The sequence below is a fragment of the Oncorhynchus nerka genome, linkage group LG12, assembly GCF_034236695.1.
Source record: "Oncorhynchus nerka isolate Pitt River linkage group LG12, Oner_Uvic_2.0, whole genome shotgun sequence".
Lineage (NCBI taxonomy): Eukaryota > Metazoa > Chordata > Actinopteri > Salmoniformes > Salmonidae > Oncorhynchus > Oncorhynchus nerka.
The window spans coordinates 18960812-19032900 of record NC_088407.1 but is presented as its reverse complement, the minus strand read 5'-3'; the positions used below and the strand labels follow the sequence as shown (position 1 = coordinate 19032900).

At 43.1% G+C, this 72089-nt stretch overlaps 2 protein-coding genes across 2 annotated transcripts; both read left to right on the top strand.

Moving 5' to 3' along the window:
• Positions 1-20400: 20400 nt before the first annotated feature.
• LOC115115241 (astrocytic phosphoprotein PEA-15-like) lies at positions 20401-66003 on the top strand. Its single transcript, XM_029643736.2, has 4 exons — positions 20401-20818; positions 64446-64620; positions 64936-65091; positions 65859-66003. Exons 2-4 carry the CDS (start codon positions 64449-64451, stop codon positions 65921-65923), a joined length of 393 nt encoding a protein of 130 aa, XP_029499596.1. The 5' UTR covers positions 20401-20818; positions 64446-64448; the 3' UTR covers positions 65924-66003.
• On the top strand, positions 33841-38307 carry LOC115115238 (uncharacterized). The gene is made up of 4 exons (XM_065024982.1): positions 33841-34224; positions 36114-36848; positions 36880-37407; positions 37516-38307. The coding sequence occupies exons 1-4, from the start codon at positions 33841-33843 to the stop codon at positions 38305-38307; spliced, it is 2439 nt and encodes an 812-aa protein (XP_064881054.1).
• Positions 66004-72089: the final 6086 nt, after the last annotated feature.

The window sequence follows — 72089 nt, the reverse complement described above, 5'->3', positions numbered from 1 at the left end:
ATGTGAATTTTTCTTTTTTTTTCTTTTACATGTGACATTCTTCACATTTACTCTCTAAAACCAAGTGTATTGCTTTTCTCTTATTTTCATTTTTCTTTCTTTCTCTACTCTCTCTCTCTCTCGCTCTCTCTCTCAGTTCCCACCATGCATCTGGTCTGAGGGAGGTGACATTATGTACAGTACATATCATACTGTGCATTTCACAAGGCTTGATTTAGAATAACCGATTACATGCAATCACTTATTGAAGGGATACATGAGATGATGAAAACCTCCTCTTAGTAGACCTGGTGTACTTGCAAGATTAGTGATATGACACTAACACATATGTGTAAACTAACACCTTCTTTGTTTAAGGAAGTGAGATCCTCCAATCATGGTGGAAACAGCACACACACAATTTACAATGACTGCAGTAGCCAACCATATACAGTCTGTCTCTTTGGTAGGAGGAAGGGAGTATATTCAATGGTTGTTGGTTAATCTTCAGTAATCACATACGTACAGTGGTGATTTTAACATGTAAATCTTGATGGGGCAAACTGACCAATTTTTTTTTACAATGATTACATTTCTCTAAAACAGGCTAAAGGCTACATGTGCACCACCAAATCAGAACAGTAGAATAAATTATGAGGGGAAAGGGACCAGATATTAGGGTGAGGCACATGGGCTTCTAACATCTTACTACACAACATACACTTAGTATTACTTTCTTAGCTACAATATACACTCCTCCCTGGCATATTACATCATTTATGCAGCAGCATACAATACATGGACTCACCTTGTGCTGTGTTCACATGAACAGGAAGTTGGCATGGTGGTCCTTCTGGTGGGCAAATTTAGTCATCAAACTTTCTCATCAAAGTCTGGCATTCTCTTGATTTATGGGGCTTTCAAGACAACTGGGAACTCTGGAAAAAAAAACAGTTTTAATCATGACGTCAGTGATCTTCAGGTCGGAGCTCTACAAAGAGCCCCAAGTTTCCGACTTGGAATTCCGAGTTGGATGACCGTTCAAAATGTTGTTTTTTTCCCAAGTAAGTAATCGTTTTTTTCAGAGTTCCCAGTTGTCTTGAACTCACTGAAGTCTGAGATTTCCCCGTTCCAATTTTACAGTTTCCCAGTTCCAATTTTCCTGCCCTGAATGTCGGGTCGCCACTGCATACATACATACATACATACATACGTACATACATACATACATACATACATACATATCTATGAGAAAATTAAAATCATTATGAGGCAAATGTAAATTGTCTCTCTGACTTGTATTGCCCATTCACCCTCTAAATGGCATCTAAATTATCTCAAGCCTTGAAAATCATTCTTTAACCTGTCTCCTACCCTTCATTTATACTGATTGAAGTGGATTTAGGAAGTGACATCAATAAGGGATCATAGCTTTCACCTGGATTCACCTGGTCAGTCTGTGTCATGGAACGAGCAGGTGTTCTTATAATGTTATGTGCACTCAGTCTATATTCACACACATGCTCAAACACACAAACATTTGCATAGACGCAAGCTCAAAAATGCTTCTGTTTGCTCACACATAGAACGAGACAAACACACACACACCTTTCCAAACAGTCCCTTCCATATTGATGTTGGCTTGAACCTGAGCTCCATCAGATCATTAAACACTCATACACTCTCTCCTTTTCCTACCATTAGATCTCCATAACCTGCTCTAAAATCTAACAGGAACACAGTGTATAACATACCAAACACACACACACACAAACATACCCTGCTGGGACTGTAATGGCCCTAGTACCTGCTCCCCCTCTGCAGCTCGCCCACAGTCCGTATGTTAGTCTAAACGTTGCTAAGCTGTGTGTGTGTGTGTGTGTGTGTGTGTGTGTGTGTGTGTGTGTGTGTGTGTGTGTGTGTGTGTGTGTGTGTGTGTTCTTTCCCCTCTGCTGTGAGCTCACCAAATGGTTTTGGGAAACCTGTGCCAGCCTTTTACACTGGTGTCCAGGCAACCAGGATTGGCTGAGAAGTGTGTGGGTAAGACACACAAACACGCACGTCAGTCTGAGGAGTATTACTTTGACATTTTAGAGAGATTTTGAAAAGGGAATTGCGTGTGAAGGAACACAAATGATTTTGTATGCTTTGTATTGTTATCAAAATCACTATTATTCAATACGCCTTCTATTGGCTTTACTCATATCAGACCCTGGATCCAAATACTATTTAGGACATTTCAAATACTTTTTTGTGCTTGATTGAGCTTGCCTGGTTTAATTGACCAATACAATAGTCCCCAAACTGCTAATCCTGTTCACCTGGCACTCCAGACATGCTAGACTAAACACTGAAAGTATTTAAAATATTTCAAATCGTATTTGAACCCATGTCTGACACATATTGTCATTTCAGGATGACAAGAAGATGACAATGTGTAGTCACTGTTTGCATCCCAAAAGGCACCCTAGAGTACCCTTGCCCATAGGGAATAGGGTGCCATTTGGGACAAAGTAAGTGTAAAAATGGAAGGATTCTTTGACAGTTTGTTAATGACTCAGGGACATGCTGCTTGGTAACTGTAGAACCTTACAGAATGTCAAAATCTAAACTCAAAGTGTGTGTGTGTGTGTTTTACACACTCTCTCTGTCTCTTTCTCTCTATCCACACACACACACACACACACACACTAAAGAGCTGTATCTGAGGCAGATGGTGCTTTAACCAAAGAGCAATACAGAGGCCCTTTCTTTTTGTTTATCCTAATTCTCTGTTTATCATGTTCTGTGGAAAACTTCTTTGTCCAATTAGTCACTTCAGTTCCTGAAATTGTAATTGCTTTCCTTTAGTCTACATGACCTTGAATCATCTTGATGCAGCCATTTTATAGTCAAAAAACATACCGTAGGCCTACTGTAACAACCACTTAATTGTTTTTGTAAATTGTTACAAAGTCAATCAAACGGATCACAAAGAAACAGAACATGAATTTAACCCGCTCTAGTTTTGCAACCCGTCATTACTGTTCTTCTCCCTGACCCACACAGAAACTGCAACCATTTTGGATATTTTCCCTCCAGCTGTGCCACACTGAAAATGCAGCCATTTTGGATCTTCTCCCTCCACCTGCACCACACTGAAAATGCAGCCATTTTGGATATTTTTCCTCCTCCTGCACCACACTGAAACTGCAGCCATTTGGGAACTTCTCCCTCCACCTGCACCACACTGAAACTGCAGCCATTTGGGAACTTCTCCCTCCTCCTGCACCACACTGAAACTGCAGCCATTTGGGAACTTCTCCCTCCTCCTGCACCACACTGAAACTGCAGCCATTTGGGAACTTCTCCCTCCACCTGCACCACACTGAAACTGCAGCCATTTGGGAACTTCTCCCTCCTCCTGCACCACACTGAAACTGCAGCCATTTGGGAACTTCTCCCTCCACCTGCACCACACTGAAACTGCAGCCATTTGGGAACTTCTCCCTCCTCCTGCACCACACTGAAACTGCAGCCATTTGGGAACTTCTCCCTCCACCTGCACCACACTGAAACTGCAGCCATTTGGGAACTTCTCCCTCCACCTGCACCACACTGAAACTGCAACCATTTGGGAACTTCTCCCTCCACCTGCACCACACTGAAACTGCAACCATTTTGGATACAGATTAATGAGGTAAAAGCTGTAGCTCAGCAGGGGTTCTGTGCTGCAGTTGCCAGGGCCTAGTAGCTGCTTAATCGGGTCTGTAATTACAGCGTGGCTTCCAGTCACAGCCCCCGGGGGAGGGGCCTAATTAACAAGCTTCTGGTAATATATACTAATTAGTGTTGCCGTTAGTGTCCCACTCGGGTCTTAGGCCGGTCTTGTGTGGCACCCTATTCTCTATATAGTGCACTACTTTTGACCAGAGCCCTGAGAGCCCCAGGTCAGAAGTAGTGCACTATAAAGGGAATAGGGTGCCCTGTGACCTGGCCTCGTTGACTCTCACGCAGCACTGGGGAGAACACAAATTGGTGTTGCTGCATGGCTGTGAGACACTCAGGGTCCCATCCAGTTAGTTAAAAGGTTTTGCTACGTTTTCTAGCTGTGCATTCTGAATAACACATTCTCTCTGAATAAGGCTGGATAAATTCCGCCTACCGAACATGGTCTCCCAGGGTTTTAAGCAGAAAAGGTCAACTCAAAAAGCTGAAGTACCTCAGAAGGCAGGGAGCAGGGTTGCCATTCCAGCCACTGCACTGGAACACACATCTCTGAACGAACTTTATTTGACTCTTTGCAAACTGGAATCCATTTATCCGGAGGCTGCATTCATTGTAGCTGAGGATTTTAACAAGGCTAATCTGAAAACAAGACATTTGATCAGCATATCGATTGCGCAACCAGGGCTGGAAAAACCTTGGATCACTGCTATTCTAACTTCCGCGACGCATATAAGGCCCTGCCCCGCCCTCCTTTCAGAAAAGCTGACCACGACTCCATTTTGTTGATCCCTGCCTACAGACAGAAACTAAAACCAGAAGCTCCCGCGCTGAGGTCTGTTCAACACTGGTCCGACCAATCTGATTCCACACTCCAAGACTGCTTCCATCACGTGGACTGGGATATGTTTCGTATTGCGTCAGACAACAACATTGACGAATACGCTGATTCAGTGAGCGAGTTCATTAGAACGTGCGTTGAAGATGTCGTTCCCATAGCAACGATTAAAACATTCCCAAACCAGAAACCGTGGATTGATGGCAGCATTCGAGTGAAACTGAAAGCCCGAACCACTGCTTTTAATCAGGGCAAGGTGACCGGAAAACAGTGTAACTATTCCCTCCGCAAGGCAATCAAACAAGCTAAGCGTCAGTATAGAGACAAAGTAGAATCTCAATTCAACGGCTCAGACACAAGAGGTATGTGGCAGGGTCTACAGTCAATCACGGATTACAAAAAGAAAACCAGCCCAGTCACGGACCAGGATGTCTTGCTCCCAGGCAGACTAAATAACTTTTTTGCCCGCTTTGAGGACAATACAGTGCCACTGACACGGCCCGCAACTAAAACATGCAGACTCTCCTTCACTGCAGCCGACGTGAGGAAAACATTTAAACGTGTCAACCCTCGCAAGGCTGCAGACCCAGACGGCATCCCCAGCCGCGCCCTCAGAGCATGCGCAGACCAGCTGGCTGGTGTGTTTACGGACATATTCAATCAATCCCTATGTCTGTTGTTCCCACATGCTTCAAGAGGGCCACCATTGTTCCTGTTCCCAAGAAAGCTAAGGTAACTGAGCTAAACGACTACTGCCCCGTAGCACTCACTTCCGTCATCATGAAGTGCTTTGAGAGACTAGTCAAGGACCATATAACCTCCACCCTATCTGACACCCTAGACCCACTCCAATTTGCTTACTGCCCAAATAGGTCCACAGACGATGCAATCTCAACCACACTGCACACTGCCCTAACCCATCTGGACAAGAGGAATACCTATGTGAGAATGCTGTTCATCGACTACAGCTCGGCATTTAACACCATAGTGCCCTCCAAGCTCGTCATCAAGCTCGAGACCCTGGGTCTCGACCCCGCCCTGTGCAACTGGGTACTGGACTTCCTGACGGGCCGCCCCCAGGTGGTGAGGGTAGGCAACAACATTTCCACCCCGCTGATTCTCAACACTGGGGCCCCACAAGGGTGCGTTCTGAGCCCTCTCCTGTACTCCCTGTTCACCCACGACTGCGTGGCCACGCACGCCTCCAACTCAATCATCAAGTTTGCGGACGACACAACAGTGGTAGGCTTGATTACCAACAACGACGAGACGGCCTACAGGGAGGAGGTGAGGGCCCTTGGAGTGTGGTGTCAGGAAAATAACCTCACACTCAACGTCAACAAATCTAAGGAGATGATTGTGGACTTCAGGAAACAGCAGAGGGAACACCCCCCTATCCACATTGATGGGACAGTAGTGGAGAGGGTAGTAAGTTTTAAGTTCCTCGGCGTACACATCACAGACAAACTGAATTGGTCCACCCACACAGACAGCATCGTGAAGAAGGCGCAGCAGAGCCTCTTCAACCTCAGGAGGCTGAAGAAATTCGGCTTGTCACCAAAAGCACTCACAAACTTCTACAGATGCACAATCGAGAGCATCCTGTCGGGCTGTATCACCGCCTGGTACGGCAACTGCTCCACCCACAACCGTAAGGCTCTCCAGAGGGTAGTGAGGTCTGCACAACGCATCACCGGTGGCAAACTACCTGCCCTCCAGGACACCTACACCACCCGATGTCACAGGAAGGCCATAAAGATCATCAAGGACAACAACCACCCGAGCCACTGCCTGTTCACCCCGCTATCATCCAGAAGGCGAGGTCAGTACAGGTGCATCAAAGCTGGGACCGAGAGACTGAAAAACAGCTTCTATCTCAAGGCCATCAGACTGTTAAACAGCCACCACTAACATTGAGTGGCTGCTGCCAACACACTGACTCAACTCCAGCCACTTTAATAATGGGAATTGATGGGAAATTATGTAAAATATATCACTAGCCACTTTAAACAATGCTACCTAATATAATGTTTACATACCCTACATTATTCATCTCATATGTATATGTATATACTGTACTCTATATCATCTACTGCATCTTTATGTAATACATGTATCACTAGCCACTTTAACTATGCCACTTTGTTTACATACTCATCTCATATGTATATACTGCACTCAATACCATCTACTGTATCTTGCCTATGCCGCTCTGTACCATCACTCACTCATATATCTTTATGTACATATTCTTATCCCCTTACACTTGTGTCTATAAGGTAGTAGTTTTGGAATTGTTAGCTAGATTACTTGTTGGTTATTACTGCATTGTCGGAACTAGAAGCACAAGCATTTCGCTACACTCGCATTAACATCTGCTAACCATGTGTATGTGACAAATAAAATTGGATTTGATTTGATTTGATTTCTAAGTACTAACTAGATGTCAATATTAAGCGCTCTTTACTTCCTTGCGCTTGTTATTGACGTCCAATTAGTACTTAGCGACGTGTGTTGGCCAGCCTGTACTTAGACACGTGCACACGTGCACACGTACGCACACACACACACACACACACACACACACACACACACACACACACACAGGACTGTCCAGTCTCTAATCAGGGCTGTCAGATCAGTGTCAGACAGGAAAAGAGAGAGTGGTTTAAAACGAGAGAAAGAGCAAGAGTTAAAAGGAGAGAGGGGCAGAATGACTCCGCATTTTCACTTTTTGTCTTTTCTGTCGACTCCACCCCCACAACAAGCGTTCCTTTCAGCGACATCACAGCCAGTGGTCAGGGAGAGGACACACACACAGACGCTCTCTCTCTGTCCTTCTCCTTCTCCCTGTCTCTCTCTGTCCTTCTCCTTCTCCCTGTCTCTCTCTCTCTCTCCTTCTCCATCTCCCTGTCTCTCTCTTGCTGTCTTTCTCCTTCTCAGTCTCTCTCTCTCTCTGTCCTTCTCCTTCTCCATGTCTCTCTCTATCTCTCCTTCTCCGTCTCTCTCTGTCCTTCTCCTTCTCCCTGTCTCTCTCTGTCCTTCTCCTTCTCCCTGTCTCTCTCTCAGTCCTTCTCCTTCTCCTTCTCCCTGTCTCTCTCTCTCCTTCTCCCTGTCTCTCTCTCTGTCCTTCTCCATCTCCCTGTCTCTCTCTGTCCTTCTCCTTCTCCCTGTCTCTCTCTGTCCTTCTCCTTCTCCCTGTCTCTCTCTCCTTCTCCCTGTCTCTCTCTCTGTCCTTCTCCTTCTCCCTGTCTCTCTCTGTCCTTCTCCTTCTCCCTGTCTCTCTCTCTGTCCTTCTCCTTGTCTCTCTCTCCTTCTCCCTGTCTCTCTCTCTCCTTCTCGCTCCATCAGATGACTAGCAGAAATGTGTTTAGGCTGTATTGTACAGGCTGCTCTCCGAATCCACAATAACAAAGCTACTTTTGTATCTACAACAGTAAATCTTTGTCTTTATAAATTAAAACAATATATATTTCTCTCCTCTATCTCTCCTGCTAATCATTTAGTTTTATCTTTGTATATAATATTTCTTCCGTACTTTCCCTTCCTTTGTTCTCAAATGGCCTTGATAAGCATGGCTCCTAAGGGAGGGTTGTTTTTGAAGAGTTCCTCTGTGTGTGTGTGTGTGTGTGTGTGTGTGTGCGTGCGTGCGTGCGTGCGTGCGTGCGTGCGTGCGTGCGTGCGTGCGTGTGTGTGTGTGTGTGTGTGTGTGTGTGTGTTCATCTCTGATAGTCACTTCTTCTTCTCCTTAAATGAGTTGATCTTGTGATGGGAAATGAGAACTTCCCTATTAGACTTTCTCCTGGGTGTGAACACACAAATACACACACACACACACACACACACACACACACACAAACACACACACACACACAAACAAACAGACATCCACCGCACTATGCAAAACAAACATGCTCTCTCACACATAATACACACACACACACACACACAAAACAGACACACACACACAGACACACACAAAGACAGAAACAAGCACACACAAAGACAAACAGACACACACACAGACAGGGCCTTGTTTCCTAGTGTGTTCTATGTCTCGACCCAGGAACATGCAGTCCCTGTAAACACAATCCAGACCAGACAGGGAGAGCCAACACAGCACTCCAAATGCACTTCAAAAACACACATTTGCATGCATGCAAACACACTAACAAACACATATGGATTCACACACGAGTATGTACACATATCTGTGCATGTGCATAAACTCACACACACATACGCGTGCACACACATGCACACATACACACACAAGCACACATACACTCCTGAATAGCACACACTGGCACACACACACGCACACATACACACACGCTCACATACACATGAACATGGCAGGACACGTGCTGTGTTTGTCAAACAAACACGATCAAATATTAATATATGTGAAAAACAGTTAAAAACACAATCCAGGATCCAGTCAGAATCTCTTGGGAACATTATGTAAAACCACTGCATGAATATTCCAACACCAAGGAGTCTGCGTTTCTCTATAATACTTCATAGTAATTACTTTTGGGTTACTCTGTAGATCTGCTGTGCTATTCAAATGCTGGGTAACTCTTTATTTAATTAAAGAGTATGGAACAAGATCTGTAAAAAACATACTCATTATCCATTGCAAAGTCACAGAGAAAACGCGGATACTTTCTATATTATATACAGTTGAAGAAAGAAGTTTACATACACCTTAGCCAAATACATTTAAACTCAGTTTTTCACAATTCCTGACATTTAATCCTAGTAAACATTTCCTGTCTTAGGTCAGTTAGGATCACCACTTTATGAATGTGAAATGTCAGAATAATAGTAGACAGAATGATTTATTTCAGCTTTAATTTCTTTCATCACATTCCCAGTGGGTCAGAAGTTTACATACACAAAATTAGTATTTGGTAGCATTGGCTTTAAATTGTTTAACTTGGGTCAAATCTTTAGGGAATCCTTCCACAAGCTTCCCACAATAAGTTGGGTGAAATTCGGCCCATTCCTCATGACAGAGCTGGTGTAACTGAGTCAGGTTTGTAGGCCTCCTTGCTCGCACATGCTTTTTCAGTTCTGCACACACATTTTCTATAGGACTGAGGTCAGAGCTTTGTGATGTCCACTCCAATACCTTGACTGTTGTCCTTGGGCCATTTTGCCATAACTTTGGAAGTAGGCTTAGGGTCATTGTTCATTTGGAAGACCCATTTGCGACCAAGCTTTAACCTCCTGACTGATGTCTTGAGATGTTGCTTCAATATATCCACGTAATTTTCCTACCTCATCTATTTTGTGAAGTGCACCAGTCCCTCCTGCAGCAAAGCACCCCCACAAAATGATGCTGCTACCCCCATGCTTCAAACATAACGATGGTCATTATGGTCAAACAGTTCTATTTTTATTTCATCAGAACAGAGGACATTTCTCCAAATAATACGATCTTTGTACCCATGTGCAGTTGCAAACCGTAGTTTGGCTTTTTTATGGCAGTTTTGGAGCAGTGACTTCTTCCTTGCTGAGCGGCCTTTACGGTTATGTGGATATAGGACCTGTTTTACTGTGGATATAGATACTGCTCCCAAGGCTGAACCAGACTTGTGGAGGTCTACAATTTTTCTTCTGAGATCTTGGCTGATTTCTTTTGATTTTCCCATGATGTCAATCAAAGAGGCACTGAGTTTGAAAGTAGGCCTTGAAAGACATCCACAGGTACACCTCCAATTGACTCAAATGATTTCATTTAGCCTATCAGAAGCTTCTAAAGCCATGACATTCTTTCTGGAATTTTCCAAGCTGTTTAAAGCCACAGTCAACTTACTGTATGTAAACTTCTGACCCACTGGAATTTTGATACAGTGAATTATAAGTGAAATAACCTGTCTGTAAACAATTGTTGGAAAAATGACTTGTGTCATGCACAAAGTAGATGTCCTAACCGACTTGCCAAAGCTATCGTTTGTTAACAAGAAATGTGTGGAATGGTTGACAAACAAGTTTAAATGACTCCAACCTAAGTGTATGTAAACTTCTGACTTCAACTGTATTTCTTTGTTCTGTTTTCCGTTTGGCCATTGTGCTGTATCGGCTTCAGCAACAAGGGACCACCAATCAGCCCTTTTCTGTTAGATGTATGCAAATATAGAACGGGAAGAGGATTTGCATAAGTCAAAAACAATATGCAAGTGTTATTCTTGAAACCAACTGTCAATATGATGAAGAAAGCCATGGGCCTATAAGGTAGTTGAACAGTGCAGATGCAAAGTTTGGTAACAGAACGACGGCACAAACAGCAGAAACCGTCATTCTCTCACCAAACTTTGCACTTTGGTATAATGATTCCAACTTAAAATAATCAATCTATGCTTTATAGCTACCTATTTGTATTATGTCACATCCGATATTATTGTCATGGAGATATGTAATTATAAAGTCATTGGTCTTGTGGAGTCGAGCTTGTACTTCGTATTATCATTTTGAATAATACAATAAAGATTATACGTGCAATTACTTGTCTAGTGTCATCCATCCTAACACACACAAGTCCTTTCACATAAAACCATGTCAGAGGTGTGTATTCACGTTTCATATTAGGATACCAGATGATATTCAATACCATAATGAGTTTGGATGTAAAGACATGGGGAATAGGGTCAAACGTAGTGCACTACTGTATACAGAGAATAGGGTGCCATTTGGGATGCAGCCTTTGTTCATTTCTCACACTTTCTGGCACAGTTCTTAGAGTACTAATGCTGCTTTTTAACAGGTCAGGGCATATTCAGATATGGCGACATGCCCTCTTCAACACACACACACACACACACACATACACACATACACACACAGAGAGAGACAGAGAGACAGAGAGAGACAGAGAGAGAGAGAGAGAGAGAGAGAGAGAGACAGAGAGAGACAGAGAGAGGCAGAGAGACAGAGAGGGAGAGAGAGAGAGGGAGAGAGAGGCAGAGAGACAGAGAGAGAGAGGCAGAGAGAGGCAGAGAGACAGAGAGAGAGAGAGAGGTATTTACACACTAGAACTGGGATGATAACGCAAAAATGATCGACACTGACCATACCGATCACTTATCCCAGGCATTTGTTGATATTATTCATTATGATAAGTAGTCTATGCTAGAGAAATGTTAAGTTTGAAAGTAAATATATGGGTGATTGTTAGTGGGACATTTTATGGCTACATGTCACGACTTCCGCCAAAGTCGGCTCCTCTCCTCGTTCGGTGGTCGAGGTCACCGGCTTTCTAGCCATCGCCGCTCCACTTTTCATTGATCCATTTTTGTCTTGTTTTGCACACCTGGGTTTCATTTCCCAATCACACTGCATGTATTTATTCCTCTGTTCCCCTCCATGTCTTTGTGTGATATTGTTGTGTGTTACGTGTCATGTTTGACGCGCCAGACTGGTGTTCGTATTTCCCGTGTTTTGTCACGAGGTATGTTTATTTGTTTGAACATAATTATTGTGGCGCGCTTTGCACTTTTGCCTTATTGGCTGGAGGTTTTGACGCAGTGGCGTCCGTCTGTTGGTTTCTTCTGCCTCAATAAAGTGTGCGCCTGTTCACAGCTCTCTGCTCTCCTGCACCTGACTCCGCTACCAGTACACACACACCTGACTCCGCTACCAGTACACACACACCTGACTCCGCTACCAGTACACACACACCTGACTCCGCTACCAGTACACACACACCTGACTCCGCTCCCAGTACACACACACCTGACTCCGCTACCAGTACACACACACCTGACTCCGCTACCAGTACACACACCACTGACACTACAACCATCAAACTAGTAGTAGAAGTTCAAAAGATAATTAAGAAAAACTGTGGTGCACATTGTTATATTGATTAATTTTATTTTTATTAAACCTTTATTTAACTAGGCAAATCAGTTAAGAACACATTCTTATTACAATGACGGCCTACCAAAAGGCAAACGGCCTCCTGTGGGGACTGGGATTAAAAATAAAGGACGAAACAAACATCACAACACTACATAAAGAGAGACCTAAGACAAAAACACAGCATGTTATCGTTCTACATATCGTTTTCACATCTATTCAAGATTTTTGTCCATATCGCCCCGGCTCTAATACACACACACACACACACACACACACACACTCACATCTCTACCTCCATTAAACACCCCTGTGAAAGTGTGGCATGTCTGCGTCTAAAGTTACACTTTTAAATAAAGGAGGACATTCCATTCTCTGTTCTCTCTAGTCAAAAACAGCTGTCCCTTCTCTCTCCATCTCACTCCTCTGCTTCTCCCATAATACTCAACCCACCACATCCCACCCACATAGCCTGGGTCTAGGATAGCTACAAGATGACAGTTTAAAGGTGGATTTAGCTAAAGAGCGTTGCCATGAGAAGCACCACAGATATTGAGATGAGCAAGATGCAAGACTTCGCACAGTATCTGCACTGGTTTTCTTTGTAGCCAGGTGACCAAAACAGTGGAGAAGTTGAACCTGGGCTTCAACCTCTATTAGTTGTTGTGGAAATTGACGCGCTGTGCTGTTTACTTTCTGCATCTATGTCATATTTCAGAGTCTACTTGTAATAAACCCTATAGTAGGCTAACCTCATCCCCAGGATAATCACGTATTAAGCCGGAAGTGGCTGGTGAATAACAGCAGGCCTACAAAGTTGGCTACAACTGCATCAAAGTTGAGAGAAAATTATAATTCTGATGTTTTTTAACTGTGATAAACAAACCTATTCCGCAGTCTAGAGAATTCCATGCCATCTCCCTAGCGCTTTTTCTGGTATCTCGCGCTTCCGATGGCACACTGAGATAGTAGAAAAAGAGTTGGATGGGAATTGTGTAGGGGATGGAGGGAGGGAGGGAAAACGAGGTAGGATTTACGAACCGGATAGCGCGGTGACATCAGCTTGGAAAAATTATCAGACGGTTTCCACTAGTTACCAACCAAATTGGCTGATAATTTAAGGTTAGGGGTTAGGAATAAGGTTAACAGTGTGGTTAAAATTAGGTTTCAGGTTAGGGTTAGGTTTCAAATCTGATTTTAAGAAGATAAATGGTAGAAATGGGCGGGGTTTATGACTGTATTCATGGTAACTAGTTAGGACCCAGACAGCGCGTGTGACCGGGAACGAAAACAGAGAGAGGATAGTGTAATATTTTCTGTTAATTTTTTATTGTTTATTTCACTTTTGTTTATTGTCTACTTCACTTGCTTTGGCAATGTTAACATATGTTTCCCATGCCAATAAAGCCCTTGAATTGAAAGAGAGAGAGAGGGGGGGGGGGGGGGGGGGGATTGCCGTTTTCCTAGCAGCAGGATATTATGATGGCAGCACGAACGCGAAAAATTATCTTTTCAAAATAAGAGTCCCTCTGCAAAGACATGCTAAACTTTGGGAATGTCGAGAGAAAAAAGGTAGTGGAAGTGGAATTAGTGTATCCTCTTATTCTCTTTCATACTGGCTTAAGGAATCCATAATGGTTCCATTTGATGTAATGCTATTACCGCTAGCATATGTTGCATATCTATAGCTGGCTATAACTGTCCAATGTGACTTCAAGATCACAAGCACTAATACATGATCAAAACACCAGCAGTTTTGGGCCGTGCAAGTCACATTTGGCATAACCTTTTCGCTGTCACTAAACAGACTCTGTAATTGTTGACTTGCAAAATACGCAGGTGACACAAATTGTTCCTTCACATGTGACTTCAAAATATAATTGTACCCGTTAATTATTTGGTCGATGAACCATTATTTGGTCGATGAATCGTTTTGGTTGTCTTTGGAATTAGAAGTTTAGACACAGATGAGTCATTCTTTGTGCCTTTGTCAGAGCACAGATACTTCTGTCTTTCTGAAGAAAATGTAGTACTTTTTCACTGTGCTTCTTTTCGTATGATACCAGATAGAACACAGCATGCTTCAGGAACTCGTGGACCTCCTCTAAAGTTAAGCCCACACTTGGTTGGGATACATGAGTGCAGTCAATATAACAGAGCTAATGTGTACGATTTCACAAATGTGTAATTATGGGAAAATGCTATAACACTAGATAATTCAGAGAGGTGTATGCTATATATGCCGGATAGATTCAAGCTCCTGGATAAACAGCTCTCTGCTGGCCTGTCTACCTTCAGAAGCAATGTCTTCAAATCAAAATCAAATCCAATTTTATTTGTCACATACACATGGTTAGCAGATGTTAATGTGAGTGTAGTAAAATGCTTGTGCTTCTGGTTCCGGCAATGCAGTAATATCCAACGAGTAATCTAACCTAACACATTAACCTTTTACTGCAGAGGGCTATAGCAGGGTCACACCGAGTGATTCTTGGTAGTCTTAAACAAATCTACTTTGAAACAAAATAATAGACCTCACACACATGGTTATGACCTTAAATTAAAGAAGAGATCTGTACCATGTCAGATATAGAGTTGAAATATGTGACATTTTGAGTTTGCATCCCAATATTACACTTTATATACAGTCGTGGCCAAAAGTTTTGAGAATGACACAAATATTAATTTCCACAAAGTTTGCTGCTTCAGTGTCTTTAGATATTTTTCTCAGATGTTACTATGGAATACTGAAGTATAATTATAAGCATTTCATAAGTGTCAAAAGCTTTAATTGACAATTACATGAAGTTGATGCAAAGAGTCAATATTTGCAGTGTTGATCCTTCTTTTTCAAGACCTCTGCAATCCACCCTGGCATGATGTCAATTAACTTCTGGGCCACATCCTGACTGATGGCAGCCCATTCTTGCATAATCAATGTTTGGAGTTTGTCAGAATTTGTGTTTTTTGTTTGTCCACCCGCCTCTTGAGGATTGACCACAAGTTCTCAATGGGATTAAGGTCTGGGGAGTTTCCTGGCCATGGACCCAAAATATTTATGTTTTGTTCCCCGAGCCACTCCCCGTTACCCCTTTTGCCTTATGGAAAGGTGCTCCATCATGCTGGAAAGGCATTATTTGTAACCAAACTGTTCCTGGATGGTTGGGAGAAGTTGCTCTCAGGGAATGTGTTGGTACCATTCTTTATTCATGGCTGTGTTCTTAGGCAAAATTGTGAGTGAGCCCACTCCCTTGGCTGAGAAGCAACCCCACACATGAATGGTCTCAGGATGCTTTACTGTTGGTAGGTGATGGTAGCGTTCACCTTGTCTTCTCCAGACAAGCTTTTTTTCCAGATGCCCCAAACAATAGGAAAGTGGATTCATCAGAGAAAATGACTTTACCCCAGTCCTCAGCAGTCCAATCCTTGTACCTTTTGCAGAATATCAGTCTGTTTTTCCTGGAGAGAAGTGGCTTCTTTGCTGCCCTTCTTGACACCAGGCCATCCTCCAAAAGTCTTCACCTCACTGTGCATGGAGATGCACTCACACCTGCCTGCTGCCATTCCTGAGAAAGCTCTGTACGGGTGTTGCCCCGATCCCGCAGCTGAATCAACTTTAGGAGACGGTCTTCTTCACAACAATTGAACCGCTCTCCTTGAAGTTCTTGATGATCTGATAAATGGTTGATTTAGGTGCAAATTTACTGGCAGCAATATCCTTGCCTGTGAAGCCCTTTTTGTGCAAAGCAATGATGATGGCACGTGTTTCCTTGCAGGCAACCATGGTTGACAAAGGAAGAACAATGATTCCAAGCACCACCCTCCTTTTGAAGCTTCCAGTCTGTTATTTGAACTCAATCAGCATGACAGAGTGATCTCCAGACTTGTCCTTGTCAACACTGATATCTGTGTTTAACAAAGAGATTAACTGACATGATGTCAGCTGGTCCTTTTATGGCATGGCTGAAATGCAGTGGAAATGTTTTTGGGGGATTCAGTTCATTTGCATGGATTTTGCAATTAATTGCAATTCATCATAACATTCTGGAGTAAACGCAAATTGACATCATACAAACTGAGGCAGCAGACTTTGTGAAAATTTATATTTGTGTCATTCTCAAAACTTTTGGCCATAACATGTCCACTATCTGTCAAAAGTTTTAGAACACCTACTCATTCAAGGGTTTTTCTTTATTTCTTACTATTTTCTACATTGTAGAATAATAGTGAAGACATCAAAAATATGATATCCGTTTGTGTATTTCCCACCCTGAATCATGGAGGAGGGGGTGTTAGGGGGTGGGGTGCTTTGCTGGTGACACTGTCTGTAATTTATTTAGAATACAAGGCACACTTAACCAGAACAGCTGCCACAAAATTCTACAGCGATACGCCATCCCATCTGGTTTGGGCTTAGTGGGACAATCATTTGTTTTTCAAAAGGACAATGACCCAACACAATTGGAAATTGATGGAGTGCTGCATCAGATGACCTGGCCTCCACAATCCCCCAACTTCAACCAAATTTAGATGGTTTGTGATGAATCGGGCAGCAGAGTGAAGGTAAAGCAGCCGACTAGTGCTCAGCATATGTGGGAACTCCTTCAAGACTGTTGGAAAAGCATTCCAGGTGAAGCTGGTTCAGCGAATGTCAAGAGTGTGCAAAACTGTCATCAAGGAAAGGGGTGGCTATTTGAAGAATCTCAAATATTAAACATATTTTGATTTGTTTAACACTTTTTTGGTTACTACATGATTCCATATGTGTTATTTCATAGTTCTGATGTCTTCAATATTATTCTACCACGTAGAAAATAGTTAAAAAGAATAATAAAAAAGTTTGAATTATTTTTATATACAGTTGAAGTCAGAAGTTTACATCCACCTTAACCAAATACATTTAAACTCAGTTTTTCACAATTCCTGATATTTAATCCTAGTATAAAATCGCTGTTTTAGGTCAGTTATAATCACCATTTTATTGTAAGAATGTGAAATGCCAGAATAATAGTAGAGAGAATGATTTATTTCAGCTTTTATTTCTTTCATCACATTCCCAGTGGGTCAGAAGTTTACATACACTCAATTAGTATTTGGTAGCATTGCCTTTAAATTGTTTAACTTGGATCAAATGTTTAGGGTATCCTTCCACAAGCGTCCCACAATAAGTTGGTGAATTTTGGCCCATTCCTCCTGACAGAGCTGGTAGGCCTCCTTGCTCGCACATGCTTTTTCAGTTCTGCCCACAAATGTTATATAGGATTGAGGTCAGGGCTTTGTGATGGCCACTCCAATACCTTGACTTTGTTGTCCTTAAGCCATTTTTCAACAACTTTGTAAGTATGCTTGGGGTCATTGTCCATTTGGAAGACCGATTTACGACCAAGCTTTAACTTCCTGACTGATGTCTTGCGATGTTGCTTCAATATATCCACATAATTTTCCTACCTCATGATGCAATCTATTTTGTGAAGTTCTCCATTTCCTCCTGGAAAAAGCCTCCCCCGTTTTCCTCCAAACATAACGATGGTCATTATGGCCAAACAGTTATATTTTTGTTTCATCAGACCAGAGAACATTTCTCCAAAAAGTAGGATCTTTGTCCCATGTGCAGTTGCAAACCATAGTCGGGCTTTTTTATGGCAGTTTTGGAGCGATGGCTTCTTCCTTGCTGAGCGGCCTTTCAGGTTATGTCGATTAAGACTTGTTTTACTGTGGATATAGATACTTTTGTACCTGTTTCCTCCAGCATCTTCACAAGGTCCTTTGCTGTTGTTCTGGGAACTATTTGCACATTTTGCACCAAAATACGTTTATCTCTAGAACACAGTCTTCTTCCTGAGGGGTATGATGGCTGCATGGTCCTATGTTGCTTATACTTGTGTACAATTGTTTGTACAGATGAACATGGTACCTTCAGGCATTTGGAAATTTCCCCCAAGGATGAACCAGACTTGTGGAGGTCTACCATTTTTTCTGAGGTTTTGGCGGATTTCTTTTGATTTTCCCATGATGTCAAGCAAAGATGCACTGAATTTGAAGGTAGGCCTTGAAATACATCCACAGGTACACCTCCGATTGACTCAAATGATGTCAATTAGCCTATCAAAAGCTTCTAAAGCCATGACATTATTTTCTTGAATTTTCCAAGCTGTTTAAAGCCACAGTCAACTTAGTGTATGTAAACTTCTGACCCACTGGATTTGTGATACAGTGAACTGTAAGTGAAATAAACTGTCTGTAAACAATTGTTTGACTCCCCGTACTTGCTTCTCATCCCCAGCGTCGGTCCATACGGTAATTTGTTAGATATTACTTGTTAGATTTTATTGCACTGTCAGAGCTAGAAGCACAATCATTTCGCTACACCCACAATAACATCTGCTAATCACGTGTATGTGACCAATAAACTTTGATTTGATTTGATTGAACTGAATGCCTCGATGCCTGTCAGCCTGCTCTATATAGCAAGCCACGTCCGGTGACTCACTGTTCGTAGGAGTGTTCCATTTTCGTGAATGGGGTGCGTTACCTAATAAACTGTCTGGTAAGTGTATAACTGTTGCAGTGGCCTCAATATTTGGGTCTTCTATAGAGAAAGTCTTAATCTTAAATGAGTGAAATATAAACTGGGCCGAATAGTGTCCTTTCTTGACTTTTATCCCTGAATGACAGATTACTGAGCTCAATCTGTAGGTCAACCTCTCATTGAAAACTGCTGGAAGATCAATAAAGCGAAATGAGGATACAGGGTTTTGAATTACAGTGGTGACCTTTGACCTTACACAAGTAACAAAAAGTACAAGAATATCTGTAGTGCCGGTGTAAATTGTTTGTCTACTGAGTACTGCTGCACATTTCCCTGCATGTGTGTGGTGCTTCTCCCTTTGTAATCATTTGCTTGAAAATAACGTTGAATCTTTTGTCTTTGTTCGTGGAATGCTAAACATGGAAGATTTTAATAAGACAAAGGCCAAGTAATAATCACTTGTATTTCTCACAAATTGCAATTTGGAGAGATGATCAATGATCTATGAATCAGTCCAAGAGGCAAACCTTTGATTTGATTGCGACCAAAGTGTGTTTAAGTAAATCATTGGAAGGCTTTGCATAATTGAGGTGATGTAAACCTATAGCAACGTGATTTTCCTCGGATACTACCACAAAAAAAAACATTTTATTTGTCAGGTCAAGCGATTGACTTGATGCATTGGCACATGTCAGGGCTTGCCTGAGGCTGATTTCAATGTGTAATGGTTAGTCTATTACCATCACCATTAGGTTAATCTAGGTCGTTAACAGGTATGCCAGTCCATCATTGTGTACATTGTGTCTTTGTTTACATTTTATTTCACGCTGGGAGAACAAAGTAAGCAACAACATAAAAGTGTTCAGTCTTTACAACTGATATTGAACAGAACAACAGTAGATTCATTTATTGTTTTGGAATTCATATAACATGCATGACTAAATACATACGTGTATAACACAGTCCCCCTCCAAAACCAACCATATTTGGTTAGTAGAGAGTAGAAACCCTACTGAGTATTTTCCATCCCACTTTAGCTGAAACAAGTCAATATGTATTCCATGTAAAGTATATTACATTGTATTGCATTGGAGGCTCTGGGTTGGTGGACAAGGAAGTGCTGCTGGGTATGTATGACACAGCCCCCCTCTAAAACGACACATATTTGGTTAGTTAGACCCCACTGATTATTCTCCACCCACTTTAGCTGATACAGGTAGAACAGTTCTCTCTCTACAGTCCCATTTTCTCAACATACCGGTGTCCAATTTCATTTTTTTCCGTTAATGGCCTTAAAACATGTTTTTAAAACCATATTTTTAAAATTTGTTTTCTCAAATTACTTATTGCGTGGCCATTAATTAACATGCAATATAATTTGAATGAGTTTATCCACATTGCAATGTTTTGAAATGTGGGCTTTTATTTTTGAAGGATTCCTTATTAGCATACAATGTAACATCATCGTTTGTGCTGCTGCCAGAATACCAATAGGAAAAGGCGTTTCCATCCACGATCCGGCAAGACTGTGTAGTTTATCCTACTTACAACCTGACGGACGGATCAAACTTGCCTGGACCAAAAAAACAACGCATTTATCCACACTAGCCAATATAATTTCAACATAAGAATTGCTTTTGTAATCGCTTTTATATATTTAGGCTATACAATCAAATCCATTACAAGACAGCGGTCTACAGCTAACAACATCCTAAACCAACTACATTCTGGATAGAGGAGCTGACTGAGGAAGAGTACTTTGCAGCAAGATTGTACGAGTGTACATCAAATATAAATCACATTTGAATAAAGTTTTGTGATAGAAGTGAACACTTTCCCTTACGCACAGACACAGATCATCTCTCTCGCTTCGCTGACTCATAGCCTACACAGAACCCAGGGTAAGTCACTAAGTCATCTTTTCGTTTCTGTTTTCACTCATTCGTTTTGATGTTCTAATAATGTTGGTGTTATATATTGTATTGTGTGCGAATGTGTTCGGCTGTAGTTTTGCTTGTGGAACTTTGTCATGATCAAATAATCAATAATCCATTTTTGGACTTGCTGTAAACTATAGCCTATCGTCATTTTTGCACCATCGGTGTGCATTCCCACACACAATGGACCATAAAACCATGATACTTTCATAATGGTGTGTTTCAAAACGCTTGACATGGTTCATTTTCATTTAGTTGTCGTTGTTTTTTTTGTCTGGGATGATGACCCATTTCCCAACAAGTTAACAATGTCGGTAATTTTCCTTGGTTTGAATGATGGCTGGTTACTCGGAAGAGAACCCGGCTTGAATGAACCGGTTTACATGGACCTGACGGTTGAACCGTTAAAGGAGACGGCCCTATCCTCCAACTAAGGACCATTTAATTGAGTTGATTTATGGATTAATCGTTGTGATGATATTGTGTAGGCTGTCACTCCTGCTTTCTACACATTGTTGCGTAGACAAGGTTAACCTCTTCAAATAAAATAAAATGTTATTTGTCACATACACATATATAGCAGATGTTATTGCGGGTGTAGAGAAATGCTTGTTTTCATAACTCCAACAGTGCAGTAGTATCAAATCCCATCCTTTAATAAAATGATTTTATTTTAACATCGAATGGCAACCCATACATCTGGAACGTTCTATGATGTTCAATGTCGGACGATAATAATCGATATTAAAATAACAACCTCTGATCTAGTTAGTGTCAGTTGGTGTCCATCGGTGCCTCGTGAGTAGGAATGAATGGGGAAAATGTCGAGCCTACATCATTCTTAATCCCGAGTGTTGCGCGAGTCCAGCATCACCATGCACGAATGTGTGCACGACTCGCGAGTGAGAAATTGGGGGAGTGAATGACTGCTTGCTGAATGACTACTGTTGGGCTATACTGTAATGAATAAGGATGATTATTGAGACAATAGTGTTATTACTAACACTACTGTAATGAAATGATAACAACATTATTAGGTGGTTAATTAGTACTAATGCATTACTAATGTATTATCATCAAGATATCATTTTTGGTCGATTTCATTCTCATTTCTGTCAGTGATTTGGTGCACAGTGTTTATATTTTCCTTGCACTACTAGGCTACAGAGTTGCTGCCATATAGGTAGCATCTCAGAGTAGGACTGCTGATCTGGAATCAGTTTATCATTTTAGCTCATATTGAATACCATTAAATGGAAGGTTAGGGGGGCTGATCCTAGATCTGCAATGCTACTCTGAGACACTTGATGAAACATACGGTTCCTGATCCTCCCTACAGTAAGTATAGTGATCCTCCCTACAGTAAGTATAGTGATCCTCCCTACAGTAAGTATAGTGATCCTCCCTACAGTAAGTATAGTGATCCTCCCTACAGTAAGTATAGTGATCCTCCCTACAGTAAGTATAGTGATCTTCCCTACAGTAAGTATAGTGATCCTCCCTACAGTAAGTATAGTGATCCAGATTTAATCATTCTGTACGAGAATTAGCCAAACATGGTGGAATACGCTGTAAACATGGTGGAATACGCTGGGTGGAATACGCTGTAAACATAGTGGAATACGCTGTAAACATGGTGGAATACGCTGTAACGCTGTAAACATGGTGGAATACGCTGTAAACATGGTGGAATACGCTGTAACGCTGTAAACATGGTGGAATAAGCTGTAAACATGGTGGAATACGCTGTAAACATGGTGGAATACGCTGTAACGCTGTAAACATGGTGGAATACGCTGTAAACATGGTGGAATACGCTGTAACGCTGTAAACATGGTGGAATACGCTGTAACGCTGTAAACATGGTGGAATACGCTGTAATGCTGTAAACATGGTGGAATACGCTGTAAACATGGTGGAATATGCTGTAAACATGGTGGAATACGCTGTAAACATGGTGGAATACGCTGTAACGCTGTAAACATGGTGGAATACGCTGTAACGCTGTAAACATGGTGGAATACGCTGTAACGCTGTAAACATGGTGGAATACGCTGTAACGCTGTAAACATGGTGGAATACGCTGTAAACATGGTGGAATACGCTGTAAACATGGTTAAGCAAAGGATGACAGCTGTCACTGCATTTCCTGTCACTGCATTTCCTGTCACTGCATTTCCTGCCATTGCTTTTCCTCTCAAAAGTGACATTCCAAATATACCAAGTACACTTCCACTAGTTTGACTAATGATATGTATGTGCACAATACTTGTGTACAAAAAAGTGATAAAACTCCTAAAATAATATCTGTTGTAGGCTACCATAACACGTCGTGTCAAATGTTTTACACATCTGTTGTACCTGAGTGTGTGTACTAGGCCAATGATATTTGGTTAAAAGCACATATTTGGTAACGGGCAATATTTATATTGTCCAAGGTCATTCTGTAACAGGGTATAACACTTAAACTGTCACAGCAAAGAAAGTTCTGCTCTGATCTGTGCTATTAGAAAAGGACCAGTTGTTTTTGTGTTTAATGATTTTAAATATCTTCCTGAAACCCCTTTTAGTTGACTCAGAGACGGCTGCAAACACTCGACCACTAACATTCCCACAGACACAGACAGGAAGTAGCCAAGGGGAAGCACATTTCTGCTGCACTGGCCATTTTTGTCCACCGAGCAAAAACACTGAAATCAATAGATCAAATGGGAGCACACTGCCCGGCCTGGCAGAGAGAGACAGAGAGAGAGAGAGAGAGAGAGAGAGAGAGACACAGAGAGAGAGAGAGAGACAGAGAGAGAGAGAGACAGAGAGAGAGAGAGACAGAGAGAGAGAGAGAGAGAGAGAGAGAGAGAGAGAGAGAGAGACAGAGAGACAGAGAGAGAGAGAGACAGAGAGAGAGAGACAGAGAGAGAGAGAGACAGAGAGACAGAGAGAGACAGAGAGAGAGAGAGAGACAGAGAGAGACAGAGAGAGACAGAGAGGGGGGGGGCAGAGAATCATTCAACCAGAAAGCTGACTCAATGTCACATATCTACCACCACGTCCAGGAGACACACCCTGTTGTTATTTTGGCTTTACAGATCAGAGCAGAACTTTCTGTACTGTGACCATTGAGAATTTTCTGACTGACTCACTTAGATACCTTGTGGATTAAGGAATTCCCCACTCTCTTCCGGAAGGAAAGGACTCTATAAATGAAATGCTTTGTCATGATATGATTTAAGATACAGCAGTGTTTCTGTATTGGTGTTGGCAGTCTCTGCACATAAGGGAGTCGGGATGTGCTCGTGACAATGCACAGTATCCGTTATAGCTCTGGAATGTTAACACGTTCATCTCACTCTGCCAGATGTAGAGGAAGCTCTGTCTCAAAGGGATCCTCCTGTTGGGTCCTGTGTTACATCATTTTGTCCCGTGTTACATCATTTTTTCCTGTGTTACATCATTGAGCTGTAACTGTTTATATTGAGTTGAACTCTGGAGAGAATTTTGGAATTGGAAATCTCCCCAAAATCTTTCAAACCATGATTCCATTCTGGAACAGATTTGGATCCAGATTTATTGTGATTCAGTCACACACAAATGTACACAGAAACGCACACGCTCACACACATGCGCAGGCAGACACACACACACACACGGGGACACACATGCGTACACACACACCATCAAATTTACATCCTTGACTGGCACAGAGGAGCACAACAACCCACACACTAATGGAAGTCTTTCACTTTAGCCTAATAGAAGAGGAACTAATCAAATGTGAAGTAACGGAGAGACCTTGCATTTTGTGTGGTGTGTGTGTGTGTCTGTATGTGTATGTGTGTTTCACCTTGTGCTGTGCTTTATGTAATACATGTGAATACCTTATACCGTATCCTAATGCTTTTGCTGCTAGCTCTCAGCTGTAGCATTTTAGGTAACATGTTAGATGGCTGTGTGTGTGTGTGTGTGTGTGTGTGTGTGTGTGTGTGTGTGTGTGTGTGTGTGTGTGTGTGTGTGTGTGTGTGTGTGTGTGTGTGTGTGTTTGGTATGAGGTATTTTCTGAAGGTTTCTTGAGATAGCTGCAATGAAATAGCAGCATTACCGTACTGTATATTCCATCGTCATTGGCAACTATGCTAAATTAGTAGTAGTACTGTCCTCTCTGGCTGAACACCAATGTTTCACATGGCATCTATTGAGTGTTTCTGACTGTGGGCGTATAATATGTGTAATAATATATAATATGTGTTTGTTTGTTTTGTCACCACAGTCTGTTGATGGAGACATGTAGCTCAGTCTCAGAGCTGTTGCATTGTGTTATATCATGAGTTTGGATAAAGTGTTTTTATTCTGTAAAGCCAGTTAATAATTGGTTAGTACAACACGTGTACAGAAGGGTCAGTGTATATGCCAAGAGCTCAATCTGGCAGTTTATCAACAGCTGCTGTTTGCCTGTTACACTGGAAATTCAACACTACTGTGAAAATATGCAGAAGGTAGGGCAATGCACACACACACACACACACACACACACACACACACACACACACACACCCTCTGGACTGCAGCCAGCCCCAGTGAACAGAGCATTAGAGCATTACAGACCCCTTTATCTGTGTGTGTAATGCTCACATCCGGACCAAGGCCTGCTGTGTGTGTGTGTGTGTGTGTGTGTGTGTGTGTGTGTGTGTGTGTGTGTGTGTGTGTGTGTGTGTGTGTGTGTGTGTGTGTGTGTGTGTGTGTGTGTGTGTGTGTGTGCGTGTGTGTGTGTGTGTGTGTGTGTTTGTGTGTGTGTGTGTGAGAGAGGGCGAGAGAGAGAGAGAGAGAGAAGCAGAATAGAAGGAAAATGAATGAGGAAATGCTACAGGATGCAATGACCTTTTCCCACTAGCGCACCAGGGTCACAGCTGCAACACAGACACACACACACACACACACACACACACACACACACACACACACACACACACACACACACACACACACACACACACACACAGCCTACTTCCCATTGAAGTAGGCCAAAATCCTGATTATAGTCAACAGCCCAGCTGCATCATGGGAGGAAAGTAGCTTCCGTTTTGTATCTGCATTTATATATTTGGCTAGGAATTTGTTGTTAACTGACTTGCCTAGTTAAATAAAGGTTAAATAAAATAAAGAAATAATCAAATAAACCAATGAAGCAGGAGGAAGATAAGGACAGTCCGTTGGCATGAAAACGTTATATTATTATCCACTGTTTGCTTTAATGACAACACCCAAAGCCTCTTACTCTAACTGCCCTAGTGGTGGAAACTAAAGAGGGAGAAACACCTGTTAGTGAAGCCTTTGACTTTCACCCATGTTGTTTTTCACACGGACTCTGAGTCAGCTGTAACATGTTGCAGAACAAGTGATGTCAGGTTATTTACTGTAAGACCTGATCCCAGTTCAGGTTTCAGGTGTCAGCTGGTGGTTGTACAATGATATCCTGTATAATGTTCTGTATCCAACAGATCCAGGGTTGCTTTTGATTCTCAGATCCTAATGGGAAACCTGACCCTACAGTACATCTGTTAATGGCAAGTACAGCCTGCAGCGTCACGTTGCTTTACTTTCCTTTCAGAAGGGAAGGGGAGTAACAGGGAGGGAGGGATGGAGGAGGGAGGGAGAGGGGAAGGAGGACATCTTTTCAGAAGGGAAGGGGAGTAACAGGGAGGGAGAGATGGAGGAGGGAGGGAGAGGGGAAGGAGGACATCTTTTCAGAAGGGAAGGGGAGTAACAGGGAGGGAGAAATGGAGGAGGGAGGGAGAGGGGAAGGAGGACATCTTTTCAGAAGGGAAGGGGAGTAACAGGGAGGGAGAGATGGAGGAGGGAGGGAGAGGGGAAGGAGGACATCTTTTCAGAAGGGAAGGGGAGTAACAGGGAGGGAGGGATGGAGGAGGGAGGGAGAGGGGAAGCAGGACATCTTTTCAGAAGGGAAGGGGAGTAACAGGGAGGGAGAGATGGAGGAGGGAGGGAGAGGGGAAGGAGGAGTGTGTCTGAGTCATCTACAGTTACAGACATCATCGGAGAACAGAGGGAGGGGCGGACGAGAGGAGAGGAGAAGAGAGAAGAAGGGACGAGAGGAGAGAGGAGGAAGTTATCATTCATGGCATCCATTACCTAAGAGGGTTTAGTGTCACTCAGATCTGATGATGTCAGTGTGGGGGCTGCTAGGTGACCTCAACTCATCTTCCCTTCTATCTAGTTTATATCTATACCTTAATAGTTGTATTTGAGCTTCTGACCTCCTTCCCTCTTCTATCTGATGTATATCTATTCTATAATAGCTCAAACCCATACTTAGCGTTACCGTCTGTGTTTAACCTAGCAGTATGGCACAGAGATAAACACTTAATTAGAGTATGACTTTACTCCCAAGCAGAAGCATGGCTGTGTGACTCAACACTTTACAGCATGATTCACAGGAGTGTGTGTGTGTGTGTGCGCACGTGAGTCTGTGCGTGGGTGCACTTTGTTCTTTCCATTAGTGGAATCAGCAGCATGGATGTAGGAGGAGAAGGGGGACACAATATGATTCAGAGAAAATGAAACTCAGTCAATCATCCAATCATCGTCCTCCTGCGCGTGCGTTCCTTCTATAGGAAATGAGACATTTATTAAATGACGTCCCAGCTAGCACATAACATTCTGAGAACCATATGTTTCTTAGAGGTTGGTGAGAGCGTTGTTGTCTTATAGTTATTTTGCATACAACATTCTGGGAAGGGTGCTGTTCTGGCAGGTATCCTAGCTGTTAGAGCGTTGGGCCAGTAACCGAAAGGTTGCTGGTTTGAATATCCAAGCCGACAAGGTGAAAAATCTGCCAATGTTCCCTTGAGCAAGGCACCTAACCCTAATTTCCTCCAGAGGCACCATACTGTTATGGCTGACCTTGTAAAACCACACATTTTACTGCACCTGGTGTATGTGAAAATAAAATAAAAACGTAATAAAATATGGATAGTTGCTTGGCTTTGGAACATTCTCAGCACATTTGAGGGAGGAACTTGGCAAAAACACGTTCATAACAGGTTTACTCTCACTTTTATTTAAAGTGATGTTCTCAAATTGTTCCAAAAACGTTAAACAATGTTCTTCTGTGGGAATGTCAGTACTTCATCATAACGTTCCCTACAGGTTTACCCATGGTTCTATTTAAAGTCATGTTCTCAAATTGTTCCAAGAATGTTAAGAAACAATGTACTTCTGTGGGAATTTTTGTTCTTCAGATAATATTTCCTACAGGTTTCCTCATGGTTCTATTTAAAACGGCAATCCATCACTTTCTTTATTCTGCAGAACACAGAAGAGTGCATGATCAGTTTCATAGAACATTCCATCACAGGCCTTGAGCAAAAAGCAGGTGGGTGCCTTTGACAGCCAAAGACCAACTCCGGAGGCCATGGCCAGGGCTTCACCATCCCAGTCATCCGGATTGTCCCTCATAATCCAGAACAGCGCATTGGTAAAGGTAGATGGTCTGCACCAGCCTGGAGGTTGAGTTCCATCTGGTTGGCACGGCCCTCAGTAGAGTCGGCTGCTAGCAGTGCAGCCACAGAGCCAGTCTTTCCGTTGATAACACTCAGACTTAAATTGTTGTGCTATTTTAAATCCCTTTTGATGTAGGTCCCTAAACTCAGGTATTCTTCTTCCATGCCTTATCACCACAATTTTCACGAGAAAATCCCACTTTGAAAACGGTTTGAGATGCAACACGTTAAAGCCATCCCGATCAGCTTACTTTTATCTAGCAGTAAAACGAACGTGAAGTAACCACCAAAAGGCAGCAGATGACGTATGGCGTCTATAGGCAGGGCTGAACTCTTTCCCTTTACTTTTTTAACGTCAATGTATTATTTGAGTGCAATGAAAATGAATGGGACATACCGTAAAACTACAATTAAACGCAGCCTCAAATAGGCGCCTGTCCCTTTTAATAGCCGGGCAATAGCAAAAAGTTCAGCAAATAGACACCTGTTTCAAATAAACGCTGGGTTTCAATTAATTGTTTACGAGGTTACCATGAATAATCATTCATTGTTGATGAGGTTTAATGTTTGATTTGTGACATTAAATAACTCAGTAATGATTTTAAAAAATGATGTCAATCTTCAAATGATGGCAAAACAAATATTTATTGTGGAACTGGGTTTCCTGGGAGTGCATTCTGATGAAGATCATCAAAGGTAAGTGAATATTTATAATGTTATTTCTGACTTCTGTTGCCTGGAAAATATGGCGGATATTTATTTGGCCTGTTGGGTCTCTGAGCGCCGTACTCAGATTATTTGCTTTTTCCGTAAAGCTTTTTTGAAATCTGACACAGCGGTTGCATTAAAGAGAAGTATATCTAAAGTTCCATGCATAACAATTGTATTTTCATCAACATTTATAATGAGTATTTCTGTAAATTGATGTGGCTCTCTGCAAAATCACCGGATGTTTTTGGAACTACTGAACATAACGTGCCAATGTAAACTCAGATTTTTAAAATAAAAATATGAACTTTATCAAACAAAACATACATGTATTGTGTAACATGAAGTCCTATGAGTGTCATCTGATGAAGATCATCAAAAGTTAGAATGAATCACTATCTCTATTTCTGATTTTTGTGATTCCTATCTTTGGCTGGAAAAATGGCTGTGTTTTTCTGTGACTTGGCTCTGACCTAACATAATTGTTTGTGGTGCTTTCTCTGGAAAGCCTATTTGAAACCGGACACTGTGGTGGGATTAACAAGAAGTGTATCTTTAAAATGGTGTGAAATACTTGTATGTCTGAGGAATTTTAGTTATGAGATTTCTGTTTTTTGAATTTGGCGCCCTTCACTTTCACTGGCTGTTGTCATATCGATCCCGTTAGCGGGATCTCAGCCCAAAGAAGTTTTTAACTATGCAAATGAGCCAAAGTTGTCTGCATTGAGGAAATAGACACCTGGCTCAAATAGAAGCCTGTCTCTTATAAGTGCCTGTTGTTTTAGTGATTTAAGAAAATAAATGCCTGTGCTATTAATAGATGTTTTACGGTATTGACACATGAAAGGCATCGTAGCTCTGTGCCTTTTTGGCATCCATTAGCTGGCAGTATAAGGGAGAAACACGCATGTGCAAGTCATGTCAATGGTTTTGAGTTTTAAAGGTGAGAAAGGCCCACGCCGAGTCTGTGTTTCCGCTGGCCTCCTTGCGCATTTTGTACCAGAGCACCGCAAGTTTTAGAAGTACTAGTTCAGAAAACAAGGACATTCAGAGACTTGTTCCGAAGCCACCTCTATGTTGACTTGGCTGTGTGCTTAGGGTCGTTGTCATGTTGGAAGGTGAACATTTACTCCAGTTTGAGGTCCTGAGCGCCCTAGAGCAGGTTTTCATCAAGGACCTCTCTGTACTTTCCTCTGTTCATCTTTCCCTTGATCCTGACTAGCACCCCAGTCCCTGTCACTGAAAAACATCCCCACAGCATGATGCTGCCACCACCTTGCTTCACCGTAGTGAAAGAGATAATCTTGTTTCTTATGGTCTGAGAGTCATTTAGGTGCCTTTTGGCAAACTCCAAGTGGGCTGTCATGTGCCTTTTACTGAGGAGTGGCTTTCGTCTGGCCATTCTATGACATAGACCTGATTGGTGGAGTGCTGCAGAGATGGTTGTCCTTCTGGAATATTCTTCCATCTCCACAGAGGAACTCTGGAGCTCTGTCAGAATGACCATTGGGTTATTGGTCCCCTCCATGACCAAGGCCCTTCCCCATATTGCTCAGTTTGGCCAGGTGGCCAGCTCTAGGAAGAGTCTTGGTGGTTCCAAACTTCTTCAATTTAAGAATGATGGAGGCCACTGTGTTCTTGGGGACCTTCAATGCTGCAGAAATGTTTTGATACCCTTCCCCAGATCTGTGCCTCGGCACAATCCTGTCTCGGACCACTACGGATAATTCCTTTGACCTCATGGCTTGGTTTTTGCTCTGACATGCACTGTCAACTGTGGGACCTGATATAGACAGGTGTGTGCCTTTCCAAATCATGTCCAATCAATTTAATTTAACACAGGTGGACTCTAATCAAGTAGGATCAATGGAAAAAGAATGCACCTGAGCTCAATTTCGAGTATCCAAGTGTCTGAATACTTCTGTAAATATGTCACGTTTGCTTTCGCTCTGCCTCGCTGGCACTCGAGGTCACCAGGCTGCTCATCATTACGAACACCTGTCACCATCGTTACTCGCACCAGTGCTTCATCGGACTCACCTGGTCTCCATCACGTCATTTATTGCCTCCCTTATATCTGTCACTTTCCCAGTTTCATTCCCATGTCTGCATTGATGTTGTTTTGTTTCTCTTGTCCAGACGCTGTTTTTTTTAGTTTCATGTCTATTTATTATTAAATCCTCACCCTGTACGTGCTTCCTGTCTCCCAGTATCGGTATTTAAGGAACCATTGCAAAATAAGAAAATTCATTTTTTTATACGAACATTTCTGAAAACCTGTTTTTGCTTTGTCATTATGGGGTATTGTGTGTAAATTAACGAGAAACATTTTTTATTTAATCCATTTTAGAATACGGCTATAACGTAACTAAATTAGGAAAAAGTGAAGGGGTCTGACTAGTACCAATCAAAATTTTGGTCACAGCTACTCATTCCAGGGTTTTTCTTTATTTCTTATTATGTTCTACATTGTAGAATAATAGGGAAGAAATCCAAACTATGAAATAAGTAACACATGTGAAATCATGTAGTAACCAAAAGAGGGACAGCTTTGCACACTCTTGGCATTCTCTTAACCAGCTTCATGAAGTAGTCACCTGGAATGTATTTCAATTAACAGGTGTGCCTTGTTAAAAGTTAATCCTTGTTAATGCGTTTGAGCCAATCAGTTGTGTTGTGACAAGGTAGGGGTGGTATACAAAATATAGCTCTATTTGTTAAAAGACCAAGTCCATATTATGGCAAGAACAGCTCAAATAAGCAAACAGAAACGAATGTCCATTACTTTAAGACATGAAGGTCAATCAATCTGGAAAATTTCAAGAACTTTGAAAGTTTGTTCAAGTGCAGTCGAAAACCATCAAGTGCTATGATGAAACGGCTCTCATGAGGACCGCCACAGGAAAGGAAGACCCAGAGTTACCTCTGCTGCAGCGGATGAATTAATTAGAGTTAACAGCCTCAGAAAGTGCAGCCCAAATAAATGCTTCACAGAGTAACAGACACATCTCAACATTAACTGTTCAGAAGAGACTGTATGAATCAGGCCTTTATGGTCGAATTGCTGCCAAGAAACCACTACTAAAGGACACCAATAATAAGAAGAGACTTGTTCGGGCCAAGAAACACGAGCAATGGACATTAGACTTGTGGAAATCTGTTCTTTGGTTTGATGAGTCCAATTTCAAGATTTTTGGTTCCAACCGCCGTGTCTTTGTGAGATGCAGAGTAGGTGAACGGATGATCTCCGCATGTGTGATTCCCACCGTGAAGCATGGAGGAGGAGGTGTGATGGTGTGGGGGTACTTTGCTGGTGACACTGTCTCTGATTTATTTAGAATTCAATGCACACTTTACTAGCATGGCTACCACAGCATTCTGCAGCAATAATTCAACCCATCTGTTTTGCGCTTAGTGGGACTATTATTTATTTTTCAACAGGACAATGACACAAAACACCTCCAGGACGTCTAAGGGCTATTTGACCAAGCAGGAGAGTAATGGAGTGATGCATCAGATGACCTGGATTCCACAATCACCCGACCTCAACCTAATTGAGATGGTTTAGGATGAGTTGGACCGCAGAGTTAAGGAAAAGGAGCCAACAAGTGCCCAGCATATGTGGGAACTCCTTCAAGACTGTTGGAAAGCATTCCAGGTGAAGCTGGTTGAGAGAACGCCATGAGTGTGTAAAGCTGCCATCAAGGCAAAGGCTGGCTACTTTGAAGAATCTAAAATCTAAAATATATTTTGATTCGTTTAACACTTTCTTGGTTACTACATGATTCCATATGTGTTATTTCATAGTTGTGGTTTCTTCACTATTATTCTGCAATGTACAAATAGTACAAATAAAGAAAAGTAGGTGTGTCTTAACTTTTAACTGTTACTGTTTTAAAATTATTTATTTTTTACAGTCCCTAAACGTTACATTTATCAGGACAATGCTGTACTTTGACTTGGGTAGGGTAATTTCCAGAACAGTGGTGAAGTTAATATTTAGTTACTCATACCAGCTCTTCAAGTAACTCCACACAATTCTACTGACTATTCCGTTCCTATGGACATCGTCAGATTCACTGTAGGAAGAGCATAATGTACACACACTCGATTAAGGAGAGAGTATTTCGGTATTGAGTACTGCACTGTTGGGTAGGACTTGCAAGTTAAGCATTTCACTGTACTTGTGCATGTGACACATAAAACATGAGTGGAGGTAGAGAAGTGGAGGTGGAGAAAGAAAGAGAGTGAGAATGAAGGAAGAGACACGGAGAAGGGGAGGAAGTGTGCTTTAATTCACACACTAGATCTACAAATGACATTAAACTACAAATTAATGTACATATATTTTAGTTATATCCCCTGTTTTTTATATATATATATTTTACTGTTTGCCATATCAATGTTTACTGTCAGAGTTGTGAACATGGAGCTGTACCCATCTTCTGAGTAGTCGGACTTTGGACTGTTCATTCAGACCAGGAGTGCATTGAAATCAAGTCAACAACAGCCACAAGCCTGTCTCTAATATGTGCCTGTCTCTGTTTCCAGCTATGGAAACCCTCAACAGTCTCCAGTATGTACAGAAGTTTGAGATCTCCTTCTGTCTAAATTTGTTCTCTGACTCAGTCACCACCTCATGTGGACACAAGTTTTGCAAGGCCTGTAATGAACAAACACTGGGAAAAAGTGTCGTGTTCAAGTGTCCACTCTGTCAAGAGCCATTCCAAAGAAGACCTAATCTACGTGTCAACACAACACTAAGAGATGTTGTGGATCAATTTAATGCAAAGTGCCCAGCTCCTGCACCAGCCACAGCTCCAGCTCCTGTACCAACCCCAGCTCCAACCCCTGTACCAGCCCCAGCTACAGCCCCTGTACCAGCCCCAGCTCCAACCCCTGTACCAGTCCCAGCTACAGCCCCTGTACCAGCCCCAGCTACAGCTACAGCCCCTGTACCAGCCCCAGCTACAGCCCCTGTACCAGCCCCAGCTCCAACCCCTGTACCAGCCCCAGCTACAGCCCCTGTACCAGTCCCAGCTCCAATCCCTATACCAGTCCCAGCTACAGCCCCTGTACCAGCCCCAGCTCCAACCCCTGTACCAGTCCCAGCTGCAGCCCCTGTACCAGCAATGCAGTGATAACCAACAAGTAATCTAACTAACAATTCCAAAACTACTGTCTTATACACAGTGTAAGGGGATAAGGAATATGTACATAAGGATATATGAATGAGTGATGGTACAGAGCAGCATACAGTAGATGGTATCGAGTACAGTATATACATATGAGATGAGTATGTAGACAAAGTAAACAAAGTGGCATAGTTAAAGTGGCTAGTGACATAAGAATGCAGTCGATGATCTAGAGTACAGTATATACATATGCATATGAGATGAATAGTGTAGGGTAAGTAACATTATATAAGGTAGCATTGTTTAAAGTGGCTAGTGATATATTTACATCATTTCCCATCAATTCCCATTATTAAAGTGGCTGGAGTTGGGTCAGTGTCAATGACAGTGTGTTGGCAGCAGCCACTCAATGTTAGTGATTGCTGTTTAACAGTCTGATGGCCTTGAGATAGAAGCTGTTTTTCAGTCTCTCGGTCCCAGCTTTGATGCACCTGTACTGACCTCGCCTTCTGGATGATAGCGGGGTGAACAGGCAGTGGTTCGGGTGGTTGATGTCCTTGATGATCTTTATGGCCTTCCTGTAACATCGGGTGGTGTAGGTGTCCTGGAGGGCAGGTAGTTTGCCCCCGGTGATGCGTTGTGCAGACCTCACTACCCTCTGGAGAGCCTTACGGTTGAGGGCGGAGCAGTTGCCGTACCAGGCGGTGATACAGCCCGCCAGGATGCTCTCGATTGTGCATCTGTAGAAGTTTGTGAGTGCTTTTGGTGACAAGCCGAATTTCTTCAGCCTCCTGAGGTTGAAGAGGCGCTGCTGCGCCTTCTTCACGACGCTGTCAGTGTGAGTGGACCAATTCAGTTTGTCTGTGATGTGTATGCCGAGGAACTTAAAACTTGCTACCCTCTCCACTACTGATCCATCGATGTGGATAGGGGGTGTTCCCTCTGCTGTTTCCTGAAGTCCACAATCATCTCCTTAGTTTTGTTGACGTTGAGTGTGAGGTTATTTTCCTGACACCACACTCCGAGGGCCCTCACCTCCTCCCTGTAGGCCGTCTCGTCGTTGTTGGTAATCAAGCCTACCACTGTTGTGTCGTCCGCAAACTTGATGATTGAGTTGGAGGCGTGCATGGCCACGCAGTCGTGGGTGAACAGGGAGTACAGGAGAGGGCTCAGAACGCACCCTTGTGGGGCCCCGTGTTGAGGATCAGCGGGGAGGAGATGTTGTTGCCTACCCTCACCACCTGTGGGCGGCCCGTCAGGAAGTCCAGTACCCAGTTGCCCAGGGCGGGGTCGAGACCCAGGGTCTCGAGCTTGATGACGAGCTTGGAGGGTACTATGGTATTGAATGCCGAGCTGTAGTCGATGAACAGCATTCTCACATAGGTATTCCTCTTGTCCAGGTGGGTTAGGGCAGTGTGCAGTGTGGTTGAGATTGCATCGTCTGTGTACCTATTTGGGCGGTAAGCAAATTGGAGTGGGTCTAGGGTGTCAGGTAGGGTGGAGGTGATATGGTCCTTGACTAGTCTCTCAAAGCACTTCATGATGACGGAAGTGAGTGCTACGGGGCGGTAGTCGTTTAGCTCAGTTACCTTAGCTTTCTTGGGAACAGGAACAATGGTGGCCCTCTTGAAGCATGTGGGAACAGCAGACTGGTATAGGGATTGATTGAATATGTCCGTAAACACACCGGCCAGCTGGTCTGCGCATGCTCTGAGGGCGCGGCTGGGGATGCCGTCTGGGCCTGCAGCCTTGCGAGGGTTAACACGTTTAAATGCCCTGTACCAGCCCCAGCTCAAACCCCTGTACCAGTCCCAGCTATAGCCCCTGTACCAGCCCCAGCTCAAACCCCTGTACCAGCCCCAGCTCCAACCCCTGTACCAGCCCCAGCTCTAACCCCTGTACCAGTCCCAGCTCCAACCCCTGTACCAGCCCCAGCTACAGCCCCTGTACCAGCCCCAGCTCAAACCCCTGTACCAGCCCCAGCTACAGCCCCTGTACCAGCCCCAGCTACAGCCCCTGTACCAGCCCCAGCTCAAACCCCTGTACCAGCCCCAGCTACAGCCCCTGTACCAGCCCCAGCTCCAACCCCTGTACCAGCCCCAGCTACAGCCCCTGTACCAGCCCCAGCTCCAACCCCTGTACCAGTCCCAGCTACAGCCCCTGTACCAGCCCCAGCTACAGCCCCTGTACCAGCCCCAGCTCCAACCCCTGTACCAGCCCCAGCTCCAACCCCTGTACCAGTCCCAGCTCCAACCCCTGTACCAGCCCCAGCTCCAGCCCCTGTACCAGCCCCAGCTCAAACCCCTGTACCAACCCCAGCTACAGCCCCTGTACCAGCCCCAGCTACAGCCCCTGTACCAGCCCCAGCTCAAACCCCTGTACCAGTCCCAGCTACAGCCCCTGTACCAGTCCCAGCTACAACCCCTGTACCAGCCCCAGCTCAAACCCCTGTACCAGTCCCAGCTACAGCCCCTGTACCAGCCCCAGCTCAAACCCCTGTACCAGCCCCAGCTCAAACCCCTGTACCAGTCCCAGCTACAGCCCCTGTACCAGCCCCAGCTACAGCCCCTGTACCAGCCCCAGCTCCAACCCCTTACCAGCCCCAGCTCAAACCCCTTGCCAGCCCCCGCTCAAACCCCTGTACCAGCCCCAGCTCAAACCCCTGTACCAGCCCCAGCTCAAACCCCTGTACCAGCCCCAGCTACAGCCCCTGTACCAGCCCCAGCTCAAACCCCTGTACCAGTCCCAGCTACAGCCCCTGTACCAGCCCCAGCTCCAACCCCTGTACCAGCCCCAGCTCCAACCCCTGTACCAGCCCCAGCTACAGCCCCTGTACCAGCCCCAGCTCAAACCCCTTACCAGCCCCAGCTCAAACCCCTGTACCAGTCCCAGCTACAGCCCCTGTACCAGCCCCAGCTCCAGCCCCTGTACCAGCCCCAGCTCCAACCCCTGTACCAGTCCCAGCTCAAACCCCTTACCAGCCCCAGCTCAAACCCCTTACCAGCCCCAGCTCCAACCCCTGTACCAGCCCCAGCTCAAACCCCTGTACCAGCCCCAGCTCAAACCCCTGTACCAGCCCCAGCTCATACCCCTGTACCAGTCCCAGCCCCAACCCCTGTACCAGTCCCAGCTCAAACCCCTGTACCAGCCCCAGCTCAAACCCCTTACCAGCCCCAGCTCAAACCCCTTACCAGCCCCAGCTCAAACCCCTTACCAGCCCCAGCTCAAACCCCTTACCAGCCCCAGCTCCAACCCCTGTACCAGCCCCAGCTCAAACCCCTGTACCAGCCCCAGCTCAAACCCCTAGTACCAGCCCCAGCTCATACCCCTGTACCAGTCCCAGCCCCAACCCCTGTACCAGTCCCTGCTCAAACCCCTGTACCAGCCCCAGCTCAAACCCCTGTACCAGCCCCAGCTCAAACCCCTGTACCAGTCCCAGCCCCAACCCCTGTACCAGTCCCAGCTCAAACCCCTGTACCAGTCCCAGCCCCAACCCCTGTACCAGTCCCAGCTACAGCCCCTGTACCAGTCCCAGCTCCAACCCCTGTACCAGCCCCAGCTCAAACCCCTGTACCAGTCCCAGCCCCAACCCCTGTACCAGCCCCAGATACAGCCCCTGTACCAGCCCCAGCTACAGCCCCTGTACCAGCCCCAGCTCCATCCCCTGTCCCAGCCCCAGCTCCAACCCCTGTACCAGCCCCAGCTACAGCCCCTGTACCAGCCCCAGCTCAAACCCCCTGTACCAGCCCCAGCTCAAACCCCTGTACCAGCCCCAGCTCAAACCCCTGTACCAGCCCCAGCTCAAACCCCTGTACCAGCCCCAGTTCCAACCCCTGTACTAGTCCCAGCTCCAGCCCCTGTACCAGTCCCAGCCCCAACCCCTGTACCAGCCCCAGCCCCTGTCCCAGCCCCCAGCCCCAGGCCCCAGCTCCAGCTCCATCCCCTGTCCCAACCCCCAGCCCCCAGCCCCAGCTCCAGCTCCATCCCCTGTCCCAGCCCCAGCTCCTGCCCCTGTTCCAGCCCGAGCTCCAGGCTTAGCTCCTGCCCCAACACCAGCCTCAGGTCCAGCCCCTACCAGTACCAGCCCCTTCCCTGGTGAGACCTGGACTTGTGCTTGGTATGATCATGGCCCTGGTGCTCTGGTTCTGATGATGTATCCACAGACATACCTGCAGTCTGACCAGAGTGAAACATGCTCACTGAAGTACCCAGAGGGGGGTGTAAGAAGCCAGACAAACCACTGGGGGGAGAGAAGATGTTCAAGAAAGCGAAGGCAGAAATGCAGCAGATGATCTAGGAGCAACTGGGGAACATTAAGGAGATCAAACACTCTGTGGAGCTCAGCAAGAGTAGAGCAGACAGCGAGCGAGAGATCAGTTTGAAGTCCGTCAGCGATATGAAGCTCTTAATTGAGATGAGCCCGGCTGAGCTCATAGAGATCAAGGGGAATCAGAAACTAGCAGAGAGGCGGGCTGAAGGGTTCATCAAAGAACTGCAGCAGGAAGTCACTGAGCGACACACACACACACACACACACACACACACACACACACACACACACACACACACACACACACACACACAGCCATTGTTCAGCCTGACATGTTCAACATCTTACCTGTCCATTTAGGATTAGAATAATTCACTCAGGCATTTTTTCATACTAGTAATTTATAGAAAGGTACATTACTGTTGGTGTGTGTTCCCCCGTTTGTGTGTGTGTGTGTGCGTGCGTCCAGCTCCTCAGTAAAGTCTAAACGACTAGGTGCTTGTGCACATGTTTGCTTAAAAGCACTTTGTATTTGAACAGGTAGGAGGCTTCAATATTGGCTGTGTGTTATGCTGTGTACAGCAGTATGAACCTTGTGTTGTTGTGATTCTTGGCAGTAACATCCTGTGAGAGGTTGATGTCAGCCAAGCTATAGCACTCTCCTTCTCTGTCTCTCAATCCCTGTCTCTCTATCTCTCTCTCCCTCTCTCTCTCTCCTTCTCTCTGTCTCTCTATCCCTCCTACACATATTATCTGGAGGTGGGTGATGAGAGAGAGAGAGAGAGAGACCAAATTCTGAGATTGCGATAACCCAGCACCGTCTTGAGAGAGAGACCAAGTTCTGAGATTGCGATAACCCAGCACCGTCTTGAGAGAGAGAAAAGGAGAGCAAGACAGAGGATAAATAGAATAACCATGTGTGAAGAGGGTGATAGGAAGGTGGAGATAGAGGGTGGAGGGAGGGGATGGAGACAGAGGGTGTAGGGAAGGGGTGGAGACAGAGGGTGTAGGGAAGGGGTGGAGGGAGGGGATGGAGACAGAGGGTGTAGGGAAGGGGTGGAGACAGAGGGTGTAGGGAAGGGGTGGAGACAGAGGGTGTAGGGAAGGGGTGGAGATAGAGGGTGGAGGGAGGGGATGGAGACAGAGGGTGTAGGGAAGGGGTGGAGACAGAGGGTGTAGGGAAGGCGTGGAGATAGAGGGTGGAGGGAGGGGATGGAGACAGAGGGTGTAGGGAAGGGTGGAGATAGGGTGTAGGGAAGGGGTGGAGACAGAGGGTGTAGGGAAGGGGTGGAGACAGAGGGTGTAGGGAAGGCGTGGAGATAGAGGGTGGAGGGAGGGGATGGAGACAGAGGGTGTAGGGAAGGGGTGGAGACAGAGGGTGTAGGGAAGGGGTGGAGACAGAGGGTGTAGGGAAGGGTGGAGACAGAGGGTGTAGGGAAGGGGTGGAGATAGAGGGTGGAGGGAGGGGATGGAGACAGAGGGTGTAGGGAAGGGGTGGAGACAGAGGGTGTAGGGAAGGGGTGGAGATAGAGGGTGTAGGGAAGGGATGGAGACAGAGGGTGTAGGGAAGGGGTGGAGATAGAGGGTGTAGGGAATGGTTGGAGACAGAGGGTGTAGGGAAGGGATGGAGACAGAGGGTGTAGGGAAGGGGGGGAGACAGAGGGTGTAGGGAAGGGGTGGAGAGAGAACGGCAGGATGGATGAAGGGAAGGAAACAGAAGAAGTGTTGGAGGAGTGAGAAGGTGAGAAAAGAAAATGAAAGGAGCATGTTATCTCTCATTTTATACGTGTCTAATCCTGAAAGCTGATTGGTCAGAAGCGCATTCCAGCCGGTGTCTATTCCACAAATTACCACCGGCTAAATCTAAGAATTTAAAGTGCCTATTTACTCTGTTCCATCGGAGGCTGACGACAACGAAGCAGAGAATCTTCACTTGTAAACTCAGTTACAGAAACCGATGCACACACACCAGACACACACACACACACACACACACACGTGTGCTGGTGAATACTAAGAAATACTCTTGTTAATGCCTGATGATCCCTGACCTCAAGCTTCTTGACTTGATGACTTAATTATTTTTAACCCGTTGTGGTTCCAGGAAATGAACTGGCTCTTGTGCTCGCCATAGTCTCTGTCATTAGGCTACATGCTAAATACCCAATACTCTCTCTATTTTTCTCTCTCTATTTTTCTCTCTCTCTCTGTCTCTCTGTCTCTCTCTCTCTCTCTCTGTCTCTCTGTCTCTCTCTCTCTGTCTCTCTCTCTCTCTCTCTCTCTCTCTCTCTCTCTCTCTCTTCTTCTTCCCTCAGGCATCTCTCCTCTTGTCTCCTTTATTCCTGTGTGTTCATCTCTCACCCCATTAGATGATCCAAAATGTCACCCTCAACATAGTGCACAGAGAACCCTATGGGCCCTGGTCAGAACTAGGCCACTATATATGGAATAGGATGCAATTTGGGATGTAGGCTAGGAGCTACCAGACAAACCCCCAGACTGATTTAGACCAAAATGTCTGTCTGAGCTTCCTTACTGGCAAGTTGTCCTCAAACTGTCTGTGTGTGTGTCTGTCAGTGTGTGTCTCTCTATCAGTAGGTGATTTGGTCTCTCTCTCTACATCTACCTCTCTCTGTCCATGATATATTGTTAGCTCTCATTAGCAGCAGTAGTCAAAGTTGTCACCATGTTTCACTTGGGTGGCCCTGTCTCTGTGTCAAAAATTACACCCTGTACCTATTCCTAGTATAGTGCACTACTGTCTTCCTCTAGTCAGAGTAGAACAATTACAATCATAAGCACACACACACACACACGCACACACACACGCACACACACACAAACACAGTACTGAAAAATCACAAATGATCAAGTGAAGTAAACTCACACCTCTCTCTCTCGCTTTTTCTCTCTCTCTCCACCCAGAGGCAGAATGATATTTTTATCTGGTGTAACGCAGAGCCACTAATGAACCATTAGAATACAGAAATACATTTCATACCACGCTACTAGAGCTCAACTCTCATCCATGTTAACCTACATTCACAGTCTCACACGCACACACACTCAGTGTCATCCACAGTCAAGAATGATCCATACACAGTCATCTGTGTTTCTAACTCACACATTCTGCCACATTAGTACTTTGACATTATCTGGATTTTTTGTTGCAATTTATAGATAGAAGCAATTTGTATAGTGTTTTTGGGATGCCTCCAGACAGTCTCTGCATTATACAATATATTGTCATTGAGGACAGAGAGAGAGGAAAGAAGAGACAGAGGGAGAGAGAGGGAGGGAAGGAGAGACAGCTGGAGAGAGAGGGGGGGAGGAGAGACAGAGGGAGAGAGAGGGAGGAAAGAAGAGACAGAGGGAGGGAAGGAGAGACAGAGGGAGAGAGAGGGGGGAAGGAGAGACAGAGGGAGGGAAGTAGAGACAGGGGGAGAGAGAGGGAGGGAAAGAGAGACAGGGGAGAGAGAGGGAGGGAAGGAGGAGACAGAGGGAGAGAGAGGGGGAAGGAGAGACAGAGGGAGAGAGAGGGGGAAGGAGAGACAGAGGGAGGGAAGTAGAGACAGGGGGGGAGAGAGAGGGAGGGAAAGAGAGACAGGGGGAGAGAGAGGGAGGGAAGGAGAGACAGAGGGAGAGAGAGGGGGAAGGAGAGACAGAGGGAGAGAGAGGGAGGAAAGAGGAGACAGAGGGAGAGAGAGGGAGGGAAGGAGAGACAGAGGGAGAGAGAGGGGGGAAGGAGAGACAGAGGGAGAGAGAGGGAGGGAAGTAGAGACAGGGGGAGAGAGAGGGAGGGAAAGAGAGACAGGGGGAGAGAGAGGGAGGGAAGGAGAGACAGGGGAGAGGGAGTGAGGGAAGTAGAGACAGAGATGTAAAAATGATGCCACTGCTAAATACTAGTCTTTGACAATGGAGTTGAATGTCAATTAGAAAATGCATGTTTCTTTGTTTCTGAAGTAGGCTACATTGAATCTGAAATGTTCAACCACACTCCACCATACAGAACACTAGCTTATGCTAAACAATGCTATGCTCTGCCTTCAATCAGTCCAAATGCTAGGAGTTCATGCTACTCACGATGCTAGCTAATGCTAATCGTAAACACTAGTGGCTTGCAGCTATTCATGATCCTCATTTTATGCTAGCCACTAATGCTAACAGTAAAAAATGATTGGCTTTGTGTACTTAGTGACTTCTTACTGAAGACTCTGCTGTTATTTAGCCCTCTGAACATGGGGTTATTTCCAGGATGAAGTAATTACTGTAGACCTGGGTATGCAATATGTCTCCGTTAAAATGTGTGGAATCCCTAAATAGTGCACAACTTTTGACCAGTTCAAAAGTAGTGCACCACATAGGGAATAGGGTGCCATCTGAGACACAGACACAAAGACACTGTGTGTGCCAGTATTGTCTAAGTGAACTGTTCATCCCTTAGCCCTCCTCCACTGATCTATTCATCCTATCCCTCAATTCCTCTGTCATTCTATCCCTCTCTCTCTCTCAACCTCAAATGCACGCTCTCCTTTTGTATGCCTCCTCTGTCTCAGACTCTCTCTCTCTGTCTCTCTCGTTCCCTCTCTCTGCCCCCCCCCTCTCTCTCTCTGTCTCTCTCTGTCTCCCCCCTCTCTCACTCAAATTCAAATTCAAGCTGCTTTATTGGCATGAAAAACATTGTGTCAATATTGCCAAAGCAACAATGTATACAATATACATTGTAGTAAAATTATAAACAATAATAAATAATCATATAAAATGGTAGTAAATAATAATACAAAATTAAATACAAAAATAATAACAATATAATGGTAACAGTCAATAGTAGAAATGTAATAAATATAAAAATATAAATATAAAAATATAAATAAATGGAAAATGTACCACAACAACTATCATCATTACTACTAACTATAACCAACTAAAATCATCAAATAATCAGGTCATCTTCACCATTACATCAGTACCACAACAACTATCATCATTACTACTACTACTACTACTACCATCACTAAACTATCATCATTACCATTACATCAGTACCACAACAACTATCATCATTACTACTACTACTACTACTACTACCATCACTAAACTGTCATCATTACCATTACTACCCATACCACTACTATTTGGAATGATAAACAGCAATAATAATAGCAATAACACTAATAGTAATAATAAGTAAGTTGCTGTTTACTATGCAGATGTTATTATTCAGTGTCCCTCGGGCTATGGCAGGAAAATACATGTTTGGCTGCAAGAGGAGCCATTGCTCCTTCACCCATGAGTATTCTTAGTTTTTCCTCTGGGTTTAATAAGTTCAAATTTGGAATAAAAGTAGTCATTTCTGTGAATAATGAATCTCTTTTTGAGGAATATTTATCACAGTAAAGGAGAAAGTGCATCTCTTTCTCTCTTTGGGTAGCCATGTCTTTTTATGTCTGCCGGTTTCTATTGCCAATCGGTGGTCACTCAGCCTGTACTTGGTAAGGATCTGTCTCTGCTTCGTATCTCTGACAGAGTAGAGATAATCAGCCAATTCATATTCTCTGTTTAGGGTCAGATAGCAATTTAGTCAGCTTTTGGGATTTTGTTTCGTTTTTTCCAATGTTGTAAATATGAGCCCTTTGATTGGTTCATGATTTTGTTTATTGTAATTCTTTCTTTTGAAGCAGAGCTGGTGTCAGCTTGGTTGGTGAGGTCCAACACCAGCTGACTGAGAGGGCTCGTTTCTGGGCTCAGCTCCTGGGTTTGAAGTGCTTTAAATTGCACACTTCAATTTGGACTTGAATTTAGATGTAGCCAACATTTTTAGGATCTTTTCTGTATTTTCATTATTACTGGAAAGCGGCCCAATTCTGCCCTACATGCATCAGTTGGTTTATTTCTCTGGACTTGTAGAATTTTCCGATAGAATTCTGCATGTAGGGCTTCAATTGGATGTTTGTCCCACATATTAATGTCCAGTTTATTGAGTGGCCCCCAAACCTCACTTCCGTAAAGAGCTATTGGTAGGATTACACTGTCGAATATTTTGGTCCAAATTCTAATTGGGATGTTGATTTTGAATAATTTCATTTTTATTGCATACAATGATCTGCGGGCTTTTTCTTTGAGTGCCTTCACTGCCATATTAAAGTTTCCCGATGCAGATATGGTCAGACCAAGGTATGTGTCATTTTTAGTGTGTTCAATTATGGTGTTGTTCAGGGTGAATTTATATTTGTGTTTCTGACATATGTTTTTTTCTTTGGAAAATCATGATATTCATTTTTGGGCCAGGGCCCAATTATGGCAATATTGTTCTAGAATATTAATGTTCTGTTGAAGACCTTCTTTGAATGGTGATAGAAGTACCAAGTCATCAGCATATAGCAGGTATTTCACCTCTGTGTTAAATAGTGTCCTGGGGCTGGAGAATGGTCCAACATGTCTGCTAATTCATTGATATAAATGTTGAAAAGATTTGAACTCAAACTGCAGCCTTGTCTCACACCTCGACATTGTGAAAATAATTATGTTCTTTGTTTTTTTTTATTTATTGCACACTTGTTTTCTGTGTACATACATTTTATTAAGTCATATACCTTACCACCAAGCCCACTTTGGAGAATTTGGTAGAATAGCCCTTCGTGCCAAATAGAATCAAATGTTTTTTTAAAGTCAATAAAGCAAGCAAAGATTTTGCCCTCTTTTTTTGGTGGACGTGTTTATTAATTAGTGTGTGTAAGGTGTATATATGGCCAGTAGTGCGATGGTTGGGGAGAAAGACAATTTGACATTTACTTAGTACATTTTTTTTCTTGAAGAAAGGTTTGAATTCTTGAATTCAAAATGCTACAGAAAACCTTTCCCAAGTTACTGTTTATGCAAATTCTCCTAATGTTGCATTTCTTTCGTTTTCTCAGATTTGCTTTTTGGAATATGCAGTTGATGTTTTGAGTAGCCAAATTGACATTTACATTTAAGTCATTTAGCAGACGCTCTTATCCAGAGACATCATCTTTATTGTTTTGGTATTGTGAGTTATTGAGAAACTGTATAGAGTTCATCATTTCATTTGAGTTCAATGTTTCATTGAATCTCTGCACTGTTTGGAGCATATGAATATTGAATATTGCCAGTTAATTTCTTCAGAAACACGTTGATCTGACTGTGATCTGACAATGGTGTCTGTGGTCTGACAGTGAATGCACTAATGGAGGAGGAGTCAATGTCAGTGATGGCATAATCGACTACACCTCTCCCCCTCTTCCTATCTCTCCCTCCCTCTCCCCCTCTCCCCCCCTCTTCCTATCTCTCCCCCTCTTCCTATCTCCCCCCCTCTTTCTAGGATGATATGATTCCATTTGGGACTCAGCTTGAGAATATGGTGAATCAATTGACATATTACACCAGACAAAACCAACAACAGGGAACTGAGAGCTGCACAAATACAACATTCAAAGAGAGAGACAGACATATAAAGGGAGAGAGACAGGCAGAGAGTGAGACATACAGACAGATACAGAACGAAAGAGAGAGAAAGATAAAGAGTGATAGAGAGAGAAGGAGGCGAAAGAGAATGAAAGACAGGTAGGGAGATAAGAGGGGGGAGAAGGAGAGAGAGAGGAAGAGGGCGAGAGAAAATGCAAAATCCCTCACATCTCCTTCAAAATGTAACACTGCATTCAAAATGCCATAAACACATGTTTGAATGAAACATTTGCATCAAATGGCAAACACTGCTTTCATAATAGTACATTTTTGGATATACCATGTAAACACTGTTGTTCTAAATCTAAAGCTCTTTGGTCTTTCATAGGCTTATATCTACATTTCAATACAATGTTCTACAGTGAAAGTAATCTGCTGAGAGGGGTAACAAGTACACCATAAACACCAATGCAAGGTAGAAACAGAAAATATTTATTAGGCCAAACATTACTGTTGTATACAGTAGCATACAACAAAACCATAAACATATGTAAACCAAAAAAAAGTATATTCTTTAGAATACAGTAAAGAACAAAATTGTGTATGTGGGGTCTCGGGGGGGCAGTCAACAGTGCTAAGCTACGCTTCATCTCTTCTCCGGTTTGAGTCTGACCACAATACTTCATAAACATCACAAGATACGTTTTCTCTTGCCAAACATGGAGGGAAGTATCTCCTAGCATGGCGTATCCAACCTTGGACAGAGGCAACCTCTATGTCCCCACATGGAGGGAAGTATCTCCTAGCATGGCGTATCCAACCTTGGACAGAGGCAACCTCTATGTCCCCACATGGAGGGAAGTATCTCCTAGCATGGCATATCCAACCTTGGACAGAGGCAACCTCTATGTCCCCACATGGAGGGAAGTATCTCCTAGCATGGCATATCCAACCTTGGACAGAGGCAACCTCTATGTCCCCACATGGAGGGAAGTATCTCCTAGCATGGCATATCCAACCTTGGACAGAGGCAACCTCTATGTCCCCACATGCGTCCTCCATTGCCTGGAGAAGCGGCATGCGGGCATAGGATTGGTGATCATACACTTTCCAGCGCCAGGCTGAGAAGAATTCCTCTATGGGATTTAGAAAAGGTGAATATGGGGGTAGGTACAAAACTACAAATTGTGGATGGGTGGCAAACCAGTTTTGGACCAGAACAGCCCGGTGAAAACTAACATTGTCCCATAAAACCACAAATCTAGCAGGCTCCTGATCTGGATCAGGGACAAGCATTGTGTAAATTGCATCCAGAAAAGTGAGCATATGGCCGGTGTTGTACAGACCCAGTGTGGCATTGTGATGGAGGACCCCGTTTTGAGTGATGACAGCACACATTACCCCCACGCTGTCCAGGGACATTGGTAATTGCCCTCTGTCCTATTACATTTCTTCTGCGGCGTCTGGTTTTGGTGAGGTTGAAGCCAACCTCATCCACATAAATAAATTCATGGCGAATTACATGGGCATCCAGCTCCAATACTCTCTGTAACAGACAAAATGATATACAGATGAGTAAATATGGTATGTCTGAAGTACTGGAAGTAGTGTTGCATACATACCTCTACAAAGTCATGTCGCATATTCTTGACTCTGTCAGAGTTTCTCTCAAATGGCACCTTGTAAAGATGTTTCATCTTCACTCGGTGCCGTTGGAGGATGCGTTGTGTGGTCGACAGGCTTACAGCATTGATGTTGTTAAATATGGTGTCATTATTCAAGATATGCTCTCTTATCTCTCGAATCCTAATTGCATTGTTGGCCAAAACCATATTTATAATTGCAGTCTCTTGTACATCTGTAAACAAGCGTCCTCGTCCTCCATGATGTCTTTCCACTCTGTACAGAATTCAAACACAGTATGTGTTCAGCATAGGAACTGTAAACAATGTACAAAAAAATGTAGTACAGCATGATAACCAACCTCATTCATTCAATGCAGTGCAGTAAATGGATGGCTTAGAGTTACAAATGTTTATGCAATACTATGCAGTCATACGTATTTTACAGTACATTACTGTAATGCTAAAATAGTCATTAGATAGTTGCATACCTGTTCTCATTTCTGAAGGTTCAAATTATGGACGCCACTGTAAATCGACTCAAGTTGGGCTGGACTCTCAGTCCAGCCTCTCTCACGGTCAAACCGTGGTTGATCACATGATCAACAAGTGTTGCCCTAAATTCATCATAGTTTGCTCTCCTTCCTTCTCTTCTTTGCCCTCATCCTCTTCTTCCTCTCCCTCCTACTTCTCTTGCTCTCTGTCCATTGTTGGCATCCATTGTTCAAAACAGGTAATCTGACCTTTGACCTATTTTTAGGCCTATACTACAGTAAAGCAGTGATTTGTTAGTGATCAGTTAAGCTATTAGTGTTTGCACATGTGAGGAGTGTGTGTGTGACCTGGTGAATAAGTGTAGCATTGGTTGTGTTTGGAAAAGGAAAGCAAGTCACTTCCTGTTAGATTTTTGTGTTTTAGGTAGAGAATTGTGTGTAGTGTTTTGAAAAAGTGTTTTATGCAATTGACAACTGAGTCAAAGGCTGAGAAATAGCTTATGGTTTTGGATATTTGGTGTGTAGTTTTGCACTTTGAGTGAGAGGTTTCAAAAATCGTGTGACATGAAAAGATTTTGTGTTGTAAGCAGTTGGAAAAAACTGCAATACCGATGGTAAATCCAGCTGCTGTTTTTTCCTCTGCTGCCCCCCGACAACCAGCCAGGAAGTGTTTCTATGGTGATGGCAGGAAGCAAGCTTGTGTTGGTCACTTACAGCTGGGTTACCACGACAACCAGGCTTGGCTCCTTAAGCCCAGAGAGAGAGCGAGAGAGCGACGATGAGGGAGGGAGGGAGGGAGGGAGGGAGGGAGAAAGGAAAAGGTGGTTAAAGGAAGAAGAAATGGAAGCAGGGAGGAAGCAGGGGAGAGGAGGGGAAAAGGAACAAGGGAGGAGAGAGGGATGGGAAGGATCTCATAGTGGTGGTGAGCTGTTTTTTAACTAGGCAAGTTAGGTCAGTGAAGAACACGTTCTTATTTACAACTGCATTGGTGTTTGTGTACTACTGTATGCCACAGTACATTCAACTCTCATCCTTTCTCCATTCTCTCTTTCCCTCCTCTCCATCCCTCCCTCTCCATAGTGTGTGTGTGTGTGATTGAATATGTATCTGTGTGTGAGGAGGAAGTTAGTTGGTCTGTTTGTTGGACGTCTCCCATGGTTTCTGTTTGACCTTAGACCCTCATCTTATACAACAGCTACCGCCAGCGAGCATCAGTATGCCCAACACACCCACACACACACACACCCACACAAGCAACAGTCATCACGTTTGTTAAAAGTTATAATGGATCAACATACTCCACAAACGTTTAAAAAAAATTAAAATCCATTAGGTATTGAAGGAATCATACAACATTTTACTGGCACAGACAAATAAATAAATTAAGTTCAGGGATTTTGGTCAGAATTCAGGTTTTCCATTTATTGTAAAAATGTTCCAGTTTTTTATTTATGGATGGCACTCATATATAAATGCTCTAATCATATCAGGTATTTATTTTATATTTTGTATTAACAGAACGAAAATAATATGTGCCTCATTTGCATAAATACATGGGGGGTATATTTGTACATATGCATTCATTAACATAAAGGGGTGGAACAAGGCCGCAACCACAAACAACTCCTCTGTTTAGTCGTACCTGCACTCAGCAACGCTGTCTAGACCACTTCATTATTTACTGTTCTTGTCACGTTCTGTTGCATAATTCAACAAGCAGGAGACCCTCAGATTACAAGTCAAAACGCTTGGCTCTAGATTACACCCATCTATACATACATTACATTGTTTTCCAGATCAGACATAATATCACTATAAAGTGTTCATTTGCTTTGATTTCAGCGCATCTCATTTGTAAATATTTCAACTGTATCAAATGATCACTTTTTTCAAATCCACAAAACGTTTCCATCCATCAAAATATACTTATTGGGATTTAAAATTGAGATAATGAGGTAAATCCCAGACGAAGCTTTTAGCGTTCTTATAGATGGAACTACTGACTAACTGCAAACTAACTACTGACTAACTACTGACTAACTACTGACTAACTACTGACTAACTGCTGACTAACTGCTGACTAACTGCTGACTAACAGCTGCCTAACTACTGCCTAACTACTGCCTAACTACTGACTAGCTACTGACTAACTACTGACTAACTACTGGGTGTCTTTTAGTATTGAGGTTAATAATATGTGTGTGAGTGTGTTTATCAGTGTGTGTGTGTGTGCGTGTGCGTGTGTGTGTGAGAGTGAGAGTGTGATTCACCACTGAGCAGTAATACCAGATGTCCTCTATCAACAGGGGAGACTTTTACCTGTATGTAACGCACACACACACAACACACACAAACACACACCAAAACACACACATACACTTTGCCACAAAGTTAAAAGATTCAAAGTAATCAACAGCTTCTCTCTCCCTGTGAGTTATATCATTCAATAATAATCCATTTTTAAAAAGGCACACGGAGCCTACATATAAATACACACACAAACTATCTAGGTCAAACAGGGGAGAGGCGTTGTTCCGTGAGGGGAATAGATGAATGGAGAAGCATCTGGAAGTTCAAACAAAGGACCCAGATCAGGGAAGCTCAAGTTTCAGCCGTTTCCACCGATCTAATGTCCAACAGTTGTTTTCATCTGTAGGTAATGATACATGAAACATTCTTACCAAATGTTTGTCATTTATTTAACCTTTATTTAACTAGGCAATTGAGTTAAGAACTAATTCTTATTTGTTTACAATGACGGCCTACCAAAAGGCAAAAGGCCTCCTGCGGGGATGGGGGCTGGGATTAACAATTAAAAATAAATAAAATAAAAATATAGGACAAAACACACATCACGACAAGAAAGACCTAAGACAGCAAGACTCTCTCTCCCTTTTCACTTTCTCCTTCTCTCCCTCCGTCTCTCATTCTTTACCCACTGAACACACACACTCCCACTGTAGGGTAAATAGGGTTGGAGAGGAAGGGAACATTTTTTTTAAAGGCTGGTTGGCCGGTTGGATGGAGCGCTTAAATCCTGTAGCTGTCGAGGAAGGCAGTTGGAAGCATATGGCATGATGGGGGAGTGAGAGAGAAACAGAGAGATAAACAGAGAGAGAAACAGAGAGAGAAACAGAGAGAAACAGAGTTAGAGGAGGAGAGGATGTGGTAGAGGGTCAGGGACGTGGGAGGGGAGGAGAAATGAGGAGAAAGAGATATAATTATGTTTACATACCCTACATTACTCATCTCATATGTATATATACTGTACTCGATACCATCTACTGCATCCTGCCTATGCCGTTCCGCTATCGCTCATCCATATCTTTATGTACATATTCTTATTCATTCCTTTACACTTGTGTGTATAAGGTAGTTGTTGTGAAATTGTTAGATTACTTGTTAGATATTACTGCACGGTCGGAACTAGAAGCACAAGCATTTCGCTACACTCGCATTATCGTCTGCTAACCTTGTGTATGTTGAATTGATTTGAGGTGAGAAGGAGAGGAGAGGCGAATGGCTGTGACCTTAAGCGTGGCCTTTAAACTTTAATTGGCTGTGGTGAGATCAAATCTTAATTTGGTGTGTGGGCGTGTGTGCATGGATTCACATGACAATGCTTAATTGAAGCCCTCTAGCTGTAAAACAGAGAACAGACAGAGACACAGTCAGTGGAATAGTGCTTCACTGTTAGCTCATTTTCCCCCAACATCGGACACCCCCCTAACGTCAGACACTCTCTAGTGGTTGGAGGATCACCTCGAGCTCAATGTTTCAATGCCCTAAAAAAAACGGTACGTTTTGCGACTAAAGACACCCTTCTCGCTAGCTGACCACTGATTTTCATTGCCGTTTAGGTATGTTGTAAAATTCAACTGTGTGACAGGTCGTTTAATATCCAACTTTTTACCTAAATTATTCATGCTCATTTATATGTTAGTATTAAAATGTTATCTACGTTCTCAAAACATAAGATTAATCTGTAAAACAAATAATGAGACATTATTTGGTTAAAACACTGAATTAGAGAAGAGTCTACAGGAGTGTGCACCGGGCTACGCAATGACAAGTTGACAGACAAGTTTTACTGGAAGGCTAGCTAACTCGTCAACTATCTAGTAAACACTTCGGATACGAGGTTGGTGTCTCTTTTTTGAACTAAATTAAACTGATAAGCAAATAACTGGGGACCGTATGCCGATAATACCGGACTAAACTGCTGATAGTCGTAGTGTTTCCACTGAAATGTCAAACATGCTAATTGCTAACACGTTAGCTAACATTTTACGACACCAATAATCACAAAACATTGATGGCTTGATCACAAGGTAACAGTGTTGAAGGTAATATACTTCTTAAAAACGCTGTTGAATATGCCGATAATACGGGGTGCTTAACGCTAGTATCAGACATACGCTATTGTTCTCGAAAAATGCCAAGTGGCATTCAATAGCCCAATTAATTCCCAAGTCATCTCAAACCGCTGGTAAATTGGAATTATGAATCAACAGTCATGAATCAAGTGTCACAAATGACATAATATGTGAATATAGTATTACCAAATAGTATTCTTTCCATTTCAGTTGGCCACCGGTCTGTAGTGTAGTTTGGACAAAGTGGATCTGTGTTTAAAGATGTTGGAGTAGTACCTTCTGTTCCGCAGGGTGTATCAGCCAGCTGTGTGTGTGTGTGTGTGTGTGCCTGTCAGCGACACAGCAGTGGACAGAGATATGCTGTGGCACCATGCAGAGAGTCTGAATTGTCCTCTGTTGTCCTGTCCTAGTTTTGGGAGTGGGTGTTTGTTTAGGTTTTGTTTTCAGCAGCTCCACACGATGCGACAATTCAACACTGTAGCGGAGAAGGAAAGTGGGGCTGCCGTGGAGGGACTGAGTTTAGAAAAGATACAGGATCATTTAAGATTATGAGAGTGAATAGAATAAAGACTGATAGGGAGGCATACAAAGATACTACAGTTTACTATAGAATACTACAGTTTACTATAGAATACTACAGTATTTACTATAGAATACTACAGTTTATTATATAATAGTACAGCACATACTATAGAATACTACAGTTTACTATAGAATACTACAGTACTTACTATAGAATACTACAGTTTACAATAGAATACTAGAGTACTTACTATAGAATTCTATAGTAAACTTTAGTATACTGTAGAATATTATACTACACCCTGTAGTATCCCTTGATCTTGGAAAGTTAGGCATGGCAATTTTGAGAATTTTACTTAAATTCATCAGAAAAGTTAACTTATAACAGTGAACCTTTTTTTGTGGGATACACATAAGGCAATTCTAGGTATTGTGGCATATTTTAGTTAAACTATCACCAATTCAATCCAACCCTCTGCATGCACAGTGCATTCTCCCATCACATGTACAGCTGATTCTCAAGATCTTGCACACTAATGAGATGCTATTGAGCCCCCACTACTACATTGTCTGAGCCAAGGACTACGTGCTTTCTGGTAAGTTTTTATTCCAATACTGAGTGGGGTGAATATTTTTTAGATGACATACATGATTTTTTGTTAACTAGTAAATAGTAGCCTACAGCAACATGTGTTTAAATCATTTTTAACTTGTTTACAATTTCTGCTACTTAGTTTTTGCTACCATGTTATTTTTAGCTTGCTTGAGCCTGCTAACTGAGGACTGTTAATTCACCTGTTTTCATACATGTTTCATTTTAAAACATGTATCTTACAAAGGAGTTGTTTAATCTGACTGCTTAACTATTTATCTGTACATGGAATAGTATTTTTTCTAATCTTTACAGGAAAATGCCAAGGGCACTATCTGATGTGTGGAGACATTTCACTGCAGATAATGTCGAAGGAAAAGCTGTGTATATGTTCAAGTACTGTGGCAAATCATATGTGAAGGATGCAACAAAGATGCAGAATCATCTGGCCAAGTGCATAAAGTTCCCTCAGCAACCTCTGACAAAAGTCCCTCCATTTCTATTTGAGGTGAAAATGATGAATCAGACACCTTATCAATAGCAACAACTCATGGTCCTCCTGGAATCGGAAGTTGTTATTGACTCAATGGAGGAACGTAGTCAGAGAAATGCTGATGAATGTTTTACTCGAGCTGTGTATGCAACAGGTTCACCACTGATGCGAACAGGCAACGTGTATTGGAAGAGATTTCTGAATGTTCTTCACCCAGCATACGCCCCTCCAACCAGACATATTTTATCTACTCATTTGCTGGATGCAGAGTTCAAGTGAAGGTCAAGCAAATCATAGAGAAAGCAGACTGTATTGCAATCATCTCTGATGGGTGGTCGAATGTTCGTGGGAAAGGAATAATTAACTACATCATCTCCACCCCTCAACCAGTATTCTACAAGAGCACAGACACAAGGGACAACAGACACAACAGACACATCAGATGAGCTGATGGCAGTCATCAATGACCTTGGACCACAGAATGTATTTGCAATGGTGACAGACAATGCTGTGAACATGAAGGCTGCTTGGTCTAAAGTGGAGGAGTCCTACCCTCACATCACACCCATTGGCTGTGCTGCCTATGCATTGAATCTGCTTCTCAATGACATCATGGCACTGAAAACAATGGATACACTCTACAAAAGAGCCAAGGAAATGTTTAGGTATGTGAAGGGTCATCAATTTAAAGCAGCAATCTACCTCACCAAGCAAAGTGAGAAGAAAAAGCGCACCACATTGAAGCTGCCCAGCAACACCCATTGGGGTGGTGTTGTCATCATGTTTGACAGTCTCCTGGAGGGGAAGGAGTCTCTCCATGAAATGGCCATATCACAGTCTGCCGATATGGACAGCCCCATTAAGAGGATCCTCCTGGATGATGTATTTTGGGAGAAAGTGGTTAGCAGCCTGAAACTCCTGAAACCTATAGCAGTAGCCATTGCACAGATTGAGGGAGACAATGCCATCCTGTCTGATGTTCAGACTCTGCAGATGTAAGAGAAGAAATCCATACAGCCCTGCCCACTTCACTGGTGCTCCAAGCAGAGAAAACTGCAGTTCTGAAATACATCAAAAAGCGTGAAGACTTCTGCCTGAAGCCCAAACACGCCGCAGCGTACATGTTGGACCCCAAGTGTGCTGGCAAGAGCATCCTGTCTGGTGCAGAGATCAACAAGGCCTATGGTGTCCTCACTACCGTGTCTCGCCACCTTGGCCTGGATGAGGGCAAGGTTCTTGGCAGTCTGGCGAAGTACACTTTCAAGCAAGGGCTTTGTGATGGAGATGCAATATGGCAGTCGTGCCAACATATCTCATCAGCCACCTGGTGGAAGGGACTTTGTGGATCTGAGGCTCTTTCCCCTGTTGCCTCCATCATCCTCCAAATCCCACCAACATCATCCTCAACAAGGTTGGAAAGTGACAATGAAGATGAGGCCTCAGAATCTGATGTTCAAGAGGTGGACATTGAGGAGGTCCAGGGAGAAGACTTGGAAGCCTGAGAGGAAGACAACCAAAGCTTTAGTTTCTGGACTATCATTTTACAGATGTATGTTGAAAACATTTTTGGGAGATGCGATGGATCATTGGGGATCATTCAATATTCCCTTTCTTTTGTTGTTCAGTGAAATCATCCCATGTGAAGAGTCGACTCATTTAGTTAAAGTAACATTTGTAACTAAAATGTTTATTTTTCTATTAGAAGGATTTAAAAATGTGCAATTATTATGATAAGGTTTATGTTTCTGTCTCCATATGGTATGGTAAATATATCCAATGAAAAAAACATCTACATTTAAATGGTATTAATATTCATTCCCATATATTCCCTTTAATTCCCACGGAAAGTCTCCACCTCTGGATATTCTCCAAAATGTACAGCCCTCATCATGTGTAGTACTGACTATAGAATGTTGTAGTATACTGTAGAACAGAAACATTTAGCCCTCATTATGTGTAGTACTTACTATAGAATGTTGTAGTATACTGTAGAACAGAAACATTTAGCCCTCATCATGTGTAGTACTTAGTATAGAATGTTGTAGTATACTGTAGAACAGAAACATTTAGCCCTCATCATGTGTAGTACTTAGTATAGAATGTTGTAGTATACTGTAGAACAAAAACATTACAGTCAACAACAACAAAAACATTTTGCTTCTTGACCCCTCTCCCTGCTCTGTGTCTCAGATGGTGGCCTTTCTCTCACCGAAACCCACACAAACACACATAGAGAGAGAGATGGAGGCATTTTATTTTCTTCCTAAATCCTTGTCAGAGTGATTTTTGTGGCTCACATCACAGTAACGCGGTTGTCATGGGTACATGTAAAGATGGCTATTTAGCCATTCCACTCTGGTTAAGCTTTGAGACCCATGGTTCAAAAGTGTGCGCACATTCACATGTACACTCAAACACGCAAACATACACTCAAACACACACACACACACATGCGCGCGCGCGCGCACACACACACACACACATACCATGTCTAAAGAAGAGATATTTAATGGTAGAAGGGGTCCATGTTAATCTGGCATTGTTTAAAAAAAACGAAGGTCGATGTCCACGCCCCCACCAACATCTATTCAGCATAATAACATCATCCCCATAAACATCTGTCAGTTTCAAGCTGGAGATATCTGTTGATTTGCATTGGATGCGTCTCAATTCACCACATCCACCGATGTCGCACTTCCGCGGTGAAGGGTGGCAGAGCTAGATCGGTGTTTGTCAGACCATGAGACATCTGGGGTGAAAGGTGGCAGAGCTAGGGCGGTGTTTGTCAGACCATGAGACATCTGGGGTGAAAGGTGGCAGAGCCAGAGCGGTGTTTGTCAGACCATGAGACATCTGGGGTGAAAGGTGGCAGAGCTAGGGCGGTGTTTGTCAGACCATGAGACATCTGGGGTGAAAGGTGGCAGAGCTAGAGCGGTGTTTGTCAGACCATGAGACATCTGGGGTGAAAGGTGGCAGAGCTAGAGCGGTGTTTGTCAGACCATGAGACATCTGGGGTGAAAGGTGGCAGAGCTAGAGCGGTGTTTGTCAGACCATGAGACATCTGGGGTGAAAGGTGGCAGAGCTAGGGCAGTGTTTGTCAGACCATGAGACATCTGGGGTGAAAGGTGGCAGAGCTAGAGCGGTGTTTGTCAGACCATGAGACATCTGGGGTGAAAGGTGGCAGAGCCAGAGCGGTGTTTGTCAGACCATGAGACATCTGGGGTGAAAGGTGGCAGAGCCAGAGCGGTGTTTGTCAGACCATGAGACATCTGGGGTGAAAGGTGGCAGAGCTAGAGTGGTGTTTGTCAGACCATGAGACATCTGGGGTGAAAGGTGGCAGAGCCAGAGCGGTGTTTGTCAGACCATGAGACATTCCGAAAATCGGTCTTTTCACAAAATTGTCTGTACCTTCCGAATGGTTTGTTCTGCAAACTATTATGAGATGAGCCTCTCATGAACACGAAGGTGTTCTCCGCTCTGCTCTACGACCACCTACAAGCGTGTTGGGTCTCCTCTGAAGTCGGTAGAGCTGATCTGCCAACTTCTGTATGTAGTGTCAGAACAGTTTGGGCTACACACTAATACGGTGAGACTCTCTAGTGTCAGAACAGTTTGGGCTACACACTAATACGGTGAGACTCTCTAGTGTCAGAACAGTTTGGGCTACACACTAATACGATGAGACTCTCTACACGTACATGTCCGTTGTTCTGTGCTAGGACACTCACAGGTCTCAAAAGACTTGTCTAAAGGTCCCCAGGTACCAGCTGAAAACATGATGGAAGGATAAATGGAGACGGTTTCATGCCAAACAAACAGTTAAATACATGTAAAACAATAATAACATATATTTCCTGATATATCTCTCAGATATAGGAGAGACATTTCAGAACAAACTTTGTTTTTGGGACTATCTGTTGTTCCATGTTGTGAATCTGTTATGCAACACGTTTGTTTGGGCTAATGGCAGTAAGGCCACAATCTGTGTGTCCTGGCTTAGACAGGGAGTAGACTATTATGGTTCAAAAGATGTTGGTCATGGAGCTATAGAACAGTGAGCCTGTGTCCGTGTGTGTGGACATCAGTCAGACGTTGTCACCATAGTCACATTTGTACCATGGTGTCACATTCAAAAGCTCAAGTAAGTAAGTCAGTCAGTTAGTCAGTCTCTCTCCTCTCCAATTCAAGGGCTTCATCGGCATGGAAACATATGTTAACAAGTGAAGAAGATAATTAACAAAAGTGAAATAAATACTAAAAATTAACACATTTTTTACTATAAAAAACATTAAACATTACTCTCAGAAAAGTTCCAAAAGAATAAAAACATTAAACATTACTCTCAGAAAAGTTCCAAAAGAATAAAAGTTCCAAAAGAATAAAAACATTAAACATTACTCTCAGAAAAGTTCCAAAAGAATAAAAACATTAAACATTACTCTCAGAAAAGTTCCAAAAGAATAAAAACATTAAACATTACTCTCAGAAAAGTTCCAAAAGAATAAAAACATTAAACATTACTCTCAGAAAAGTTCCAAAAGAATAAAAACATTAAACATTACTCTCAGAAAAGTTCCAAAAGAATAAAAACATTAAACATTACTCTCAGAAAAGTTCCAAAGAATAAAAACATTAAACATTACTCTCAGAAAAGTTCCAAAAGAATAAAAACATTAAACATTACTCTCAGAAAAGTTCCAAAAGAATAAAAACATTAAACATTACTCTCAGAAAAGTTCCAAAAGAATAAAAACATTAAACATTACTCTCAGAAAAGTTCCAAAAGAATAAAAATATTCAAATGTCATATTATGTGCAAATAGTTAAAGTACAAAAGGGAAATTAAATCAACATAAATATAGGTTGTATTTACAATAGTTGGCAACGTCAGCAGGGTGAATGGCATGGGAGGGGGGTGATCACTTTAACAACAGCCCCCCAATCAGGCAGACACACACAGTCCGTGTAACATAAAACTTAAATTAGTAGCCTGGGTGTTTATTTGCTTAAATCACTGAACACAGCAGGCGCTTATTACAGACAGGCTTCTATTTGAGCCAGGCGTCTAGTTCCTTAACCTGTTGAATCTAGGGGTCATTTTTTTTATATTTGGAAAAATAACATTCCCAAAGTAAACGGTCTATTTTTAGGACCAGAAAATAGAATATGCATATAATTGACAGCTTAGGATAGAAAACACTCTAAAGTTTCCAAAACTGTAAAGATATTGTCTGTGAGTATAACAGAACTGATATTGCAGGCAAAATAATGAGAAAAATCCAACGCAGCGGTTTCTAAATAAGAGTCCCTTCCTATGCTTCCCTATTCCTTTAATGTGTCTAGTATCACAAGACATAGTTTCATGCTTTTATTTTGAAAAATGAGCCTGAGCGACAACATTGCGTCAGTGTCCACCTGATGGCTCTGTATTTCTCGCGCAATAGACAGAGGTAGCCATTTTTCCACCCGGTCTTACTGAAAAAAGCTCTGTTTGAAGGTGTGCCTTTGAGAATCTGAATAGTAGAGACCAACAATGTCTCTTCGCTAGCAGTGGAAGTGGTGAACAAAACAATTTAAATATCCAAGAAACACAAGGATACCAACTTTTATGCCTGTGGGCTTTGCTTCCAAAAATGAAACTTTCAGAACATCACTCACAGTGCGCACAGCCTCCCAGACAGGCAGTGTTGCTGCGCAAGGTGGAATATAACATTAGGATTCCTATTTCTTTGTGCATTTCCAGATATGAAACAAAATGGCAGAAATACTTTGAAAACAGCTACTGCAGTATAGATTTAGCTATAAATTGCAAGTTGCACATGTGTCCATTCTTCTGACAATATTTATGAAATGCCTGCAATGTAGAGCACTGAGAGGGACCACCCTTCAACGTGGTCGAGTAGCCATGGTAATAAAGTGATGGAGGCACAGAGAAGGAGAGAGAGGGAGAGAGAGAAAGAAAGAAAGAGTGAGTGAGCAAGAGAAAGAAATAAAGAGTGAGTGAGCAAGAGAAAGAGAGGGTGAGAGAGAAAGAAGGAGAGAAAGAGAGAGCGATAAAGGAGAAGGCTTAATCTCCCTCTCTCAGGTGTGTGAAGCATGTTTTCCCCTCATATTTTACTCGCTGGTTCCTTTAGCTCCTTGACAATTGTGTGTGTATGTGCGTGCTTGACAGAATGTGCATGCGTGTGTGAGAACAGTAGGTCTTGTCTGTGAAATAGATAATACCACAGTGACATTGCTCTCTTGTCAAATTAACAGTTTCTATGGTGTGCTAGGCTCTAAGCTGCCACAACTGGGTTCAAATCATTTGTAAAACATTTAAAATAACTTTGAGCGTTTACTCTAGCCTGCCAAGAGGTATCAGATGGGAGGAGATTACAATTTTGAGACTATTCTATTGATCCATGAAGCCAGTTAAGCTCAATCAATCACAAAGTGTTTGGAATGATTTCAAATACTGTTTGAACCCAGGTCGGCTAGGCGCTAGGCCAGAAGGATGCCAGGGGGTAGATTTAGCAGTTTAGTCACGGTGGAGAGGGGCTGCCTGGGCTAGGCAGGCGGCCATGTCCCCCCTCTGCACCCTCCTTACACTGGGATGGAGGGAGGGAATGTAGGAAGGAGAGAGGGGAGAAGGAAAGAAACAGAGAAGACCAGCAGAGGTTCTCTCCCCTCTCCAACCTCCAAACACTGGAATAGAGGAAGGGAGGGGTGGAGAGACAGGGAGAGCAGAAGAGCAGGAGACAAAAGCATGTTTGTGTTCATGAGAACGTGCTGGATTTAGACAGGGGCTCTACTATGTGTGAAAGTAGTGTCAGCCTCGTCATAGAGTGAGAGAGAGAGAGAAGGGGCGAGAGAATGGGGGGTAGAGAGAGGGGGGGTAGGAGGAATAGAGAGAGAGAGAGAGAGAGAGAGAGAGGAAGAATGGGAGAGAAAGGGGGGAGAGAGAGAGAGAGAGAGAGAGAGGGGGATAGGAGGAATGGAGAGAGAGAGAGAGAGAGAGAGAGAGCGGAAGAATGGGAGAGAAAGGGGGAAGAGAGAGAGAGAGAGGGGGATAGGAGGAATGGAGAGAGAGAGAGAGCAGAAGAATGGGAGAGAAAGGGGGTAGAGAGAGAGAGGAGATAGGAGGTGTGGAGAGAGAGAGAGAGAAAGAGGGGTACAGAGAGAGAGGAGATAGGAGGTGTGGAGAGAGAGAGAGAGAGAGAGAGAGGAAGAATGGGAGAGAGAGAGAGGGAGTGGAAGAATGGGAGAGAAAGTGGGGTAGAGAAAGAGAGGGGGTAGGAGGCACAGAGAGAGAGAGAGAGAGAGAAAGAGAGAGGAAGAATGGGAGAGAGACATGTAGAGAGGGAAGGACAAAGTACGAGAGACAGAAAATAAGAAAGAGAGCGAGGGAGAGACGGAAAGAAAGAATAAAAATAAAGGGAAATAGACTACACTGTAACGTAAAACTGTAAATGATAGTCATTTTTTGGCATTATTAACAGTAAAATACTATATTACGTTTTACTGTAGTATACTGTAAATTATGGTGCATTATGGGAAAATGTTAAGAGCGGGGAAAGAATTGTATTTTGAATGGTACTATAAATCAATCTCACGGAATACAGTAGCGTACTGTATCTTTGGAGCGCAAAAAAATTTGACCAGCAAGTCTTAAACCTTAAATGTTGGAGTATTTTGCAGTGTCCAGTTGGTCAAAATACTCATTAATATACTGTAATGCACACACCCTCCCAAACACATACACCCTCTCTCCCACACAAACACACCCTCCCAAACACAAACACCCTCTCTCCCAAACACATACACACCCTCCCAAACACATACACACCCTCCCAAACACAAACACCCTCTCCCACACACACACACCCTCCCAAACACATACACCATCTCTCCCACACACACACACCCTCCCAAACACATACACCCTCTCTCCCACACACACACACCCTCCCAAACACATACACACTCTCTCACACACACACACACACACACACACACACATACACCCTCTCTCCACACACACACACACACACACACACACACACACACCCTCCCAAACACATACACCCTCTCTCCCCCACACACACACACACACCCTCCCAAACACATACACCCTCTCTCCCACACACACACCCTCCCAAACACATACACCCTCTCTCCACACACACACACCCTCCCAAACACATACACCCTCTCTCCCACACACACACACTCTCCCAAACACATACACCCTCTCTCCCACACACACACACCCTCCCAAACACATACACCCTCTCTCCCACATACACACACCCTCGGCACCCTCCCAAACGCATACACCCTCTCTCCCACACACACACACCCTCCCAAACACGCATTGTCATATAGCCCTGCGCTATATCCCCTCTTCCATTCACCTGGGCAGTGTGTTTCCCCAGGCAGTCCTCGGTCTCACCTGGGCAGTGTGTTTCCCCAGGCAGTCCTCGGTCTCACCTGGGCAGTGTGTTTCCCCAGGCAGTCCTCGGTCTCACCTGGGCAGTGTGTTTCCCCAGGCAGTCCTCGGTCTCACCTGGGCAGTGTGTTTCCCCAGGCAGTCCTCGGTCTCACCTGGGCAATGTGTTTCCCCAGGCAGTCCTCGGTCTCACCTGGGCAGTGTGTTTCCCCAGGCAGTCCTCGGTCTCACCTGGGCAATGTGTTTCCCCAGGCAGTCCTCGGTCTCACCTGGGCAGTGTGTTTCCCCAGGCAGTCCTCGGTCTCACCTGGGCAATGTGTTTCCCAGGCAGTCCTCGGTCTCACCTGGGCAGTGTGTTTCCCAGGCAGTCCTCGGTCTCACCTGGGCAATGTGTTTCCCCAGGCAGTCCTCGGTCTCACCTGGGCAGTGTGTTTCCCCAGGCAGTCCTCGGTCTCACCTGGGCAGTGTGTTTCCCCAGGCAGTCCTCGGTCTCACCTGGGCAATGTGTTTCCCCAGGCAGTCCTCGGTCTCACCTGGGCAATGTGTTTCCCCAGGCAGTCCTCGGTCTCACCTGGGCAGTGTGTTTCCCCAGGCAGTCCTTGGTCTCACCTGGGCAGTGTGTTTCCCCAGGCAGTCCTCGGTCACATTTCAGTTGAATGCAGTTGTACAACTGACTAGGTATCCCCTTTACCTTCCCTTTATTGAGTAAAAATTGCTTTTGATTAAGCATGTGACATTTAAGGTAATGACACTGTGTGTGTGTGTGTGTGTGTGTGTGTATGTGTGTGTGTGTGTGTGTGTGTGTGTGTGTGTGTGTGTGTGTGTGTGTGTGTGTGTGTGTGTATACATATGTACGTGTACGTGTGTGTGAATGAAGGGAGGGCCTATTATTATACCTCGCTCCTTTGGACACAGATCTAGGATCACCGTACTATAACCTTACCTTTTGAGGGAAAATGCCACAAACTGACCTGAGATTAGTTTCTACCAAGAGAGAGATTACAGTGAAGGGTCGGGCTGGTACTCAGATCCAGAAGAAACTAACATCTGTGAGTGTGGTATTTGGCCGGAGCGAGGAGTCTGGGCAGCTTAAGGGAGAGAGGGCACGGCACACACACCATTGCATCTATAGATCAGCCACTGCCCCCTGCTAGTAGAAGATAATATGACACTTATAGTATTTAGGCCATCCCTGAGCCTTGTTCATCACACACACACAAAATCAGACTTTGGAGAGATCCATCAAGCATTTGACTTCACCTTTCAAGTCTACAGTGTGTGTGCGTGTGCATGTGTGTGACAACTGAAAGCCATTGTTGTGGATGTCACACGATGCTCCTTAATCCGCCATTAACAATTTTATATTGTACGCAGATGCCATTGTACAGAAGTCAATAGTGCACACACACAAACCCACAGACAGACTTACACAGAGAGATAGACAGAGAGACAGACACACAGCTGTCTCCAATACTGCATACTGTTTTGATGTTTCTGTGGCTTCCTGGCTATGGTAAGAATAGCCACTTTCCAGCCTGCCATCGGTAGAGGGGGAGAACTTGTTGTAACAGAGATCACAATAGAAGGACAGTGTCCAATGTGTGTCTCTCTCTCTCTGTCTCCCTGTCCCATTCTCTCTCTCCTACTCGTCTCTAAAGAGATAGAATTGTGGTCTCAGTTCCATGTAGGGGGTGTCCGTAAACACAGCTCTAGGATCAGAAATAGAACTGACAGACTAAAGGAATGTAACCACACATTCATGCTCTTATGTACATTATTTAATAATAGTTTACTAGTTTTGGCAGCAAGAGGCTAGCATGGTCATAGATCTGTGTGTGCTATCGTTCCACTCTTTGCCACTCCTTGTCATTCCAAGCCTTGTCATGCCAAACTAAGGCTAGCAAGACGCCTCTGTGACCCTCATGACCTGGGCTGTTTTCATCCTGTTTTTTTCTCTGATAAAGAACCAGAATTGACTAACGTTCATCCTCACTCTCTCCCCCTCCTTCCATCAGACCATGTCGGAGTACAGCTCTTTGCTCAGCGACCTGTCTGAAAACATCACCAATGAGGACTTGGACCAGCTGAAGTCTGCCTGCAAGGAGGACATCACAGAGGACCAGAGCAACACCATCACCTCCTCCAAGGAGTGGTTCAACTACCTGGAGGAGAACCAAAAGCTGGCACAGGGTGAGGGAGACGTTTCCAGGTTTCCCAGCTCAGCATTTGGGAAGGGAGAGGAAGGGAGGGATGGATGGAGGGGAGTGGAGAGTGATTTAATTACCTGGCGAAGAATGACAAACTGGCACAAGGTGAGGGAGAGAGAGGGAGAGGGAGAGGAGGGAGCAGGAGGAAGGAGGCTGCAAATGAGCACAGATCTTATAACGCACGTTGAAGAAAGTCAAAAAATGTAATCACGCTGCCATGTTACAGTGAGGTTTACTGTATTTTTGCAAAGATCTGTGCTCTTTTGCACCTTAAAAATGTCCTATGTTTCCCTCGCAGATAACCTGTCGTACATTGAGCACATCTTTGAGATCTCACGGCGACCAGACCTGCTGACCCGTGTCATCGAGTACCGCACCACTGTTCTAAAGATCTCTGAGGACGATGAGATCGACACCAAGCTCACACGCATCCCCTCCGCCAAGAAATACAAAGGTCACTTTACTATACCTCTTTTTTCTGTTTCTAACGTTCTGGCTCTTTTTTGCATTTCTTCTTCCTTATTCCTCTTGCCTTATCTTTCTCACTCCACTTTTTGTTTTTTTCTCACTTTCTCTCCCTCTTCACTCCACTTTTTGTTTTTTTCTCACTTTCTCTCCCTCTTCACTCCACTTTTTGTTTTTTTCTCACTTTCTCACCCTCTTCACTCCACTTTTTGTTTTTTTCTCACTTTCTCTCCCTCTTCACTCCACTTTTTGTTTTTTTCTCACTTTCTCTCCCTCTTCTCTCCACGTTTTCCTTATCTTTTCTGTATTTCTCTGAGCTCTCTTTCCTAATCTGTCTCAAGCTGTAAACTGTATTTATCTGAGCTCTCTTTCCTAATCTGTCTCAAGTTATAAACTGTATTTCTCTGAGCTCTCTTTCCTAATCTGTCTCAAGTTATAAACTGTATTTATCTGAGCTCTCTTTCCTAATCTGTCTCAAACTGTAAACTGTATTTCTCTGAGCTCTCTTTCCTAATCTGTCTCAAACTGTAAACTGTATTTCTCTGAGCTATCTTTCCTAATCGGTCTCAAACTATAAACTGTATTTCTCTGAGCTCTGTCTTCTTTAGTCCTTCCTCGAGGCGTTCCTCTCAATTAACCTCAAATTTCTAAATTCTTTCTTTCTTATTTGACTTTTTCTTCATTTATTTTCAGTCATTTTCTCACGTCTGTTACAGCAGTTTACTGAGACTCTCTCTCTCTCCTCTATCTCTTTAGATATCATTCGCCAACCCTCTGAAGATGAGATCATCAAGCTGGCTCCTCCCCCTAAAAAAGTGTGAGGTCTACACCTCTGACCTTTGCACTTTGACCCCTGGCACTCCAACCATCTCAACCCCCCTCCCGCCTCCCTCCAGTTCTACTAACACAAACCATTTTACACAGAGACCCTAGCAACACCTCTCCAATCAACCAATCAGATCGCCATGATGCTTCGCCGCCCCTTTATCCAAGGCTAAGGAAGAGCTGAAGATGAAAGATGGAGAGAATGAATCCCCCTTGTTAAGAGATGTGTTGGTCAGTTTAGAGCTTGTGTACGTACCTGTACTTGTAACACTGTTTTAAGAAAATGTGTGTGTGTCTGAATGCATGTCCGTGTGCGTGTGTATGTGTGTGTCTGAATGCATGTCCGTGTGTATGTGTGTATGTGTGCGTGTGCGTGTGTATGTGTGTGTCTGAATGCGTGTGTATGTGTGTGTCTGAATGCGTGTGCGTGTGTGAGTCTGAATGCATGACCGTGTGTATGTGTGTGTGTGTGTGTGTGTATGTGTGTGTCTGAATGCGTGTGCGTGTGTATGTGTGTGTCTGAATGCGTGTGTATGTGTGTGAGCGTGTGTGTGTGTGAGTTTAAACATATCTCTTTGCGTTTGTATGGGATCCCCTCTAGTTCGACCTAGAAATGTTGCAGGAAAAGCAGCATTATATCCGATACGGTATTTGCATGACCTGTGTTAGGCCATTAGGATGAACATGCTGCATTAGGTACATAAATTTGCAAACATATCCTTCAATCACTCTTGCAATACACTTGAATTGCTATTCCACTAAGAGACAAATCAATGGGAGACTAAGTGAAAATGTCACTTAAGTGGAAGTAGGATTTCACTTAACTTAGCATTATGCATTACGCTTTATCAGTGGAGCAAAAAGAAAGCTATAGTACAGGTGTCATATTTCCTTCACTCATAACTCAGACGAAATTATCAGATCATTGGATATTAATTAAAAAGTGTTTCGTTAGGGATTCATAGAAAAAGCCAATATTTGCCTTTAGCCTAGCCATAGCCATGGAATTATCGAAGAAGAAAATGTTATATTACATGTATTATTATATTTATATGGTATTACACCATGACAATAGTATCATTTGATCGTCTTTTTGTTTTGTTGACTTAAAATGAACATGCTATCCTATACTCTACATCGTTATAAGGACCAATAGAATTCACATGCAGGGGGGAAATAAAGCCTATTGGCTACTCTCTGTTTTGTTCATACTAAGCTTTGAGTATGTAATATATAATTGTATGATTATCTATTTTATATACATATATAATTATATATATACATATATCATTATTGAAGTCTATGGTTTGAAAGCTTATAAGCTAACTCTAAGGCTAGGTTTAGGCTAATGCTAGCAGGGAACTCTCATTACAGTGATGTGTAACGTGATTCCAACGGTAATCCAACGTCTGTCAAATAATATTGTTTTTAAACAGTGATTTTACACAAAGATTCAATGCTCCTTTAATGTGAAATAGTATTTTAAAAAGACACCTTATTGTAAACCTTATATAAAAACCTTATAAAAACATATCCAAAATTCTTGTATTGGATCAATTTAAAAACTCTATATGAAACACTATCTAATATTAGAAAAACTAAAATATATATATTTTATAAGGATATAAAATATGTATGATATTTACTGTGTTTGAATAAGAATCAACATCTTTCTGCTCCGAAAGTGCCACTCAAATTCCAAGCCAAAAGTTTTTCAGGACAGAAAACAACGGACGAATCAGGGGGAGGGACTGCAGCCTCTGAAAGAAATGGAAAATAACAAAACGGTAGATATACGCAGAAAAAGAAAAACTGCCGCAATATCATGACAAAAAAAGTACAATATATAAACCAATGATATACATACATAGTTCATCATCTGTTTTGTGAAAAGCCCAAGTACTGCATTAATCATTAACACACACACACACACAACAGTGCACTACACTTTAAATCAGATGTGTCAAGCTCATACCCTGGAGGGCAGAGTGTCTGCAGGTCTTTGCTTTTTCCTTTCAATTAAGACCTAGACAACCAAGTGAGGGGAGTTCCTTACTAATTAGTGACCTTAAGTCATCAATCAAGTACACGGAAGTAGCAAAAACCCACAGACACTCAGCCCTCGGTGGAATGAGATTGACAACTGTGCTCTAAATATCCAAATCACCTAATCCCTAACACATTTTGGGTCTCAGTCACCATACATAAAACAAAGCAAGATTGTTAATTCAAATAAACAAAATACTCATATATATTACACTGTGTTTCCTCCCTATGAAGAATTCTTAGCAGAATTCGGTGTATACACTCCATGACAACTAATGTGTCAAATGTGAAAATGTGTGTGAGCATGTGTGGTTGCACCCACACACTTGTACAGTCAGTTCACATCACGTTCAATCTCACTCGTAAAGAAGGGGGACTATTTAGCGAGTTTGCTGAGGGCTTCACACCTCACAACTATTCTGTGTGGATGTCTGCCAAACTAAAGGGTCTCGGCAGGGATACTGATTATAAGTGTGTGAGCTGAGGGCTCCTGACCTGATGAAACCTTCACAGAGGTCCTAAGATCTCAAAAACACCTACACAACTAATTCTATAATTGCACAGTCACGGCCACCACTTTCTTTGGGGGGAAAAAACTGCCTTTTCTCTCCCATAGCCTCTACTCTCACCTCTCCCCACACCCCCTCTTTCCCTACCCCCAGTGCCAATGACCAATACTTTTATTTCCATCGCAGTTTCTGTGATCTGGTTTTGTATTGCTCGCTGTTAAACGTATAGTGTTGGAACTTATTAGTATCCCATGCACTTATCTTTGATATATTCTCCTCCACATGTATTATCCTCATTATGTAAACCAGGGACTGTAATCATGAAGCGCTTAATAATAGGATTCCTGATCTAGGATCAGGTCCCACCTGTCTGTATAATCATAATGCATTATAATCTGAAAGGCAAAACTGATCCTAGATCAGCACTCCTACTCTGAGACTAATGAATGCGTCCCAAACTACTGAACTGAGTAAAAAAATAGTATTGTAAATATATTCAGGGCCAATTGTTTGTAAGGTTGACTGTCAAGCACGCCCCCCCTTAGGAAGCCAGCACCCCTTTATGGTGAAGCGGTGGCTGCTGTTAATGAACACTGTGCCAAAATGTGTAATCTGATCCTAGATCTGTTGTTTGTTGCGACTTCTAATCTACTGTAATTTGTGCTGAATAGGTTATGGTTAGGATTACCTGTTGCTAGGGAGCAGCAGTTCGTCTTGCAGGAAAGGGCAATCAGTTGTACTTACCGCTATGATCTGTGGGTGCTGGTAGACAGGGTAGATATGTGCTCACCTTGCTGGAGGAAGAGTTTGTGTCAGATGACCATTATAGATCCTCTTAGGCTTACTATTTCACTTACCACTAACAGATCTCTGAAGAAAAGCAGATCAATTGTCGTAACAGTAATAGGAAGTTATAAACAAAGTGTGTCCAAAAACAAAAATATATTGTAGATTCTTATGAGGATCGCAAGGGAGGTGTTGTTTTCTGGTTAGTTTTTTGTCTTGTTTTTGTTTTGTGTGCTAAAAAATATATATACTTAAACAGTAAGTAGGGATGTTTGAATCTGTGTTTGTGACCCATGTTACTTAGGTATTTTTTTCATGTCAGAATTCCACTATGGGTAATAATGGACTGTGCCATGTTAGCGATTGTGTGGTAGGATGTCAGTAGATAGAGTGATGGGTGAACCTCACACACACACACACACACACACACACACACACACACACACACACACACACACACACACACACACAGATAAACTCAATAATACAAATCAATTGCCCTATACCAATAAGGACCAACCTCCACTTTACAACATTCACGATTATCCTCAAATCTAAACACATTTGTATTTGGGATTGTTTACGTGTTGTTGTAGCTACTGTAGCTTATGCATATTTTTATATTTCAGCCCAGAAAATTAATTCAAGCAGTGAGGAAGTTGCCATATATTTTACTAAGAATGCAAACCCCCCTTCATTCCTGTTCTCAGAAAAAACACTGAAAGCACTGCTCCTCTCTTTCTCCCTTCCCCCTCTTCCACATATCCTCTTCCACTCCCTTCCTTCCTCCCAATGGCCACTCTGATATAGTCCTTTCCCCATTGGCTACAATGCAAAGACAACAAGGAAGGACTCACACTGTGTGAGATACAACCATATGTTCTTAGGTGACGTTTTCATTTCATGGTTTCTTTTTAATCCAAGCTTACATATGCCAAGGACAGTAAAATCGATAGACTGGTCGTAGCTAAGAAGGCCGAGAAATTGTTCCATTCTGATTCATTGGGGCTTCGTGACATCAGCCTAATGTTCAATACCTAAAATCTCAAACCCATAAGGCTCTGTGTGGATTTCATATCTTTCTGATTGGTTAGAAATGATGTGTATGACATCGTTTAGCTTTTTATGTGGCCATTGGCACATACAATAACTACATATCACTCACACATGATGTCAATTTGGAATTACATATTACATATCAAGTTACAAAGAAATGCTGAGAAAAATATAAATATAAAAATGCAACAAAAAACTATAATAATGATAATAACATTAATAATAATAATAAATATAGCATATATGACAAATATCTAAGAATATAACCAATACATTACTTACTGTTAAAATGTGCTCATCAAACTACAATTTAAATAATTTCAAACTAAGAGTTTTACCTTGCCCTTTTCCCTTAGTTTGCATTCAATACACTTCAATTATGATTGAAGGCATTTTTAAGTAGTTAATTTTCCTAAGTGTTTTCTTTTTTTAAAATTAGGTTGTACATATAGATTGTGAATTTATATCCATGTGCTTGTTTTGTAATGGATTAATGTATTTAATACCAATATATTGTTTGTTTTTGATTTTTTTAAGTATCCTGATATGTTAACTAACTGGAGACAAATCATGGGATAAAAACGTGTCACTTAGCTGATGTTGAGTAAGAATTTATATTCCAGAGACCACACTTCAATTTAGCTCTCTATCCATGTTTTAATCTTTATATATGGATTTAGGGGTTGCATTGCTTTTAATAATTAGGAGATATGACCACCTTTTCTTAAAAAACAACAAACAGATTATATTCCAGTATTTTATTCGACATTTATTTGTATCATTTAATGTATTTAAGGGTAGCAGGTAGGCTAGTGGATAGAGCATTGGGCCAGTAACCGAAAGGTTGAAAAACCTGTCGATGTGCCCTTGAGCAAGGCACTTAACCCTAATTTGCTCCAGGGGCATCAAACTACTATGGTTGACTGACCCTGTTAAACAGCACATTTCACTGCACTTATCGGGTGTATGTGACAATAAAAACATCTTCCCTTTTTGGGGGGGTGGACTACACACCCAAAATACAACCAAGACTATCCAGACAGTTGCTAAATTACAACAGAAGATCCATTGTGATAATCCCTTCACATCATTGTTGTGGCTTCGTTGGGATCGGATTATTGTCATTGGTTTTGATAGAAATGCTTTTCTTTGTTGTGTCGTGAAATGTAATGATCAATAGGCAGGCCACTGAATAGGAAAGCGAAAATCAAAAGAACTCTAAATACCTATTCTCACTTAGACGTTTGTTCCTTTATTTTCATTTTTTTGTTGTAGAATAAAGTGTTGATCTGCAGTTGTGACCACATGGATAGAGAGGTAGAGACAGAGGAGGGTGGATTTGGGGTCAGTGCAGTGAACTACTAGATGAAAACTCTAAATTCAATCAATCACAGATAACTGGGAAAAACGTACTATGGGTTTATTCTAAGTGTTTGGGTTGTTTTTCTAAGAACAGGTGTGGTTTCGTCTCAATATCCAATGGCAATAAGGTCTGCGAGAGGAACAACTTACTGGGTTTATCGGTTTAAATGTTTTTTTACAGGTTAACGGTTTTACACTTTCGAGCATGTTAACAATGTGCGCGACCCCACATTGTGGTTTTCCTTTATCTGCAATAGATTGAATCCAGGGTCTGAGTTGGATTTGAAGTGGCTGGTGAACTATAGATTACAAAGGTTTTAGGATTAATTCAATATTTTACAATTTAAGGTTAGTTGGTTCCTTAGCATAAAACCAACCCGAAACATGGATGACAGTTTCTGTT

Bases quoted from the DNA above. Each gene is read 5' to 3' on its own strand.
- LOC115115238 (XM_065024982.1), top strand. From the start codon at position 33,841: ATGTTGTGGATCAATTTAATGCAAAGTGCCCAGCTCCTGCACCAGCCA. The intron at 36,849-36,879 runs GTACCAGCCCCA...CCCCTGTACCAG, and splicing joins CAGCCCCCGCTCAAACCCCT to CCCCAGCTCAAACCCCTGTA. The intron at 37,408-37,515 runs GCTCAAACCCCT...TCAAACCCCTAG, and splicing joins CAAACCCCTTACCAGCCCCA to TACCAGCCCCAGCTCATACC.
- LOC115115241 (XM_029643736.2), top strand. From the start codon at position 64,449: ATGTCGGAGTACAGCTCTTTGCTCAGCGACCTGTCTGAAAACATCACC. The intron at 64,621-64,935 runs GTGAGGGAGACG...TTTCCCTCGCAG, and splicing joins GAACCAAAAGCTGGCACAGG to ATAACCTGTCGTACATTGAG. The intron at 65,092-65,858 runs GTCACTTTACTA...CTATCTCTTTAG, and splicing joins CTCCGCCAAGAAATACAAAG to ATATCATTCGCCAACCCTCT.